This window comes from Cucumis melo, chromosome 6, assembly GCF_025177605.1.
Source record: "Cucumis melo cultivar AY chromosome 6, USDA_Cmelo_AY_1.0, whole genome shotgun sequence".
Taxonomy (NCBI): Eukaryota; Viridiplantae; Streptophyta; class Magnoliopsida; order Cucurbitales; family Cucurbitaceae; genus Cucumis; species Cucumis melo.
This window is the reverse complement of record NC_066862.1, coordinates 16,028,687-16,100,775: the sequence shown is the minus strand read 5'-3', so window position 1 is coordinate 16,100,775 and position 72,089 is coordinate 16,028,687. Positions and strand designations below refer to the sequence as shown.

The window sequence follows — 72,089 nt, the reverse complement described above, 5'->3', positions numbered from 1 at the left end:
TTGCCTGATGGAAAGCTTACTTTGAGTATTGTCAATAGCAACCTTCTGAATGAAGAGGTGAGAAGGAAAACAGTTAATGCTTCAATAAGTCAATTAGAGGCTCGTTACAAAAATGCAGAGGAGAATCCAGAGTCGTAACAGAAATCAAAATAGAGGGAGTTCTCGGAGTAGATTAAAGAAAGACATACAATATGTTGAATGAGAAAATTTGGCCAATTAAATAACACCATGTCATCACGATGAAAACCGAGCCCGTTGTGAAATTTATAATTTGATTTGGTGTAGGTAATTAAAATTTCTCATACCCAATACAATTCAAGCCCCACGATAGAAAATTGGGCCAAAGAAGATAATGAGGAGCCCAAGCCAAAGCCTGAGCTCAATAAGCAAATGGATTCTAGCTCAAACCCAACAAGCGAATGGTCCTAAACCACCTATGTTGGAATTTATGTCCTAAAACTCATAGTTTGTAGTTTAAAATTATATTATATTCAATAAAGTGATTATTGAGGATTTATTAGTGAAAATATAATACTATACTCTTGAATCCAATTAACTAAGGTCCATAGGCTATCTAATGTAGACTTGAACTTTATGTAGAGACATAAATGTAGATCAAGTTCGAGTTTATAGCCCAAATGGTCTAGAGTGTATGAATAAGGTTGGGCGCCTTATTCCGGGAACACTATGGATGCGACCCGCTATATAGTTAGTACAAACGATGTGATCTTGAATCGTTCATGTAGAGATATGGGAGTCAGGGTATCCTATGTAAAGAGTTTGCATAAGACTGGAATGATGAAATAGTCACTTTTAAGTTATAACACCGTTGACTATATAAACTGACTATTTCAATTATGATGACCTAAATAACTTAATCTTAATCCTGAGCTAACTATGAACTTTTGTTCAAATGATATTATCCTTAGATCTGCATATGTGAGAGCAGCTTAACGGCACTGGCCCAATAAGCCTCTCATTTCAAGGGTAAGACCGAGTGGATGACTAGGGACACAGAATGCAAGACGAAATTCACTCCTACAACCTAAACCCATGAAAATTATCCATAAATAGAGGTCTTGACATTCATTTAAGAGGGAGTTTTTTTAATGACAAAGAGTTGAAGCTTTCAAGAATTAAAGATTTAACCTTTAAAGCTCTCAGGTCATTAATATTCTTATCGACCTTGAGATTACCACCTTCTAAAAAAATTGAAGACTTATGAAAGATTAAACCTTCCATGAATTCCATGAGTTTGAAGCTCAAACTAACATATATCCGCAACTTCTTAAAGACTGATGAGTTAGACGTTCTAAGTTTTTGCTTTACGCAGCTCTAAATTTAGAATCAAATAATGTTGGTGTTGTATTAATGAGTGATTGTTTGCTGATACAAGAGGGAAGTTCTATAAAAGCAACAAGAAGAATTGCTCAGATACTAGTAAAGGAGGCTTATTAGGTCGTGTTATAAATGCCCTCGCTAAACCTATTGATGGTTGAGGTGAAATTTCATCTTCTGATTCTCGGTTAATTGAATTCCTCGCTCTTGGTATTATTTTGAGACGTTCCGTATACGAGCCTCTTCAAACAGGACTTATTACTATTGATTCATTGATTCCTATTGAACGTGGTCAGCGAGAATTAACTATTGCGGATAGGCAGACCGATAAAACTGCAGTAGCCACGGATTTGATTCTCAATCAACAACGGCAATGTAATATGTGTTTAATGTAGCTATTGGTAAAAAAAAAAAAAAGCATCTTCCATGGATCAAGTAGTGACTACTTTATTGGAAAGGAGTGCAATGGAATACACTATTTTAGTAGCCGAAATGGTAGATTCTCCAGCTACATTACAATATCTTGCCCCTTATACATGAGCAGTTTTGGCTAAATATTTTATGTACAGAGAACAACACACTTCCACTACAAGAAATCGGGGTGTTTCCGATGCACAAAATGACATCGAAAGACAATACATCGCAACAGACAACTTTCCCCAATGTCGTTTTGTACACATTGGGAAATGGTGTACATAATATTTAATTATTAACATTTCCCAATTCGTGAATGCGTCATTGGAAAACAAGAATCTATTCCCGACATTTGGGTGTAGGGTGTCGAAAATTGTTAGCAATTAGATAAAATATATCGCTTCTTTCGATGCCCCATGCATGGCATCGAGAATGCGCACCACTATTCCCGATGACACTTGTTATGTGTCGGGAATAGTCACCCTTGTTTCTGACATCGTGCATGGACCGTCAAAAATGTTCAAACGTTAATTATGTTAGATCACGATTTCAGACGCCTCATGCATGGTATCGAGAATGGATTTAGGGTTTTCCAACGTCATTAGTAATTTGTCAGGAATGTGTCTGGCTATTCCCGAATTCACTAATGACGTCATGAACATGGAGGATCTCTCGATATTTTCGTGGTGCATCGGGAGTTCCCTTATAAAAACTCGTTTTAGTTTTGTAATTCACAGAACCGAAACGAAAAGAAGGATAGGAGATTGTCGAAGCGAATTTGTCGTGAAGGAGACAATCATTCGTGCCATCGTCGTCGTGCTCCAGCCATTGTGCCTCTACCATCGTTTGCCCTACTCATCCTTATTTCAGTAAGTTTAAAATCGTAAATGTTAGTTTAGGTTAGGTTAGATTAGGTTATTTAGTTTAGAGTCATGTTTTCTGAATTTAGTTTTAGGATTTTAATGGTGAATTAGTTTTAGGATATTGTTTAGGAATAGATTTTGGTTTTGAAGTTAAAATTTTGAATATGTGGGTTGAAAATTTGAAAGTTTGAGGGGGAGGGGAAGGGGGGTTTAATTGAATATTTGAAGATGGTGGATTGAAAATTAGAGGGGATGGGGGGTTTGGATTGAAATTTTGATAGGAAGGTTGAATTGAAATTTTGAAGGGGGAGGGGATTGAATTGAAATCTGAAGCAGGTGGGGGGTTTCAATTGAAAATTTGAGGACATTAGGGTAAAAAAATTTATAGTTGTGAGGGCTATTATTGTTTTAAAAATTCAGTAATTTGTGGTTGAGATTTGTTTTGGCTATCATGCAGTTATGGTAGACTTTAGTTTAAATTTAGTTGTTTATTTCTTAGTAGTTTTGAAATTATTTTTGATTGATATGGGATGACTATCTTGCAGGTATGGTAGCCTTTTTTGTGCCAACTTAGTTTTGAATTTTTAATATATTTTAGGGTTTGAAGTGCTAGAAAAAAAAATTCAAGAGCATGCAGCAGCGGAAGAAAAGATCAAGCTTTACTCTATATGCATCTAAACGATTTAGAAATTAATATGCAATTACTAAACGAAAGACCTAAACAATGATAGAAAAAAAGTAAACGATGAACTTACCTATGTAGTTCTCAACTTCTTCTTTTGCTCCAAAGCTTCTTCTCTGCCTAAAGATCACGAGCAAAGGACAACCACTAAGTTGACCTACTAATCTCAGGACCAAGAACTGAGATATGGAACTCGTTTCTATGAAGGAAATGGTTTAGAGAGAAGGAAGGATGTAGATGAATCGTTTAGAGTTTTTTATATGAGAATCATCATCCCTTCTCATTCTGAAATGAGAAGTTTAAATAGAAAAATTACATGCAATTTGCATGCAATTTATTTCATATAAACTCAACACCTAATTAATCCATTAACTATTGATGGAATTAGAGGCTTATAATTGCATTACAATCTGCCACATTTCCCACTAACATTTGGTAGAAAATATATTTAGTCAAAGGACAATTTGGTCATTTTGACCAATTTAAGTCAAAGTCAAACTTTGACTTTGACTTTGACTTTTCTTAGTCGAAAGTCAACTTTTTGACTTTTTGCTATTTTACCCGCCTTGACTAACTCTAACCTCCTGAGTATGAATTCGCATTCATTTTTCTAAAATTAAAGTCATATTTGAATATAAATCCGGTCAAAGTTTTGTTTTTCAAAGTCAAAAGTCAACATGTTACTTTTACAACTTTGACCAAATATGAATCTACATTCATATTTATTTAAATCATATTTAAACACAAAGCTTAAAGTTTATAACTACCGACTTATATCTTATATACTTGTCGGTTTCTCTCTCTTTTCCTAATCCGAACAATTCAAATTATTCCAACATATTGTTCTTAGTTGAATCCATATGAGCTAGTAGGGGAACCTAATGGACTTATAGATCATGGGCTCCAACGATTCGAGATTAACTGGCTAAACTCTTCTAGACCAAGTTTAATCAACATTCGTTAACTAATGAGTCATTCCACTAAAGACTCATAGTTGCACTTCCCTCTCTATAGATATATTTATGTCCACCTGATATAACCATGATGAGTAAGTCGATCCTTCACAGGTTGTTCATAATCTTGGTTGGGTCAAAATACCGTTTTGCCCCCGAGATTACGTCTTGCTCCTTAAGACCCACTAATCCACTATTAAACAATTGGTGTAAGGTCCAACCTATAAACCTGAATCCTTCTCAGGCCAATGAGAAGGTGGGGTCCCTCATTCAAGACTTGGATTCAGTCCTTAAGGGAACAACCTATCTACTATTCCAGAAGTGGGTATGAGTGAATTTCGTCTTGCACCCTATGTCCCTAGCTATCCACTCGGTCTTATCCCTAAAATGAGAGACTTATTGAGTCAGCGATAAAAAGCTGCCCTCACCTATGTAGATCTAAGAATACTACCGAATGAACAGAAGTTCATAGTTAGCTCAAGATTAAGATCAAGTTACCTAGGTCATCATAATTGAAATAGTCAGTTTATAGTTTACGGTGTAATAACTAAAAGTGACTATTTCGTGGTTCCAGTCTTATGCAAACCATTTACATAGGATGCCTCCACTTCCATGTCTTCACATGAATGATTCAGGATTACATCGTTTGTACTAACTACTGAGCGGGCCGCATCCATAGTGTTTTTCCAGAATAAGGCGCCTAACCTTATTCATACACTATAGACTATTTGGGCTATTAACTCGAACTTAATCCATGTTTATGTCTCTACATAAAGTTCAAGTGTATTGACAAACTTAGTAAAATAGCCTTGGGACCTTAATATATATTGGTTTTAAGATTATAGCATTCAATAATAAACTTTATTGAATCAAATAGCAAAGTATGAGTTTTAGGACATAAATTTCAACATGAAGATGTAGTAGGTAGCTTGTAAAGTAGCGTTGTTGGAAGGGGTAGGTAGGTTGCGAAGATCGAAGTTGGTTTTAGTAGTTGTCGTGCAGTTATGTTAGCCTCTTTAGTTTAAAGTTAGCTTTAGTGAAAAGTTTGGGAGATTGTTATTGCTTATTTAGAGGAGTTAAGTTTAGGGTGTGAGAGGATGAATATACTTTTAATCAAACCTCTTTTATGTTTTAGGGGCTTTAACAATGGACAAGGGTTGGATAAAACTTAGAAAAAATTTTCCATTTAGTATGGAGAGGAAATGGACAAATTTTTAGATGTTGCCAAGTTTCACGACAATGATTGTGGTATTTCCTTACTACACAGAATGAGTATATCATGGAGAGTCAGTTAGCTTGAGTAGAGGTACATAAAACTTTAATAAAGAAACTAGTAGTAACCATTTTGATAAAGGAACTAGTAGTAGCCACTTTCATGAAGAAGATGATATGTTTGGTATGCTGAATGATTTACAAGCTTCGATTAAATAGGAAAAGGAAACAGAGAAAGGTCGTTTGGAGGATGAAATACCGAGGAATATTGTAGTAGATATAGAACTAGATACAACAAATATATTTTAGAACTTATTGAATGAAGCACGTAATGAGTTGTACCCCGATTGTTTAAAATTTTCCTATTTAAATTTTTTGGTTAAGTTCATGCATGCTAAGGTTCTCAACGGTTGGAGTAACAAGTCCTTCGCATGTTGTTGGAACTCTTAAGAGTAGTGTTTTTAATGTGTAGTAGTACTATTCCTAGTTCATTTTATGAAGGCAAACGAAAACTTCATGACTTGAACTTAGGATACGATACTATTCATGCACGCAAGTACGACTATGTATTGTGCTGGAAAGAGTTTGTCGATTTGTATTATTGTTCTACATGTGGTGAGGCTTGGTACAAGGTTAATCATAACAGAAGGAGATTTTTTTGCATAAGGTATTGTGCCACTTTTCGTTAGTATCGAGATTATAGTGCTTATTTGTCTTGCAAGAAGGGTCCGCTAACATTACAAGAAATCGGAATTTTCTCGACGCCGAAAAACGTCGGGGGAAGTGAAAAATATGTTGGGAAAAGATCTCCCGACGCAGTCCTCGACGTCGGGACAAACGTCAGGGGAAGTGAGTCGGGATAGGCTTTCCCGACGTTGTATTGGTCACGCGTCGGGAAAGCCTCTCCCGACGTCGTCTTTCCCGATGCAAACCACGACGTCGGGAAAGCCTCGTCTGCTTTTCCGACGCCATGTACTGCATCGGGAAAGCCTCCCCGACAGGCTTTACCGTGCAGCTTTGTTAAGGAACCAGTTTGTCGACACTATACTGAAAGCTCGAGAAAAGCACTTGAAAAGGTTCGTTAAACTTGAGATTTTTCTTGTTTGTCCAATGTTAGGCCAACTCTATGATGCACAGACGCACACATATTCATTCAATGAAAGTTGTTTCAAAAAAAAAAATTCATTTAAGATATATTTGTTTTGAAAGTCATTGACTGACTTAGCTACAGGGTGACAAACGGGATCTTGAAAAAGTGAGAATGGAGAGAGAAGAACTTGAAGAGAGAAAAGAGAAGGTTGGCGGCGAGCTACGAATGGAGGAAGGCTGAAGCTGAAGTTGCAGTCACGACGACGGACGGCGGCGACAGACGGCAACGAAGATGGAAGGGACGGCGGCGAGCTACGGACAGCGACAGTTTCTCTCTTCTCCAAACCCTTTCCCTTTCGTTTTCAGTTCTGTGTAAAACAGAAACGAAATAAATAAGCAGGGGATCTCCCGACGCCGTAAGTAGTGCATTGGGAAAACCTAGGCCTTTTCCCGACGCACTACTTACGGCGTCGGGAAAACCTAGGCCTTTCCGGACGCACACTTACGGTGTCGGGAAAACCTAAGCCTTGGGAACACCCCTTATTTCCCACGTGAGGCTTTACCCGACGCACTACTTGCGGCGTCGGGAAAACCTAGACCTTTCTCGACGCACTACTTGCGGCGTCGGGAAAACCTAGGCCTTTCCCGATGCTTTACTTGCCTTTTCCGATGCACACATACGGCGTCGGAAAAATCTAAGCCTTGGGAACACCCCTTATTTCCCACGTGAGGCTTTTCCCGACGCACGACTTACGGCATCGAGAATACCCATTATTTCCTAACGTCTTGTGGCCGACGCATGAATTGTGCGTCGGGAAAACCTCTTATTCCCGACGTCTTACTTTATGCGTCGAGAATAGCTTTTTCTTCCGACGTCTTACTTTATGCGTCGGGAGAACCTATTATTCCCGACGTCTTTTATGCCGACGTCTTTTTTGACGTCGGAAAAAGTCCGATTTCTTGTAGTGTAACATGAGATGACATAGGGATAAATGTGTTGAAACAGATGATGTGTTGAGACATCTAACTAATGCAAAGCGATGAAAGCACTCTGATTGTGAATTTTCTGATTTTCCTTCTGATCCATGAAACATGCTTTTGGGTTAGCTTTAGATGGGTTTAATCTATTTGATCATATGAGTACCTCGTATAGTATGTGACATGTTCTGTTAATTTCTTACAATTCGGCACCTTAGAAATGCATGAAAGAGACAAACTTCTTCATGTCATTGCTCATACCCGGTCCTAGATCTCCTGGTAGGGAAATCGATGTTTATCTCTAACCATTGATCGAGGAATTGAAAGAGATGAAATTTTGAGGTGCGTACATATGATTCTCTTATAGCTCAGTTCTTTCATTTATATGCAACCTTATTGTGGACAATCAATGACTTTCTTACTTACGATGACTTATTAAGGTGGAGTATGAAGAGGTATCTTGCATGTCCCATATGCATGGGTGATAGATCGTCCTTCGGGATACGCGATAGAATATCCTTCATAGGACGTCAATGCAATCTTCTAGAGAACCACGTGTAACGTAGAAGTAGGCTACACGATGAAAAGGTAGAGCGTAGGGTTCCTCTAGTGGTGATGAATGAACATGAAATATTGGAACAACTAGATGAGATGGAGTTCCAATTATGAGTAAATATCCTTTAGTAAAAGATAAGAAAAGAAATAAGCTCTTACTTGGACAAAGAGAAGTATTTTTTTCAAATTTTTTTATTGGTCGAGACTATTGTTATGTCACAAACTTGATGTAATGCACATTAAGAAGAATGTTTACATCAAGTTTGTGACAACTTGGTTAGTACCTTATTGAATATCGAAGAAAAAACCAAGGATACCACAAATGCTCGGTTGGACCTATAAGATCTGAAGATAAGAATGAATTTACACCTTATAGAAGTTGGTAACTGATTGGTCAAGCCACACGCGAGTTACACGTTAACTAGCAGCGAGCGAATTGAGTTTTACAAGTTCCTAAAATCAGTTAAATTTCCCGATGGATTTGTTTCTAATATTTCACAATGTGTGAATGAAAGAGAGGAGAAAATATCAAGTTTCAAAATGCACGACTATCATGTTGTATTACATTGACTGCTACCTATTGGTATTTAAGCGTTCTTACCGAAAAATTTGTACACCGCTATAACTGAACTATGTAGTTTTTTCCGTGACTTGTATGCCAGTTGGAAAGATTGTAAGTGTAAGAGTAAGTGATTTAGACAGATTGTAAGCAGATATCATAATCATACTTTGCAAGTTGGAAAGATATTTCCACATGCCAACATGAGCTTAGTTTAGTTGGCACCTATATGTACCCATGGACAAGAGGTCATGGGTTCAAATCTTCCTACCCCTGCATTTAATTACAATACCTTTAGAAAAAAAAGATATTTTCACATGCCTTCTTCAGCGTTATGGTACACCTTGCCGGAAATTAGGGTACAAAGCTATCAACACGTCCCTTTTTTGGTTCGTCGAAGAATAAGTCATTCTTGCGATGTAGGCACACAAGTATTTTACCTAGAAAACTAAAAAAATGGTAGTAATTGGAAAGTTTTCAAAGTGGTCCAGAATAAGTGTATATGGGACGTGCTCGAAGTTGAAGATGTTGAGAATGAGCAACTAAATGTACTTAAAATTGTTGTCGTCGGGCATCGAGTGGATAGACACATTAAGGATAACACTTTGTGCAGGACCGATGTTGATTCTACAATCGTCGAAAGACCAGTTATGCATCATGTTGTCGAGAACTTCATAGACGATGAGGATCAACAATTGTCACATCAAAGTGAATCAAGCGATGACGAATGATAGTGACGTACCATGTACCCACATATTTAATTAGTTTATATTTACAATCTGAGTAGGTATTTGTATTTACTTAATGAATGTTTGTTTCTCTATGTCCAGTGGTATTATGTCTTCATTCTCGAGCAGTATCAAGGAGATAGATGCGGTGTTCCTCAAGTTTAGCGATGATCTAAACACTGCGGAAGTGTCGTCCTCGATGGGCAACAATTCGAGTGAGTCTCTTGGTACATTCACTCATAATTATTTTAACTTGTTTCTCACATTAATTTGTTATTTTATTCAGTAGAAACTACTCAACCATCTCTGACTCCTAGGAGATGTGTGCAGTCTCGACTCTTGGAGTTGGAGAGGTACGTCCATGCCAATGGCATGATTTCCATGTCCATAGCCCATGGCACGGAGAAGCCCATTTCGCCACATGTTGTTTGATTCAACCAGGCCATTGGCGTGTGTGTAAGGAAAACATTTCTAGTCTGATGCCTTAGTTGGGCTGACGTTAGAAGAGAATACATCGAGGTCATCAAGAGCGATCTACAAGTACGTTCAATACACATTTCTGTTTTCATTGGAAACATACTTAAATTAACCAAGCAAATGTATGATGTTCTGTAATGTGTAATGCTTTTTCGTGCTTGATTTCAAGGATCAAGCTATGAATAGATTTGTTGAGCAACAAATGCTCACTTGTTTTAAGGAGTTCAAGGACAACTGTCACAGACACTTTAAAAGGTACAACGACCCTAAATAGGCACATACCAACCCACCGCATATATTAGTGGGACATATAGAAGATTGACACTTTCTTTGCGATCACTACATGAGTCATGTATTCTAGTTAAGCCTTTATATTTCGTAATGGATGTTTCATTCAAATTTTTGTATGTCACTACTACAAAAACAGATACTCTTAACGTTTTTAAACTGTCAATAATTATTATTCTTGACGGTTTTAAAATCGTCTTTGAAGCTATTGTCAAGAAAGTCAAAATTCTTGACGGTTGATAAAAACGTCAAGAATAGTGAACGTTGACGTTTTATAAATGTCAAGTATACAAATTTTTATGACAGTTTAAAACCGTCAAGAGTATAAGTGTTCATGACAGTTTAAAACCGTCAAGATTATGAGTATTCATGACATTTAATAATCGTCAAGAAATTGATTGTTTATGACATCGAAAAACTGTCAAGAATATACTTTTTTATGACATTTTAAAAATTTCAAGAATGTATTTCCTTATGACATTTTAAAACTGTCAAGCATGTTCCGAATTTTTTTAAAATTGTAATTCAATTATATTTTTGTTCTTGTATTGTGCTCTCATTGTCCTGTATATTGGTCCAACAACAGTTTCATAAATATATATAAACGACGATATTCATCAAATATAATTTCAAAACTCGAACATAAATATGCGCGAGGACAATTCCAAAACTTTAACATATATTAACATTTTACCATATATGTATCAACATTTCTAAAACTTTACATATTTGTTCGATATTGTCATATACAAAAACATTACTTCTATCAACCCGACCTAATATGATAATTCCAAAGTTACAAACTCAATCCAACTATGTTATTCCAAAAATCATAAGACTACAATTCTAGTTCAAGAAACACAAACTTAACTAAAGAAGCTTGAAACTCAATGACCTTGGAAGAAACTTGGCTTCAAATAAACCTGCATTCTGCATCCTCTATCTCCAATTTATGAGCTAAAATAAGTTCCACCAACAGCAGAGCCAATATATAAGAAGTAGATAACATCACAACGATAAAGTGGGGTCTCATGAACATGCACAGGTCAATACACAACATGAAAGGAAGCAAGATTAAAGCAATGGTCTATATTCGAAGAGTAATAACAAAAAAATAATATACAATTTTCTAAGGCAAGGTTCCGTACGAAAAAGAAACAAAGAGACCAAGTTCTAAAGAAAGATAAACCGGCAACAAATAAAACAAGCCATGTAGTTAACAAATCAAATCCCATAATATACATACCAAAGTCTCATCTATTATTTTGAAACTAGGCAAAGAAAGAAGTTTAAATGCACTTACATTAAAAATATTCCAAACTCATCTTTAAAATATTTTAAAGTATTACTTTCACAACCATTAAAAGTTTTTAAGAAAAACAACAAATAACTCTATGGTTTAGTGTAAAAAACAATATTAAATATTTCAAACTCAAGATTATTCTAGGGTGAAATATGCAATAACTTAGGATTTGAATAATGTAGCAAACAAGATAAAGAAATCATCACAGAATTAAGCTAAATTTAGAACAGTGGTGCGACTTTATAACTCCCTAGATAATGCATCAACTTGCTCTTTGCTTGGCACCTGATACATGAAAGAATAAATGAGGAAAGAAGAATCGGCTTTTAGGAATAACACACATTATGAGCCCTAACACTTTCTTCTTCATATCTAAGTAACATTAGCATCAAAATCAAGAGCCCTAATATCAATATTCCATTTCTCTCATAATTAAAATCTTAACATACCAAGCTGTTCATGGATGGTTCAACTTAGAAACACAAAAGAAGAAAACAAAAGTGAGATTCCTAAGTCTTAAAAACTACTTCAGGCCACAGAGTGCAGAAACAAAAAAATCTAATTTGTTTGCTAAAAATTCCCTCTACAAATTTCTTCTATTTAGTCACAAACTGGTGACCTAAATCATTTCTATACAAAAGCCACCTACATATAACTTAACCCAAAAATCAACAAGCCATTTCAGCATAACCAGTATGAAAATCACAAACCCTTTCAATTGGGTTGAGAGTTCTGGAAGAAGTTCAAGTCCTTTTCATAGTTTACAACGTTGTTTCAGCCTTTCATGATTCTAAAGCCACCATTATTCAAACCCATCTTAGCCAGTACATCCTAAAAACAACAACATAGAGAAATATCAACAGCCAATAAGAAAATGTTACCTAGGATAGCAGACTCTCATTGGTTGGAAGCCTCAAGTCATCCTTGGTGCTACAACTATCTGTCAGTAGGCTAATCTAATAAGTTGTAATTGAAATTGGGGTTAGCCATATAGTGCTATACATGAACACCCAAGGAAAACTGATATAAAAAGTAAGGAAATAAAATTTGATCATATAAATCCTTTCGATGAGGTATATATTAATAAGCTGGTAGTTAGTACGACTAACATGTGAAACCTGTGTTTCATGGATGTAAGAATCAGAAATCATAAACAAACCTACAACTTGCTAAGAAAAATGTGAAATCAAAGGGGAAAAAATAATTTATACATCACACTTGTGTGAAGAGAGGACGATATCTTCAAGCTTTTTAGAAGTGAAAATGTTTGTGTGAAACCAGAGATTCGAGTCCTTCAGTTGTGGGTGGCCGTTCAGCCATGGGTCACCATTGAGCTTGCCAGTCGAAACGTTCTTTCCTCTGAGTGGCTCGAAATTCATTTGATAAAGAAATAGAGAGAAAAAGAGTGTTAAAACATTCTTGCCTCTGAGTGCCGAAATGTCGAAACATGTCCCTTTTAGTGGCCGGCTGAAATGCGTCGTGGGTCACCGCCAATGAGAAAAATATTCTCTTTTGTGTGGTGGTTAGCCCTTAGAGATGGAGAAGAACGGACAAAGGGAAGAACGAAGGACGGGAAGAAACGATTTGGGTGCTTCCTTTTTGCAAATGGGGAAGACGAAAGAAAAGGGAAGCGAACACGAGAGACGACCAACTTTGACATTTTCGAAGGAAAGGAAGAAACTTAAGGCTCTTTTGAATTAATGGAAAGTTCAATGTGTTCTTTTTTAATTATTTAGTAAATCTTAACGTTTTTAAAACGTCAAGGAAAAATATCTTACTTGACATTTTTTAAACGTCAAGAAATTTGAAAAATGACTCTCTTCCGCCTTTTCATAAAAATTCTTGACGTTTTAAAATGTAAAAAATTTAATCGATATTACTTGACGTTTTTAAAATGTCAAGGATAAGTACATAGTATTTGACATCTAAAAAACGTCAAGAATGTCAAATTTATAAAAATTCTTGATATTTTAAAAACGTCAAGAAAGCTAAAAATTGACCTACCTCCGCCTTTTCATAAAAATTGTTGACGATTTTTCTTTGAAATCACCCCTTTCTTAACACGTTTTTCAAAAAACGTCAAGTAATTAAAATTACAATAAAATGCTAACCTAGTTGAATCGTCTATTGTAAACAGAGACAGAACCAAGCAGGAAAAAGGGCATAAGGGGAAAAACTCAGAGAAAAGACAGTTCAAGGCTCATGGGGGACAAATTAAGAAGAAAAAGCTGGTCTGTTACGTGTGCGGAAAGGAAGGACACAAATCATACCAATGTAACCAGAGGAAAGGGAGACCAAGTCAGAAACCAACACCTCAAGCCAATCTAGTAGAACAAGACAATGAGATCATAGCAGCCATAGTAGAGGCCAATCTAATAGAAAATAAGACGGACTGGATTCTCGATACTGGAGCCTCGAGACACTTCTGCACCAATCGTGAACTTCTCCATGACTACAAAGACACTACCGATGGAGAATGCGTGTTCATGGAAAACTCAGCCACTACAAGAGTAATCGGAAAAGGGAAGGTTATTTTAAACTTAACTTCTGGCAAAACTTTATCTCTAAGTAATGTTCTATATGTCCCTTCCTTACGTAGGAACCTGGTGTCTGGGAGTATGTTGAATCAGGTCGGGCTTAAAACTGTACTGGAAGATGACAAAGTTGTCCTCACCAAAAATGAAGATTTTGTCGGTAAGGGGTATCTGTCTAATGGTCTGTTTGTGCTAAACACAATTTTCATAAATGAAAATGCTTCTAGTTCTGCCTACGTGATTGAATCTGTTAACTTATGGCATGGTAGACTAGGACATGTGAACTTTGCATCAATTAGGAAACTTAAAGACTTGAGACTTATTAATACTTCTGAGTCGCATGAAACTGGTAAATGCCCCATTTGTGTAGAAAGTAAATTCCATAAGAAACCTTTCAAACCAGTTGAATCTAGAACTACTGATCTGTTTGAATTAATTCACTCGGATCTAGCCGATTGTAGAACCACTACTAGTAGAGGTGGTAAAAACTACTATGTATCTTTTGTTGATGATTACTCTAGATTTACTAAGATATACCTGATAAAAACAAAAGATGAAGCTAGTAGTATATTTTTAAAATTTAAGGCAGAATTTGAAAATCAGTTAGGAAAAAAGATAAAAAGATTAAGATCAAATAGAGGTGGTGAGTATTCTGATAAAACTCTTAAAGAATTTGTGAGTCAAATGGTATTATCCATGAATTTACTGCTCCTTACTCACCACAACAAAATGGCATAGCAGAACGAAAAAATAGAACTCTTAAAGAAATGATGAATGTCATGTTATTAAGCTGCGGTCTATCTGATAATATGTGGGGAGAAGTCGTGTTGTCTGCGTGTTTTGTTCTTAACAGGATTCCCCACAAAAGGCTAGACAAAACTCCTTACGAACTCTGGAAAGGACATGCACCAAATCTTTCCTACTTGAAGGTCTGGGGATGCTTGGCTAAGGTACCATTTCCTGCATTGAAGAAATCTACGGTAGGATCTAAAACCTTTGACTGTATATTTATCGGGTATGCTCAAAATAGTGCTGCATATAGGTTTATGTGTTTAAATGATAAAACTATAAACGAATCTAGAGATGCAGAATTCTTTGAGCATATATTTCCGTTAAAGCAATCATTGTCTGCTCCTAGCCTATCTAAAAGAATGCATGATCATAAAAACACCTTAATCGTTAGTGAAACACCTGTTTCTGAAACTATTAATACTTTAAACCTAAGATGTGAATTATAACTTAGGAGAAGTAAAAGACAGAGAACTGAGAAAAGTTTCGGTCCAGATTTCCTAAGCACTTTTATAATGGAAAGGCGTGATGAAATTGACTGTAACTTCACAAACTTGTACTTAAAGTTTACCAAGAAGCGCTGAACTCTATAGAGTCAAGTATGTGGAAAGAGGCCATTAAAAGTGAACTGGATTCGGATTCACTGGTCATGAATCTTACATGGGACCTAGTGGACCTTCCTATGGAAAACAAGCCAATTAGATGTAAGTGGATCTTCAAAAGAAAAACAAAACCAAATGGATCAATAGAAAGATACAAGGCTAGATTAGTGGTAGTAGGGTATACCCAGAAACAAGGCATTAATTATTTTGACACATATTCCCCTATAACTAAGATAACCACAATTAGGGCCTTGATTGCATTAGCCGCTATACATAACCTTCTTATTCACCAAATGGACGTAAAAACTGCTTTTTTAAATGGTGACTTAGAAGAAGAAATGTATATGACACAACCAGAAGGCTTTAAAATTTCTAGGCAAGAAAACAAAGTGTGTAAACTGAGAAAATCCCTATACGGTCTCAAGCAAGCTCCCAAGCAGTGGTATGAAAAGTTTAATAATACGTTGATAACCAATGGATTTAAAATAAATTCCTCCGATACGTGTGTTTATTCAAAGATGTTTGGAGCTGATTGCATATTAATGTCTATATGTTGATGACATGTTAATCTTTGGAACAAACACGGAGTTAATAACTGATACTAAGTTATTTCTCTCATCACACTTTGAAATGAAAGACCTAGGAGAAGCAGACATAATCCTAGGTGTTAAAATCAGGAAAAACAAAACTAGTATGTCTTTATGTCAATCTCACTACGTGGAGAAAATACTAAAGAAGTTTGATTCCTTTGATGTTTCTCCTGTGAGAACTCTCTTTGACGCTAGTAAACATCTTAAGAAGAATAAAGGAGATAGTGTGTCTCAACCTGAATATGCAAAGATCATAGGTAGTGTGATGTATTTAATGAATTACACTAGACCGGATATTGCATATGCTGTCAGTAGATATACACATAGTCTTGATAGATACCACTGGGATGCCTTATGCCATCTATTGAGATATCTTAAAGGGACGATAGATTACTGTTTACACTTCAACAAATTTCCTGCCGTATTAGAAGAATATTATGATGCAAACTGGGCCACAAATAATGATGAGGTTAACTCCATTAGTGGGTATGTATTTTTTCTCGGAGGTAGAGTAATATCTTGGAAGTCTGCAAAACAGACTTGTATAGCCAGATCCACGATGGAATCCGAGTTTATAGCATTAGAGTTGGCAAGACAGGGGGCTAAGTGGATCAAAGATCTACTAGGAGATGTACCATTGTGGGGGACATATGTACCTGTGTCTATATAGTGTGATTCGCAAGCTGCGATATGTACTGCCAAGAACAGTGTTTATAATGGTAAGAGTAGACACATACGTCTTAGGCATGCAATAGTAAAACAACTGCTAAAGGAAGGAACCATTTCCTTGGAATTTGTTCGAACTGAGAAGAACTTGACAGATCCTTTAACCAAAGGATTAACAAGGAAAGTGGTCCTAGATTCCTCTGTGAACATGGGCCTAAAGCCCTTCGGAGATCCATAGCACTTGATAATTGGGTGGTCTATTGCGATAGACTTGATAGTCCATAGCCTCTTATTGGGTGGTCTGTTGCAATAGACTTGATGGTCCATAGCCCATCATATAGACAGTCCTTAAATGGACTAGATGGATGATCCAAAACCTTTTTGAGTCCATAGTCAGTATGGATAATATTAAAGTCTCCATAGCTCTTTTTGAGTGGTTTGACTTGGCAAACTTGATGGAGCATATAACGTGACAGTGAAGGTGGGGTCGCCTTATATGAAAGAGTTTAAAGGTCTCTTTCTAGAGCTCTCACGACGACCCGAGGTTTGGTCTATGTGCATGGCTAGAAAGGCACAATTTTACATTGCAGAAACAAAGGCTTTTTCTAGAGACAGAGCATGTCGTAAGGGTCTCAACCAAGTGTTACAAGGAGTTCAAGATATAATTCACTCCCTCTAAACAAGGTTGTTGCCTTACTTCACTACGCATCAATTCAAATCTTCGGATATTGGTGCCTAAGCTTAATATCTCCTCTATGCTCAGAACAAATCTCATTCTTCTTCGCCTACCCAGAAACTTTGCTGCTACAGTCATTTGTGGGGGATTATTGGAAATGACTTATTGGGCTTGACCCAAATAGCAAAGCAACAAATCACAAATCTTTGTCTCACATTGATAAATCTTGAAGTGGGAAGAGGACATATAAACTCAAGTCTTGAAAGGGGACTACAAACTGAGTAAAGTGGTGATAGTATAACCCTATCCCACACGCACGCCGCCGCTGCTGTCCGTCTGGTTGAACGGCGAGCTCGGGCAACCATGCTTGCGCGAAAAATAGGAATATAATTTTATTTCTATTTTTCTTTTATTTTTTGCGTTGGCAGCTAGGACACGTGTAATTTATTTACACAGTCAAGGCATCCGACGTACGTGGCGCATGTTTGCGTAATTCAACGTTCGTCGTGAAACGTGTTCATCTGACGTTAACTCTCTGTCATATTTTCACGATTTTCGCTCGCGTCCTCTCATTCTCGATAATCGTTCTCCTCCACGCATTGCCCTCTTCGCCCCTCTATAAATTGGAGAGAAATCATTCCATCATTCACACAATACAAACATATTCACTTCAACCTTCTTCTCTCTTCCTCTCGTTTTCACCCTGCATTCTGAGCATTTACATAAGCCTTTTATTTCTATTCCCTGTGCTTACGAGTGCACGTTAGTATTAGGAAGTTGTGTTAATCTTGGGGAGCAACCGACATAACGATTAGCACCACGGTCAGCCGAGCTTGCTTTCAGGGCAGTGGTTCGTCACGACACAACAATTAATCTGATCGACCTTATTTCTAACAAAGGTCTTGGTTGGGGACCCAAGCCCAAGTCCCGCAAGACGACAGTGAGTGCTAGCAGTTCCTCAACCTCATATTCGCAATTGAAAGAGTACGAATTATGAGTCAAGCTTGATGAAGCTAAGCGAGCGATTGAAGAACAGAGAAAGACATCAAAGATGTTGACTTCACAAGTGGAACAAATATGGAACCTCATAGAAGAAATGAGCCAGGCACAGAGAGGATCATGATCCCTTCCGATACGTATATATGTTTCCATTATTATGTTTTTTAAATTACATTATTCAGTGATGATATGTATATGTACTAAACTTAGACACTTTTTTATCATTGTAGGTCTCGTTAGTGTAAAATGGCGTATGCGACTTGTTAGGAGACATAAATAGTTTTTGGAATTCTATGTATTTTTTTTTTAACATTTACTATTTTTTTAGTCGGTGTATTATGTACCTTTTGGAATCGTAAACATATGAAATTGAATTTAAATTTGATATTTTATGTAATTGTTTACTAATTTATTGTTTATTTTCTATAATTTACTATTGAATAAATCGTATTAGATTGAAAACGAATACTGCAATTGAATAAAAAAATAATTAAAAATATATAAATATTTAAACGATTTCCCAACAGACTAAAGACGTCGGGAGCGGTTCCAAAAAGCGTCAGGACGACGTCGGGATGGTATTTTTCGACGTCCTGATAACATCTATCTCTATCACAAAATAAAGAGATAGATAGAGATAGCACTCTATCTTGTCTATTTATATATTTCAGTTGAAGAAGAAGATGTGGAAGACAACTATTGAAGAAGATGATCCCAAATGATGATGATAATAATAATAATAAGACATTCTCACAGATAAGAATAAACATAAATTTAAGTACAAACAAATAATTATTATTGAAAATAAGAAGAAAAAGAAGAATTATGAAGAAGAACAAGAAGAATAAGAAAATAAGAAAAAGAAGAATTATCAAAGAATAAAAAGAAGAAGGAAAAAAATACAGTAAGTAAGAAAAAGAAGAAAACTTTGATTTGGGAGGAGGAGAGGAAGAAGAAAAGTAAGAACAATAAAAAGAAAAGAATGAAGAAGATGCATACCTAAGATCCACAAGATGAAGAAAGAAATTGGAATTGGAGATGCTCGAAGAGGAGATGAAGAAATCGAAGGAAGAAATCAATGATCGTGGAGAAATAGGCCATGCGAATTTCAAATTTGCTTTTGGAAATTTTGGAATGTTTGATGTGAGCCTTTTTTTTTTATAGACCATAAATATTTTTTCTACTTATGACAAAATTTCAATAATTTTCCTATTTATTTTATAATTTTTTGAAATAAGAAATGAACTTTAACTAAGCATCTTAAAACTCTGCTTGTTAGGCTATTTAAATTACGATATAAAGCTTCTATCAATAAAATATATAGATTTGTCATTAATACTAGATTTGAACTTTTTTACACAATTTATACATGTCATAATCATCGTATACACATGAACCTACAATTAAATTAAAACTTTTAAAAAATTGAAGATCGAACCGAAAACACACTCAAACACTAACTACTTCGAATCTGCAAGCTTACATCGTATTTAACCATTATAATCTAGAAGGATTAAAAAATCTTAGGGGTCGTTTGGCCCAAGGGTTATCATTGTGGGGTTGGGTTATGGTAACCCTACTCTTGTTTGGGGGAAGAGTTATCATAACCCTTGTTTTTTTTTTTTTTAATTCTTTTGGTACATCACTGTTTATTTTTTTTACACGATCGTTTAGATTTGGCTACTTCAATCTAAACAATTTTTTTCAAAATTCTTTATACACGATCTTTTAGATTTGGTTACTCTAATCTAAACGACGTAAAAAAGAGAGGAGGAAATGAATAAAGACGATGAAAAGAAATCGTAGTGAAAAAAGGAGAAAAATAAGAAATATGATAGAAAGAAATCAAATTTGGTTACCTAAATCTAAATTATGTAAAAAAAAAAGGAAAGGAAGAAAAAGGAAAAGAAGAAACACGAGCCAGTAAATATTTTAGTAGTTTGTTATATTTATAAAAAAATTTCTTTTATATATTCATTAATTCATTATAATTTCTTTTAAAAGGAAAAACAATAATTTATTCAATGATTACTTAAAAAAAGTTTAAAATTTCTGGTCGTGTTTAAGGCAAATTGTTTTACGAAAACTATGACAATTTGTTAAATTAAATATATGAAGTTCATGTACTGGATTTAGAATATGAATTTAAAAAAAATCACGTAACAATTACTTAAAAAAGATTTGACAAATTGTTTTATGAAAACTAGGTTGATTTCGTAAATTAAATATACAAAATTTGTGTATTGGAGTTAGAATATGAATTTAAAAAAATTAGTAATTTATTGGCACGTAACAATTATGTAAAAACGATTGAAAATGGACGTCGTATTTAAATATATGAAACTTGTGTATTGGATTTAGAATACAAACTTTTAAAAAATGTCTAGAAAATAAATTTCATAAAACTACCTACATAACCCTTCCCTTAAACAATCTTATTATAACACTACCTACATAATCCTTCCTCCAAACACATATTATTGTAACACCATTTATCATAACACTAACCTTCCATAACCCAACCTTCCTCCAAATGACTCCTTACATATTGGTTGAAAGTACACGTGCCTCTAATTAAATTATGCTTTGATTGGGAACCAGGTTTCACTTAAGAGACCCTAATACATCTTTTTATTATTCATATCCACATGCTTACAATTCTATCGTCTTTGATAACCATTTTTTTTTTAAATTTGTGCTCGTTTCTCATGTAAATTTTTTTACATAGATTTTCATGTTTCATAAAACGAAACATTTCAATTTATAGTCAAATTCTGGAAACAATAACATGTTCTTAAAAACTATATTTATTAATGTGTTATCCAAAGCCACTTTTATAGTTTAATAGAAGATTTATCACTCTAACACGAATATAGTCAAATCATTTAATGCATATATTGTTAATTAAGAAGTCAAGTCATTAACCCATCCACCTTAAATATGGTAAGGTGATTTGCAAAACATATACGTCAACCTATATGATACTTAAGCTATACTTGTTTTGACAACTTCAAATATTGTTAAACAAAATAACAAATAAGAAAAAATCGAGTGGAAACAAAAAAAAAATCATAAAGAAGTATACAATATATTATATCAATGCAAACGAAGTTGGATAAGTTAGATGTTGGATTTTCATTCAAACATGTAAAAAAGAAAAAAAACATTTTTATGCTAAAAGAAACACATATCATGAAAAAATGTTCAAATTATATAAAATGCAACTCATGCAACCACGAGGGAGGGAAGAAGGGTTTTCGTCGTCGGTTATCGACTGAGCACCATTCACCAAGTTGGAGAAGGAAGAAACATTCAACACAACAAGTTTTGTTCAATCCCATTTCATCTCTTCATCTCTTTCAAGGTAACCCTAATCACACTAACTTCTTCTCTTTACCATCTCAAATCCTTCCATATTTTCAACATTTCGTAGATCGTTGGGGCTTACAACTCCAATTCGTTTAAGGGTATTCGAAATCTGCAATTTCTTTACGAAATGTCATTGACCCAGAACCAATTCCTCCTTAGACATTCGATTCCCCGCTTATAACTCAAGTGCTTGTTCTTTGAAGGCTTAAATCTCTCATGGGTGTTTAGCTTTTTGTTCTTTTTATTGAGTGTAGGGCTTAGCGGAGTGAACGGGACTTGATGGTGGTCACGGTCAGTCGTGCGGTTCCGAGAAATTTTTTATTAGTTCTTATTAGGAGAAGTTCACCATCGTGCTAGGAATGTTTTATCATGGCACAGCAGTCGTCCCGACTTCATCGTCTTCTAACTCTCTTGGATAGTATCCTTCTTATTTCTGATGTTCTTGTAATGAAACTGATTGTTATATCTCCATTAATTTTCACATTTGAGTTGGGTTTTTCCTTAACGGAATCCTAATAGCTGGTTCAACACAAGCTACAAGATTTACTGCAGCTCGTCAGTTGGGGGAAATTGCAAAATCCCATCCTCAGGACTTGACGTCTCTTTTGAAAAAGGTTTAATTTTTTGAGGTTTCATATCAACTTTTATTTTGACGTTATTATTGTTATTTATTTGGGTAATGGGTTGCATACTTTGTATTTTCGGTTGAAGAATCGGTTGGAATGGAATTTATCTTGTTGAATCATTCTTTAACCGTAAGATTATGTAAACAGGTATCTCAGTATTTACGTAGTAAAAATTGGGATACACGGGTTGCGGCTGCACATGCTATTGGGGCTATTGCACAGAATGTTAAGCACACATCTGTGTCTGAGCTCATTGACTGTGTTGGATTAAAAATTTCTGAGGCTGGCTTGTCTGTTAGTATCGAGGATGTCCTGGCAATTTCTGATGTTCAGTCTGCGTTTAAAAGGTTTTTCTTTGTTTTCAGAGTTTCTAATTTATGCAGATGCATCATGTCAGTAGTTTACTTACTGAATGCTGCATTTTCTTCACAACAGTTTTGATATGAATAATGTGCTTGAATTTGGCGCCTTGGTGGCATCTGGAGGACAGGTGATCCATCTATTTTAGTAGTTTATTTTGTGCAAATATATATAATTCTATTTTTTAATTAAAAAGAGGAATATTATCCATCGATTAAATGAGAAGTTTCCGAAGAGTTCATGCACCAATATTCTTTCTTACTACAAACAAGCTTCCAACACTTCTCAAACTTTGACATGATCTAAACCACCCCATGAATCTTCTGCCAATCTTTTTCTGCTATATCTATTTCTATTTATTACTTGTTAGTTTTCAGCATACCAGTTACGATCTTATATACTTTTATATGAATTGCTATTCTTATGGCCCTTGTAGCTGTGGTAGGATAGGGTTATTAGAAGAAGGAGGATTAGCTAATTGGCCTGATCATCATCCTAAGTTGTAAAGTATTTTGTGAGACCTCCTACTATACATATGTCCGAACTAAAAGATGACTTTATTTTGAACAGTTGGTTAGTGTGGGGGCTGGTAGGGGTTTGTGTAGGGTATTTGTGAAGGAGAACTAGAGGAAAGAAATGGGTGGTGAAGCTGGTTTGAGACTCAACTGAATCTCTTGGATGAGTGGAATTTATCTTTGTTTTTTTGTATTTTCTTTAATTGTTATCTTAACGTTGTTTGGCTTGTAAGGACTTGTGAACTTTTCATTTTGAGACAGATTGCATCATGGATCCTTTTCCCTTGTTTTCGTATTTTTGTTGGGATTTTTCTGAGTGCAAGAAGAAGACTTTCAACCTATTTCCAGTATATTTTGTATGCGAAAAGACCTAATTGTGCAAATAAACTTAAAGTCGAAAGTTTTTCGATTTAAATTTCGAAATGATGTGTTTTAATGAAGCAGGAAAGACTCATGAGTTTTAAGGGTTTGTGAATTAATTTTTAAATATAACCTTGCAGGAGTTTGATGTCACCAGTGAAAACATCAAAAGTCCAAAGGAGCGATTGGCTCGTCAAAAACAAAACCTTCGTCGTCGTTTAGGTTAGCATACTCACATGCATGCATTTGAAAATGATATATGATATATGATATTTGAAAATGATATATGATATATGATATTTGAAAATGATATATGATATATGATATTTGAAAATGATATATGATGATGTAAGCATTGTATGCAATCTACATTGTAATCTATATTATAATGCCTTTTTTTTGTTTGTGTAAGGATATATCGGCTTTTAAATGTCATTGTTTTCCTTTCTTATTGCTGATTGGAAACACCTTTTTATACCATATGATTGGTTCCTTTGTAGTATTGGATATTCTTTGATATTTCATTTATCAATGAAATTGTGTCTTATCAAAAAAATTGCTAACATGAAAGACTAAAGAGACTAATGTTCAAAGTTACAAAGTTCCACCAAGGAAAAAAGGTCAAATTCAAACACAAAGAAGTGTACAAACAGTAATTTAGAAAATGATTGAAGTAGAAGAGAAGAACTACTAATTCATTTTCTCAATCAATTGACTAACTTTTGTCTTACCCTTTGATAGTGTGCCAACATAGTCTTCTAGGATGACTCAATCATTAGAAGTTTTGGACATGAGAATGATCTATGAGCTTTTCCTTTTGAGTGTTTGTGAAGTTCCTATCTTGGTTGAAGAGGCAACTATGAAAAAGAAAAACCATAGAGTAAAAGTGAACTTGGGTCAGGGTTGGCCTAGTGGTAAAAAGGAGACATAGTCTCAATAAAATGACTAAGGGTCAAGGGTTCAATCTATGGTGGTCATCTATCCAGGAATCAATGTCCTATGAGTTTCTTTAACAACCAAACATTGTCGGGTTAGACTGGTTGTCCTGTGAGATTAGTTGAGGTGCGTGTAAGCTCGCACCTACACTCATTGATATCAAAAGAAAAAGAAGTGAATTTGGGTCGTTCTAATTCCAATTGTAACAGGGGTCGAAGAAAGGACCCTTTTCTGTGCAGAAATGGATTGTTTAGTTCAAGATTGGATATTGTTGAGCATAATCGATTATTTATTTTAATTATTATGATTTTTTTGTGCTTTGTAAGCTCATTGTTGGAGTTCCCCAATATTGATTCAATATTATACATGCTTCAAATATTTTTGAATTTTGTACCTTATTCTTCATCTTGATTACCCACTTGCATTTGATTTCCATTTATCAATGTTTGTTCTCTTAGATACTTTATTTATTTATTTATAATGTTTTCTTGTTAGCTAACCATCTCTGTTCCTATTGCACAGGTTTAGATGCGTGTGAGCAATTCATAGATGTTAATGACATGATAAGAGATGAAGACCTTATTTTGGACAAGGTTAACATGTATGGTAATGGTGGAGACAGGCAGATGTTTCCATCAAAATCTATACATAATATCCAACAGTTTGTTGCTAATATGGTCCCATATATTGTATCCAAAAGGCCTAGTGCTCGAGAAATGAACCTTCTGAAACGGAAAGCAAAAATAAACTCCAAGGACCAGTCAAAACATTGGTCTGAGGAAGGAGAGGCAGATGTAGCAGGCACCCAACTAGTGGAAACACCAAGGGGCTCAGGTCCGGACATATTAAGTTCACAAAAGGTACTATCCTTCTATCATCTCTTTGAATGGCTACCTGACCTATTCCTTTGCTTTTTCTACAAGGCTTCTAGTGCTTTTCTTGGTGCTTTTTGCTTGTATCAAATGTATGTATCAGTATTGTTTGGCTCCTATACTTATTCTGATGTTTGGATTGGTTGTGTAATTTGTTGGAGTCATTACTATTATAAGAGGATGTTGAATGGTAGTTAGAGATGTCAATTTAACCTACGGGGACCAACCCCAAACAGGGAGGGGAATCATTGATCACTTAAAGAATGGGGCAGGAACATATCTTAATGTAGTGGATTCTTGACTTGCAAATCTATGTCTTTCTGCTCCCTGAAATGGAAGAATCCCTCAATCAAAACTCGTTGGTCAAGAGGCCACTTTAAAAACTAATATTCTTAAATAAGCAAAGGTCTTTTCTAGATATTTCCCAAAGAGGGTTGAACACGGGCGACAAAGTGTAAAAAGGTTCCTTAACCATGCATTATCTTGTTTGTGCTCTTTTTGGTGAAAGCTCCTTGGAAGACTATAAGCACCTCTTTTTGAATGCTCTTCAGATAAACATTAGGGAAAGCTGTTACTCTATGCTTGTTTAGACAAATTTTGTCTCCAGTAAAACCATTAAAAGAGGAGAAAATCAGGAAAGCTGCTGCTATGCAAAAATATCTTGCCTTGAGTAGTTTTAGATCCCAATGGAATAAGAAGTGAATTTAAGGGTTTAGGTGGAGTACAAATTACACAAAGCACTTTTGTAATTACAGCCTGTCCATGATTTTCCACAATTGGAAGGCCCTTATTCTTTAGTTTTTCTTGAGGAGGGCTCTCTTGCCCCTTGTCCTTAGGCTGTCTCTCTTTTGTTCTATTAATATATGTTTCTCTTTTGTACTTTGGGTCTATGCTACTTTCTCCGAGATTATATCTTTTTAAGGATGTCAAAGGCTATTGGTGCATATGGTGGGTTTTTCTTCATCCAATGTCCTGCCCTCTTTGTTTGGTTTCTGCATAGTCTTGCAACCTACCCTTTTGTGGGCTTTTTCTCAAGCTTAGTTGGCGCTCAAGTTTTTCTGTTAAAGCTTTGGTTTGAATGAACGAGTCCAACGATTTGCCGATAACACCATTCTTTTTTTATTCACGGATTGTTTGGCACTTGAAAACTCCTTTGGCCTTGTTGAATTGAGAGGGCTCCACGTTGAATATAAATCAGAAATCATAAATCATTTGGATAAAGGTCAAATGGAGGTTGTTGACTTGTATCTGAAAAGCTTGATTGTAGTCAAGGGCAATGGCAGAACACCTACCTTGCTCTTTTTCCGTTGTACAATAGACCTTGATCTTTATCCTCTTGGGCCCCAATTGTTGAGAAAATTGAAAAAGGGCTCCACCAATAGATACAATTACACATATCAAGGAGGGTTGTCTTACCTTTTACAAGCCAGATTATCGAAGTTCCCCACATATTTCTGGGAAGATACCTTTGAAGGTTGCATTGATTGTTGAAAGATTATATTAAAAGTTCCTTTGTGGATGGGATTCTAACGAAACCAGAGTATTCCTTGTGGGATGGGAAGAAGTCACCTGATCTATCACTCAAGGTGGCTTTGGGTTACACTGGTCGTTCGGAAAGAACAGACCTTTATTAGCTAAGTGGGTAAAGGAGATACTAATAGGAAGAGAATGCCTTATGGCGTAAAATGATGGATGCAAAGTATGGAAAACCCCCTTGAGTTTGTGGCCAAATGATAGATTTCCTGCTTATACAAGGAGGCCATGGAGAGCTGGAGATTGGTGGGTAGCCTGGCTAATACATCATTCTGGTATGATTGTTGGTTGAAAACTTGAAAGAAGAGACCTTAGTAGTTCAATTCATCACCTTCTTTTTTTTTTTTTTTTTAAAATTGTCTATGCTAATCTCCATACAGGGCACAATGAATGAACAACATGGAGGGTGGAATCTTGGATTGAGAAACATCCTCACTAATAATGAAATAGACCCATGGAAACTTGGCACACAAAGGTTTTTTCATCTTTGAACTCACTGCTGCTCGATTTGGACAATAATTCATCAGAAACTCTGCGTCTATATCAAGACATGAGATTGACAGATTTTAACCCAAAAAAAACCATAATTTTCCTTTGGGAGCTTAGCCACCGCACCTTTGACAAATTCAGTGCTGTGCCGTTTACCTTACTTGAAGCCATCTCCTCATTGCCACACAATTTTTAAAACAACCAATGAGATCCAAAGTCATTTGTCCATCACCTTTATGTTCAGTCAGAATTTGGATGGAGATTATTACCACAGTGGTTTACAACTTTACCGAATGACCTCATTAACCTTCTTATTTACATTCTTAATGAACATTTGTTTTCTGATGGAAGAAGATTCTTTGGATGGATCTTTTGATATTTTTGTAGACAAGAAGGAAAAAGCGTAACAACCGTGTCTAAGAAAAGGAAAGCTGAACATCAAGGAGCTGTGCCGTGAGCACAAAGCAAACTATCAATTAAGTTTCATAAAGAGGAAGTGGATGTTTTTCGGCCTCATTCAATTGAGTATATCTCTCCCCAGTTCCTAAAACCTAATCTGATGGTTTTTGATTTGATTATGCCATGGTTTTTGGAAGTAAAAAAGGTAGCTTCATATGAATAGTTTTCTTCTCCTTCGGAAGGAGAAAAGGCATTACCTTTAAGTAAGTTGGCCATTTTTGGGAGGCTCCTTCCATCTTTTTCCCTCTATTATTTTTGTTAAAAAATCCTTTAATGCATGAAAGCATCTTCGAGAAAATCCAGTTGAACCCTTTTTCTTGTTGGAATGATACTCCACAATCTCATTAACTATAAGAATTGGATTTGTTATTTGACTCCCTTCAATAAAAGCATGGGAGGAGGAAGAATTAGTACTAGGCATGACTTCCTTCAATCTTCCAGTAAGTACTTAATTGATTTCTTTTTTTTTTTTTGGATTAGATGTAAGTACCTTATTGATAATCTTGTAAATCGAAGTGGTTAAGCTGATTGGCTGAAAGTCTTTGAGGCTTTGACAAATGAAACATCTTCTGAACTAAGCAAGTAAAGTTTTCTTTGATGCAAGCATTAAGCCTTCCATTCATTCAGCAAAAAGAGCCTGGAAATCAGATCTCAATAAGCTCCAAAAGAAAATTTCTGCAAGCACCTTGAGGCATGATTTTTGTGCAGTCGTGCTATATTTTCTTTCGTTTATAACTCTCCATTTTCTTCTATTCCCTCACCAACCATCCCAAAGAAGCTACCTGAGTGAAAATGAAAGCCTCATCTATCTTCTATGTCTCTATGAGAAAGAAGTTCTGTTATTGAACATAGTATGAAGAGTGAAATTAAAAACAGTGGTAGTCAGTGATGTCTATGGTTTATATATTACTGTGGCTTCCACAGGTTGGTGATAACCATGTCTGAAATTCTTAATATACGATGGTTGCTCAGTTTTTCTACCGAGTTAATTTCTATTTTCTTTACTTACCTGGATTTTTTTTTCATTAACTTCTCCATTTCTCTGCCTATTATTTTAACTTGTATACAAATTGAAAGTGAAGTAATTGTTGGTGATCCATCTGCAGTCAGCTGTGAGTGTAAATAATGATGACGATTCTGGTGATCATGATGGTGATGGACAATGGCCTTTCCATAATTTTGTCGAGCAAATTCTTCTTGATATGTTTGATTCTAGTAAGAATTTTCATATTACTCTCTAAATATTGGATATACTGACAGTGATTTCTCTTTTACTGAGTTACCGTATTTATTTAACCTTTTACTTATAAAATATCAGATTGGGAAGTCCGTCATGGTAGTGTGATGGCCCTAAGAGAAATTTTGACCCATCAAGGAGGTTGTGCTGGAGTACTGTTGCCTGACATTAGCATAGACGGTACTTCATTCTCCACGTTAGAAGATGGAAGCATGCCAAATAAGTTCAAGCGAGAAAGAGATATTGATTTAAATACACAGTTGATTGAGGACGAATTTGAATTTAAACTGAAAAGGCCGAAGTTTGAAGATGCCTCATGTCCCCATGTCAATGTGATGGTCAGTGCCCACGAGGACATTAACTTAGGGGTCAATTTGAAAGTTGAAACTGATGAAAGGCTTATGCCTGATGATCAGTCTGGAGTTCAATATGAAATTTGCTCTGTAAAGGTGGAGGATCATCCCAATGGTTCATGTTATCCGCATGTTGATACACCCGCTGCAGCGGCCGAGGAGTGCCCTGATAGTAAATTACCTTGTGAGGATACTACTATGCTGACAAACTTTTCTGAAAATCGCGAGCTGAGGAATTTGGTTAAATTGACTAGGCATTCTTGGCTGAAAAATTTTGAATTTCTTCAAGATTGTGCGATTCGTCTGTTGTGTATTTTACTTCTAGATCGGTATGATTTTATTGCTTGCTTAGACTGTAATTTTCTAGGTTTATCTTATCACTTTTTTGTGGTCCTTTTCATTTACTGAGATTAGAGTCAAAATTATTTTCCATTTGTTGAGAGATGCTGTTCTCTCTATATATCTTGCAGGTTTGGAGATTATGTATCTGATCAAGTTGTTGCCCCTGTGCGTGAAACCTGCGCCCAAGCATTGGGTGCAGTGTTCAAGTACATGCATCCTACGTTAGTTAACGAAACATTACATATCTTGCTGCAAATGCAGGTAAGTTTCAAGTAAGTACGTCTACAATTGCTAAATATGGTATTGTTGTTTATGAGTATGATTGATTTTGTGAAACAATCCAATTCTAAAGCATCTGTTTGTTGTTTTTAACACTACTTTTATTCCTTTATTCAGTTCAGGCAAGAATGGGAAATTCGTCATGGGAGTCTTTTAGGCATAAAGTATTTGGTTGCCGTACGAAAGGTATAATTTTGTCCCTACTTGTATGTCTAGTAGCTTTCTGGTATTATGTTGGGTTTCGTGATTTAGCATAGGTTATTTTATCTAAATAGAATCCCTGAACCTCGCTATGCTTTATGCGTGTGAGGAGGGCCTTAAGGGTAAAGGTTGGTTAAAGGTTTGTTATTTGGTTTGATGTTAGACATCAAGGCTAAAATGTTAAGAGGGACTTCAGTATTGAAAAGACAGCTACGAAGATCATTAAAGTAGATTTGGTGAACTTGTATTCTTTTCAATTGCATCATGAGAAGTTCATAATAATAGGAATTCATTCTTGGTACGTTGGAGTAGTTTTTAATATTACTCGGTTGATTCAATTGCATCGTGAAAGGGATTTCTTATGGGAAGAATTGAATCTTTGTTTCTTTATATTGAAGATCCTTGGTATGTTGGTGGAGTTTTTAATATTACTCGGTGGATTCAAGTTCGACAACCATGAAGAAATTGGACATGTGGCAGTGAAAGTGGAATAGAGCCTGCACATAGTGGATTTGTTGGGAGAAGGAATGCTAACACTATTTATTTGTGGGTTGTTTTTACCTCCACACCTGCTGATTCAATTTTGGCTAGAATTTGAGTTGTAACTGGACCTTTGGGATTTCTTCTCATTGTGAAGATTTATACTGGTGACCATTTAAACTAAATCAACAAGGCTTTATTCTAGAGGATGATTTGAGGCACCTTCCAAGCATGGATCATTTCTCAAGACACATTAATTGAATGGGATAGCAAAGTGGGCGTTTGTGTTTGTTGGTCAACAATTTCAGGGGTGCAATAGCTATTCTTGAGGACTTAAACTACGAAAGCCTTCCTTACTGAAATCTGGTTCAAAAGAAATCAGATACCTTTTCAAGAAAAGTAATTGATTAGGCTGTCCGCTTCAAGGTTGCTCGGACTATTGTCTCCTTGTAGGATTTTCTTTCTAAGTTCTTTGTTGACTTTTGCACTAAGGATTTATGCAAATTTGAAGTGATTGCATTTGTCTTTAAAACATAGCCCTTTGCTCTATATAAGCATGTATTTTTTTTTTCAAAAGATATATAAGTATGTATTTTTACTCACTGTTTTTTGTTTTTTGTTTTGGTTCTGTATTATTCTCTTCCATTATTTTAATGGAAAGTTTCATATCCTTTTGAAAAAAAAGTATGCATCTCTGGTAAGAGTTTCAACAACAAATGTTATTGTTTGGATTGTAGTTGGTCTCACCAAGTCGATGTTTACACACTTTTGAGCTTCAACACTGCCAACTTATTTTCTTTTTCTTTATGTGGTCCCATGTAATCAATGAGGTTGTGGCTTACATGCTTTTGATCTTTAAAACTGCCAACCAATTTTCTTTTATGCGGTCCATGTATTTAAACAGGCCGTATAGATTCAGTATCTTATCTACATATTCTTCCATGTCTAATTTCTTGTTGAAATTAAGTTCACAATTTGCACCCTCCCGTACCCAGTTGCTGGAGTTTGTTGTTTTTGTTCTTTCTTTGAATAATTGGATTCATCTCCCGAGAGCAGCTCTTACTGGATGATCTTGGGGCCTTTGTATTTAATGCATCTCCCATCATAACATAAAGGTTTATGTTGAACTTCTCTTGTGGGAGCTTTCTGTCTTGCCTCTTAGATTGGTCATGGAAGCTGGAAACATCAGGGTTATTCTCTAGCAGACCAGCAATAAAATCTTTGGTGAAAAGAGCAGAGATTTTCCCACAAAGCTTTGCAAAGAGGTCTTGAGAAGTAAACGTTCGGGTATAAAATTCGTTTATTGGTTAGTTTGGTGGAGGGGAATCAACAACGACAAGGTACAAGGAGCATGTCCTATACGAACATCTATATATCCCCCAATTAGTGTGTTTATTCAGACGAAAGCTGGAAATGGTGTCGTTTCCTCCGTTGTGACACCATGGTTAAATTTCGACGTTTTTTTTTATTTGAACCGTCAGTATACAACAGTCCTTTCCGAGGGACATCAAGAATTTTCATTGCAGTTCTTAAATAATTTATTTATTTTATTATTAATCATTTTGAAAAAAGAAACAAGCCTCTACACTCAGATAATGAATGGACAATACAAAGAAAGTGGCGATACAATGAAGAGACATAAGAGATGATCAATGAGTGCACCCAGACATCTTAATTAGGTTGACCCCTCCTTAGCACTCTCTATCATATCTAAAATTAGTAAAGATAAATAAGAGATAGGTTCCCAAACCCATTAGGACCCACCACAAAGCTAAAATAAAATATTACAAACTTGAAACCAATGCAAAGAAAAGTAGTGAAGTAAAAACAGCAAAGACTATGAGATAAATCAAGATTGAAATGGAGGAACGATGGAGGCCTTCCGAGTTAGACGATTATCTTGAATGGACGCTTCGAAAGTTTTTGATAGGGATCGTCACGAGAAGGCGTCGAGTCGAGTTATCTCAAAATAAATTGGCCAAGATTCTTGAAATACTCTTTGGTTTCTTTCAAACCAGAGATCTGTGGCAAAGGTTTTACTGCATTCACCCAAATCAACCTTGGTTTGTTATTATAGAAACCAATCTTTTGTTGAGCAAAATCATAAAATGGAAAGGGGCTTACTAAGACCAATACGCGAAAAGAGTAACGAAAGAAACAACCAAAGACCTAACTTAATAAAAAAAAAGAGGGTGCTATGAGTGTGGCAACCTAGTTGGATTGCCGGTTGCGCCTACTTATCCCTAGTTCTTGTAATTTCCTTGTTTTCTTTTTTGTAAAACACGTAGGTTTGAGAGAGAATTGGTATATCACATTCATTCACTAAAGAATACAAGATACAATGGTGACCAAATAAGGAAAGGGTAGAAAAACCTAAAATAGGAAAATATAACAAACATATTTGCAATAATAGAATTATAACACTCCCCCTCAAGTCGGAGCATTTATGTTAATCATGCCCAATTTGTTTTATAGATTATCTATATGTGTTCCATTCAATGCTTTCGTGAAGATACCTCTTAGTTGTTCCCCGGTCTTCACATATTTCAAAATGACAATCAACTTCAATAGGTTTTGCTCCCCATGGAACACTGGATTAGATGCAATATGAAATTCTGCTTGATTATCACACCACAATTTTGTTGGTGTGTTGATTTCAAATCCCAACTCAACAAGAAGTTGATATATCTAAATCAATTCACACAAACTATTCCATTTAAAAAAGAATTCACGCAGACTGTTCCATTGTACTACTATATTCTGATTTCGTTCTGGAACGTGATAGCACATTTTGTTTCTTACTCTTTCAAGAAATCAAATTACTATTAACATAGTCACAATATCCTGAAGTTGATTTTTTGTCTTCTTTAGATCTTGCCTAATCGATGTATGTGAAACATTTAAAATTAGTATGAGCATGATCCTTATATAATAAACCAAGCCCGAGAGCAACCTTCAGATAACACAAAATTTGTTCCACTGCACCCAAATGATAAACAGTAGGACATGACATATACTGGCTCATAATACTCATTGAATAGTCTATGTTAGGTCGAGTCACTGTAAGGTAATTAAGCTTTCCTGGTAACCTCCTATATCTTTCTAAATCTTTTAGCAATTCTTCATCGTTTATGAGCTGTAAGTTGGGCATCATTAGGATACTACATGGCTTAGCCCCTAGCTTCCCTGTTTCAGTCAATGGGTCAAGTACATATTTTCTATGTGATAATAGTGTTTCTCTCTCGCTTCTTATTACCTCAATTCCTAGTAAGTATTTCAAGATGCCCAAATCTTTTGTTTGGAATTGGCTATGGAGAAAAGTCTTTAGCAACTGGATACCTAAAGCATCATCACGTGTTGATGTTGGTGTGGTGATTATCACATCTCGAACAAAGCAGGTCCAACCAAATATTTTGGGTGGAATGGGAAACAAATGTTGTGATGGAGTATCTCATCCTTAAGAAAGAAAGAGGGCATGCAATTTATTAAAAAACATGCTGGTGAAACAACATCACCCAAAAAGATTTTGGAACATGCATCTGAAACATTAAGGCTCTGGCGGTTAAAAAGATGACGATTCTTTCGTTCTGCAACCCCATTTTGGGATGGAGTATCGATACAAGAAGAGTGATGAAGAATGCCATGAGAATCTAAATAAGACTTGAGTGCATGAGAGAAATATTCCTTAGCATTATCACTCTTTAAGATTTTAAGAGCACCACTCAACTGAGTTCGAATTTCAGCACGAAAGTTAATTATAACCCTGTTACTCCTTACACAAAAATAATCATCGACAAATGTAAAAATACTGAAACCCTCCTTTGGACTCAATAGGACACGAGCCCCAAACATCATAATGAACTAATTCAAACAGAGCACTAGCTCATTTATTGACTTGAGGATACAAACTCAAACGATGAAATTTAGTAAACTGACATGACTCATAATCTAAGGAAGACAAATGCTGAAATTGGGGACGCAGACTCTTCAAGATAGAGATAGATGGATGCCCAACCGACAATGTTTTTCAACAGGAAGTGGCATGCTAGAGCATGTGATGGTTGTAGGTATTTGTGATTAAAAAATGTAAAGACCTCCTAATTCACGCTCTTTACCAATAGTCTACTTTGTCGTAAGATCTTGAAATAAGCAATAATCAGGAAAAAAAGGAGACACAACAATTAAGATCGGGAGTGAGTTTGCTGACCAAAATCAAATTAAAAGAGAACTATAGTAAGTTTAAAAAATGAAGACAAAGAAATTGATTTAGTAAGACGGCTGGTTTCCAATCCTATCACAGGAGTGGAGGTTCCATCAGCTATAGTGACATTAGGCGAAGAGGTACATGTACAAAGGTTAGAGAATAGACTGGGGTTACCTGTCATATGGTCTGTAGTGCCAAAGTCAATGACCCATTTCTAAATGGCTGAAAGAAGGCATTTAGAGATGTTAGAGGTACATGTACAAAGGTTAGAGAATAGACTGGGGTTACCTGTCATATGGTCTGTAGTGCCAAAGTCAATGACCCATTTCTAAATGGCTGAAAGAAGGCATTTAGAGATGTTACCTGTCTCAGCAATGTCAGTAATGGGAGTACAGGGTTATGCTGTCACTGACTTCTGATACATTTGAAACTTAGCAAACTTCTCTGAAGAAATTGTAATTGACTTGTCAGGATTATTAGAAGTAGAAACAACATTTGCAGATGGCACTCTTTGATCCATATTCAACAATCTTTTGCACTCGCTTTTGGTGTGGCTAGGTTTACGATAGTAATAGCAAACGACATCTCTTGAATTTGTTTGTTATTTGGATAACCTTTGGAGGTATTTGATCCAAACCCCTTATTACTCTGTACGAGGTATTTGATCCAAACCCCTTATTACTCTGTACGAAGTATTCGGCTTCTTCCAACAATGAGATTTTTGAGCTTGACAAAACTTGATCTTTGACCGTCTCATATTTAGGTGCAAGACCAACTAAGAAACTCATGATGAATAATTGTTCACGTTGAGCCATGAGAACTTTTGGATTAGTGCTAATTGGCATCTAGGCATTGAATCCTGCACGCGTATTTTTGACCTTCATAAAGTAACTCGTGAGAGATTTTTCTCATTGATCAAGTTGATATAGAGCCTTACAAACATCACACACTCTACTAATGTTTTCTTTTCCGAAATAAAGAAAATCCAGATATTCCAGTAGTTCTTGATTTACTAGCTCAACGATTTCATGGTTAATTGAAGTTTTGATTTGTAAAATCATTCTTGAATCGTCCTGCAACCAAAGCTTTTAGTAGCATAAATTGGTGGCTCTTCTGTGATGTGCTCATCCATCTCAATGCTTCTAATAAAGTGGCAAACATTTGATCTCCATGAATAGTAATTTGATCCATTCAACTTGTGTTCAGTTACTTTTGACAACATAGGAATCATCTCTGATGTGACTACTGGTTTTTTGTCAGCCATTACCTCCAAAAACTGACAGAATGATTAAAATCTAAAGGAAAGCTGTGTTGAAGCAAGCCCTAACTTTCCAAAGAGATATTTTTCTTTGAACGAACTACAAACAATGAGTTCATAACCCAAACAATCACACCACACAAAGAGAGGAAACAACCCCGTAGAAAACGAACCAAAAAAGACAAGCACACGGCCAAATGTGCCGGAACGTGGATTTGGGGGCGGAGGAAGGGGCAGCTTCGTGAATCTCACATTTTGGTCAGATGGCTTCGAAATTTTGGGGCTAGGTAGATCGATGGTTGGGCTCCTCTTTGGACTGGGCGATGTTGAGAAAAAAAAGGTGAAGAAAAAAGAACAACTTCCGGTGGCGGCGACGATTGAAGACGACAAACAAAACAATGATGGTGATGGTGGAGAAAAGCATAAACCCACCCCCTCTGCAAAACCCTAGATGTAACACAAAAAGGGTCCTAAATTCTAAAACCGTACTCAAAACTCTAATTTTCTCGAACACTTTGATACCATGTAAAACACTTTGGTTTGAGAAAGAATCAGTACATCACATTCATTCACTAAAGAAAACTATATACAAGATACAATGGTAACCAAATAAGGAAAGTAGGAAAACCTTAAAAAGGAAAATGTAACAAACATATTTACAATAATAGAATTATAATATTTTGTAGTTTGAGCATTAGTCTGTTTTTGGTCCATAGCTTTGGTTTTGCCATGAAATCCTCCTGGGAATATGTAGCTCAACTCAAAGGAGAATGGGAGCTTTAGTTGTACGGTAATTTTTGAAATAGAGAGAAAAAATGACAAGAAAACCCTTTTGCAGGATTGGCTGATTGGGTGAGACCAAAAATGAATCTCTTGTAATATTGATGGCTTTATGAGAACTTTTTTGTCATCTTCTGTCTTTTTCTTTTTATTAATAAAGGATATTTCATTCCAATACTTTGGGGTTTGGACTCTAGTATTGTTGTTCATGCTTCACATGTCTATCATCTTGCTGCTTTTCTCTTTGTTCCAGGAACTTCTTCATGATTTGCTTTCACGCGTTCTCCCTGCGTGTAAAGCAGGGCTTGAGGACCCAGATGATGATGTCCAGGCTGTTGCAGCAGATGCTTTAATACCAGCCGCTGCTTCTATTGTTTCTCTCAAGGGTCCGACCTTGCATTCAATTGTGATGTTGCTCTGGGATATCCTGCTTGATTTGGATGATCTAAGTCCATCCACCAGCAGGTAATGTTTAGATATAACCCCCATGTCTGTCTTGGTAGAATTCATTCGAGTAAAAAGAAGATGTTTAATGTAGGGGTTATTTAGGGATTACTGAAATGTTTTTCTGTCTGTTTAAAGTCTTTAGGCATTCCTCTTTAGTGAGGATTTATTTTAAGTTTTTTATGTAATGGCTGTAGTTTATTTCTAAGCCGTAAGTTTTGTGATAAGTATACTCGTTTCCCCAATTGTTTTTCTCATTAATAAAATTTCTGAGTCTAGGCTTTCTCCAAGAAAATCATCTTCATTAATGCTACTCTTCACCTCATATCCAGTTGCGCAATTAGAGATCTTGTTTGACTTTCCTGCCGAGTTTTTTTTTTTTTTGGGGGGGGGGGGGGTATCTTATCCTCCTGCCATCTTTTGTACTTTTTGACTAATAGGTTTTTATTTGAAAAAAAAGTGAAACGATTGGTTTTCTTTTCATGTTGCTGCAACAAACTCTTACAAAAAACAACAATAATGTCAAATCTTGTTTACAACACAAAATATTGACAAGGAGTCGTACTACATTATTTTTACAATTACATAGGAGCACATTGTTTTTCCTATGCCACATCAGGGTTCTAATTCAAAGGGAATTTGGACCTCACCGCACTCACACAGAACACTGAGAAGTAGAACAATCCTAGTATTATCTATTCAACATTCATTTCTTAATCATCTAGGCCTGGATTCCTGTACATCATATCCATCTGATTAATGATTACCTATTTTTTTTTATAAATAAATTATTTTTATTTTCAATCTTTTGAATTCTTTCACCTCCCAATTTCTGTCGTCGACCATCCAAACTCCTTCATCTCCATCACTTTTCTTTCTTTCTTTTTTCTACAACCATTTTCGCTTGAGAGAGCTTAATGCCGCCGTCACTAGCTGACCACCACCAATGCAACCTCCACCTTCTATTCTCTTTCTTCCCTTCTTCTTTTTCGTCTCCCTTTTGCTTTACTTCTCCATTTTCTTTGTCTTTTCTTAACTTCCTTGTCTCCATTTCTCGTTTCCTTTTTATTTCTTCTTTTCTTCTTCCTTTAGGAATGTAGTTTTGGTTTTTTGTCTGTTGTTATTTTTATTCACTTCACTACATTCACAAAACCGACCGACTACCGGCATAGTTGATTAATCGATGTACCTTACCCCTCCAAAACCGTCGACTATCGATCAGTCGTTGGCTTTGGTCTGAGTCAAAGCCAATGCCAATGGATCAACAAACACCTTGATGGATTGTTTATAAGAAGAGCATCTTAGTTAAGGATCTTTGTGGCTTGTGGGTGCGTGGCATACTGGCTATATTGTGGGTAATTTGGGTGAACAATGTACGATTAACTTTTGAAGCCAATTTATGAAGATTTTTTTTCATTGTTGAAATGAGTCAGGTTCTTGGGCAATCCCTTTTCTAGTTCTTGTAATGAATCATTTCCAATTTTCTTGACACATTAGTTTTCCACCTGAAAAGAATTTTCCTGACACAGTAGAATCAACACCTGTCCAACAAGTTTTAACTTCTTGGCCTTTGCTTTCTCATTATGTGCTATACTTGCTATATTCAATATTCATTGTCACTGTTGTTAATTTGATTGTTGGCTAGGATTATGATAATGGTGGTCAATGGTACAAGTTGAAAATGTGAAAATGAAATTGTTGGATGATATAGTATTAAATTTACTTTTACCAATCAGTTTAAGTTTTTGGATTGATGGGTGATTTAAGATGATATCAGAGTAGGTGGTTGAGGAATCTTATGTTCAAACCCTATAGTATTATTTTCTCCCAATTAATATTGATTTCCACTTGTTGAGTTTTCTACGTATTTCAAGTCCACAAGTGAAAGGAGTTAGATGATATAATATTAAATTTACCTTACCCATCAACTTAAGTATTTTGGGCCAATAAGTAATTTAAGAGATGATTGATTTCATTATGACTCGATGCAATCTTTTTTCGAAAATCCATTTATAAACTTGGACGCTCTAATTTACCCATTTCATCCTCATCACAAATTGTCTCCTGGCTTTCCATTTATTATGCAGTGTAATGAATCTATTGGCGGAAATCTATTCCCAGACAGAGATGTTTCCGAACATGTTTGAGGCATTAACCTTAAGAGAGACCCAAGAGTATGATCTAAATGAAGCTATTCGTGTGCATGATACCCCAGAGGGCACATGTCTGCAAGAAAATCCATATGCATTAACATCATTGGCGCCAAGGTTATGGCCATTTATGAGGCACAGTATCACATCAGTTCGTTATTCAGCTATACGTACTTTGGTAGAATATCTTCAATGTTCTAATTATTTTCCATGGAAAAATTGTAGTTAGTTCAGTACAACGTTCATTACATTTACATGTTCCATGCTAAATTGATATTGATTTTTTCATTTCTTTCATCAACCAATATTCAATTTTACAGGAACGGTTGCTAGAAGCAGGATTGAAACAAAATATTTCTGTGCCTTCTACTGCCATTTGGCCGACTACCATTTTGGGTGACACTCTTCGAATTGTGTTTCAGAATTTGCTTTTAGAATCAAATGATGATATTTTGGAATGTTCAGAGCGGGTTTGGAGGCTTCTTCTCCAGGTTTTTGTTTTTGCTATCGCTAATTATTGTTGTTGTTGTGTTGTGAATGTAATAAACACCCTCCCGTTTTTATGCTGGCTTGACTGCATTCTACCTTAGTGTTCTTATGTCTTATGTTTTATCTTTGTATTTGTATCCAACTAGTCTTCACTCCCCAAATTAATGGAAATGGGTCCATATTTAGGATGGTTTATATTTGTGATTTTTGCTTTTCTTTGTGTGTGAAACTGTATGCAATACTTTTTCTTTGTATGTGTGTTTATCAAGTCTACAGAAAAGTAAAGCCAGTTGTAGTCTTGTTATATAGCCCTGAAGTAAGCTAATGAGACGTTAACCTTTCGTAACTCTTGGTGACTCTACTTCCTCCAGTCAAACAACACCACCACCCCCCCCCCCCCCCCCCCCCCCAAAGAAAAAAAAGAGGTAAAAATGGAAAGGGAACATATGCTCACACACATCTAGTTCCCTGGAAACAGTACTTTAGTGGGTTTCTTTAACCCAATCAATATTGATGAGAGAGACTTGTTTATTTTTAATAAAAGAGACTTCTTTCCCTTAAAAAAACCAATGTTGCTCACAAAAAAAAAAAAAAAAAAAAAAAAAAAAAAAAAGCTGTTACAGAAATTTATTTGAATTTGGTGAAATTATTGGGATTTTTTTTTTCCGTCAAAGTGGTTTAGATTGGATTTTGGTGATTCTGCTCTTATGGGTATTTGTCAGTTGGAGGGAGCATTTGTAATTGGCTATGGCCCTTAGTTACTCTTGTATCTTATTTTTAATTCTCTTTCTCTGGTCAAAATGTTTGTCCATAGATTTTGGCGTTACCCTGGCCTCCTTGCATTGTAGACGATCAATCTTTTGTAGCTTTCCAGTTATTTTCCTTTTCTTAATTGTATGAAGGCAATTTCTCATCTTTTTGTCTCTTGCATGTTTCTCCTGTATCAGTATATAATGTGTTTTCGACCCTTGATTATTCAAAAGCTAGAACTGCTGAAAATATTTTCATTCTTCTGGTGTTAGTCTCAAGTGAAGGAACTGGAACTTGTCGCAAGATCATATGCATCATCGTGGATGGAGCTTGCAACAACTCCGTATGGTTCCACGTTGGACAGTTCAAAATTATTTTGGCCAGTAGCCCTTCCTAGAAAAAGTCATTTTAGGGCGGCTGCTAAAATGAGAGCAGTAAAACTTGAAAATGAGTCTTCCAGCAGAGTAGGCATGGAGTTGGCAAAGGTAACTATTTCACATGAAAGAAATGGAGATTCTTCGTCCAGTTTTTCTAAGATCATTGTCGGTGCTGATGCGGATATCTCAGTGACTCATACCCGAGTTGTCACTGCAACAGCCTTGGGAATTTTCGCTTCCAAGCTGAATGAAGGATCTTTGCAAATAGTAATCAGTTCATTATGGAATGCATTTAAATCCTCCTCTGGAGTTCGGCGGCAGGTACTTTGGAGTTTCATCTCAGTTTTTTTTGCCTGTTTCTGTCTTCCCCCCGCACAAAAAATTTATCTGATTGCTCACATCCCATTAGGTAGCCTCCATTGTTCTTATTTCTTGGTTCAAGGAGATAAGGAACAAAGCGAACTCTATAGGTCATGGAGTTATTTCTTGCCTGCCCAATTATTTACGAGAATGGTTGTTGGATCTTTTAACTTGCTCTGATCCTGCATTTCCTACAAAGGATTCACCACTTCCTTACACTGAACTTTCAAGAACATATTCTAAGATGCGTGGCGAGGCTACACAATTAGTACGGGCTATTGAGTCATCTGGGTTGTTTAAGGATTCCTTTTCAGGTACTCAGATTGACTTTGAGAACTTGACTGCTGATGATGCGATTAATTTTGCATCGAAAATTTCAACACCCATTGGAGATATTGATGAAAATGGGTTGGAGGGAAGGCAGGCTATTGATGATATAGAGTCATTGAAACAACGTCTTTTGACAACTTCAGGGTACTTGAAATGCGTTCAGGTATTTAGAGATTTTGAATTTTGCATTTGTACTTCTGTCCATTGATCCTTGACTTCGCATGTTGCCTTTTCCCTCCATTTTACGCATTACACATTTTGTACAATGTTGTAGGTGAAGTTTCCATCATAAAACATGGGTAATCAAACTATGATATTGTACGAGCAAGTGCACCACATTGAATTTTTGCCTTTGAATTAAATTGTTTCCATCATTATTGGAGGGTTTTTCTAACTGTTCTATTATCTTTAGCTACTGGTGTTCATCATGCCACTTCAAGATTATGCTTGATAGATTATTGTATTTTAATCTTTCTCAACATTCCATCTGTCTTGGAAAATTCCCAGAGTAATTTGCATATCTCGGTCTCTGCAATGGTTGCTGCTGCAGTTGTTTGGATGTCTGAACTTCCAGCCAGACTCAATCCAATCATTTTGCCTTTGATGGCTTCTATAAAAAGAGAGCAGGTAAATATTTGCTGATGTATAAACATAGCATTCAGAGACATAGACATGATATAATAATCACAAATACCATTTGGAATTATTTGAAGGAGGAAATACTACAACAAAAAGCAGCAGATGCACTAGCAGAGCTAATTTGTCAGTGTGTTCTACGTAAACCTGGGCCAAATGATAAGTTAATAAAAAATATTTGTACTTTGACCTGCATGGACGCTTCTGAAACACCTCAAGCTGCTGTTATTTGCTCCATGGAGGTAATCGATGAACAAGATATTCTTTCTTCTGGGACTAATACAAGAAAATCAAGAACAAAAGTTCATGCGCCGTCTGGTACAGACGATCGATCAAGAATTGAGGGCTTCATTAGCAGACGTGGCTCTGAACTTGTTTTAAGGTGTCTCTGTGAGAAACTTGGGGCTGCATTATTTGAGAAGCTTCCTAAGCTTTGGGATTATCTTACAGAAATATTGTTGCCTACTACTGTTGAAAATGTTACTGCTGAAGATGAACAGAAAATAATGCACTCCATTGAATCTGTGAAGGATCCTCAGACCTTGATAAATAATATCCAGGTAAAACTTAACTAATCCCCTAACGATTGAGGAAAGTCTAGTCTTCCTTTAGGATGAACGTGGTTGTACTTGTTTAGGTATTCTCTATTTTTTAAACCATTTTCTTCCAGCTTACAGTAATTATTTATATTATTGAGTGTGTTAAGGTAGTAGATAACTTCATTTTTTTTTTTCTGAAGGATGCTAAGGTTAAGAATTTCTTAGACAGTTGTTTCTGAATTATCTCAGTGAGTCTTATTTTGGATTTTCAGGTGGTACGGTCTATTGCTCCAATGCTCAATGAGATGTTGAAACCAAGACTACTTACCTTGCTTCCCTGCATTTTTAGATGTATTCGACACTCTCATGTTGCTGTTAGATTAGCAGCTTCTAGATGCATCACTTCCATGGCCAAGTCATTGACCACAGATGTCATGGGAGCTGTGATTGTTAACGCCATTCCTATGTTAGAAGATCTGAATTCCGTAAATTCTAGACAAGGGGCTGGCATGCTTATTAGCTTGCTTGTTCAGGGAATGGGTGTAGAGCTGGTGCCTTATGCTCCTTTATTGGTGGTTCCACTTTTAAGGTGTATGAGTGATTGTGATCAGTCTGTTAGACGGTCTGTGACCCGCAGTTTTGCTGCGCTTGTGCCTCTTCTTCCATTAGCACGTGGTCTTCCACCACCTACTGGACTCGGTGAAGTTTTTTCTAAAAATAAGGAAGATGCACAATTTCTGGAACAACTACTTGACAACTCTCACATTGAGGATTACAAACTCTGTACTGAACTTAAGATGACATTGAGAAGGTAAGCTTAAATTTTTTTTTATCGTAAAAGCAGAGTAACAATTGCATGATGCAATGTTTTGCTGTGCAAAATTACTCATACACCTTGATGTGTTTGCCTTCTAATCCTTCTGTTATTATACTACCTTCAGCAATCGACATTTTAGTCTACCGTCAACTTTTCTAGATCTAAATATTTCATTGTAACATTTTCACGAATTGATTGATTGATAAACTTTGTCAACTTTCCCTTCATTACTATGATGTAGATTCTAACAGTAGTTTGTTCTGTGATGTGTTTCTAATATCTTTTCTGACTTTCACTTTTTAATTCTTATCAAGGTCATTAATGTTGTCAATTTATGACGTTAGAACTGTAGATGTACTTTCTGGTTTTTATTTCTCCTCACTCTGTAGCTCCTTTGCTTTTAGATATCAGCAAGAAGGGATAAATTGGTTGGCATTCTTAAAACGTTTCAAACTTCATGGAATCTTGTGTGATGATATGGGTCTCGGTAAAACACTTCAAGCATCCGCAATTGTGGCATGCGACATAGTTGAACGCCTTACTTTGAATGATAGAGAGAATATTCCCCCGTCTTTAATAATTTGTCCATCAACACTAGTTGGACACTGGGCCTTTGAAATAGAGAAGTATGTTGATGGCTCCATTCTTTCTACCCTCCAATACGTTGGTTCAGTACAGGAGCGGATATCTCTTCGAGAGTGTTTCAACAAGTATAATGTCATCATAACATCGTATGATGTGGTGCGCAAGGATGTTGAGTATCTTTCACAATTTCACTGGAATTATTGCATATTGGATGAAGGACATATTATTAGGAATGCAAAATCCAAAATAACCCTTGCTGTAAAGCAATTGAGATCCCAAAATCGTCTGGTACTAAGTGGAACCCCCATTCAGGTTAGTTTATCCTATCAAGGTTTTTAAGTTACTATAATCAAAATAGTGTTTCGTTTCTTTTTGTCTGATAAAATTCTCAACTTTCTGTGGCAGAATAATGTCATGGATTTGTGGTCACTTTTTGATTTTTTAATGCCCGGTTTTCTTGGAACAGAGAGACAGGTAATAGCTCCATATAGATATATTTTTTCATCAACTAAGTTTTGTTTACTTGTGTTGTTACCATTTTTATGCTGGTTTTATATGTTTTCACTTCTCATGTCAATAAAAAATACAAGCTCACCATGCACTGAAATTAAAAGACAAAACTTCAAATTTTACACAAAAAAAAAAAAAAAAAAACAATGAATATATTTCTATCCTTTGTTAACAAGGAGAGACACTTTCCGTAATAAAATAAAAAGAGACTAATGCTCTTGAAATACCAACTTTGCATGGGAGAAAAAAGGACGACGTCGAAATGAAATATATTTCTAGATGTTCTACTGCTACATGTTCTACACGCTCTATTATGATGGAGATTACAAAAGAGCACTCAAACTTTATCAGTAGAAATTTGTTTGCTAGCCTCAATTTTGCAACTGCAGTTGCTTAGGGGGCCACAGACTAAACACATGGCATATATATTATGTATACATGACCACACCCTATCCCAAACAAGGCGAATGGGCCTTGAAACTCATATGTACCCGTAATTCTTGGCTCAACAGCAAAAAATTTCAAAACAACAAACTATCCTTTGTGCTTGCCTTGAGGTTGAGCAAGCTACGTGTAGTTGCTCCTAGACATAAAAGATAGTCACGTACTCTCACTTCAACTAAATGGTAACAACTGACATCTTCAATCTTGAACAACTGTTTTCGAAGAAGATACATTCTGCAAGTAGCTTGACTCCTTCCTTCAAGCCTACAGCCAAGTAGGAGACCCCATCTTTGACCTTAGCAATTGTCTTAGCCCTTCACTTTGATGACCTACTTCCCTAGGTAACATCATCAATCCATTCATCTCTTTGACAATTTGCGGTTCGTGATAACCATCAATTTTCTCTATCAGACTTTTCATCTATTATAAACTAATGAGTCTTGATCTAACCAATCAAAATTGACTATCATTGTTGTTCCCTCAACTTGACCCTGAACATGCTGTCTGGAGCTTAAACTGGCATCCACTGTTTCTTTGATCATTTGGTGACATTAGTCAACATCTACATATGTACATGGTGGCCAACTCCACTTACATTTATTGTTGTTTAATGGTGCTCGGTGGCTTCTAACCCTACCCAAGCACGGAGTACAGCAACATGCTATTTGGGGTTCATCTTTAAGTTTGAAAATGTGGGGATGGATTAAATTATCAAGAATTACATCGTCAAACTTGAAAAATAGTAAGCTTTTGTTATCAAAAGTGAATAATATGGAAACATTAATGTTTTCTTTGCCCACAAAAAAACCTCCAAACAGACCTTGAAATTAGATTTTGTCAATTATTATGAAAAATGAACCTTAAATTTAAAGGGAGAGAATTTTCCAAATAAGAGACAACACCAACAGTAAGCAAGAAAAGGGAAAGAATCTTACAATAGGGAAACAACGCTAAAAAGAGTAAATTTTGTGGAGATCAAAAATTGAGGAGAACTTTTCTATTTTCAACAATCCCTCTCAAGCTGGTTGGGCTGATATGATAATCAAGTTTAGCTCACTCGTTAGGACTTCAAAAGCCTTGAATAAGACCTTTGTGAGAATGTCTGTGATCATCTATATCTTGTTAGATATCTAGTAAAGAGAGATGCCTTTGTTTTAAATTCTCTTTGATAAAGTGAGGACCAGTTTCTACATGCTGGTCATGATGGAGTGGGCTTTTGACAATGCTTCTAGTAGCTTGGTTGTCAAAGTGGATATCTATTGGTTCTTTTGAAGTGATTCTCAGTTGTGATAGAGTGCTTTCGAGTCATATTCCTGCGTATATTCCTTAAGCAAGGGCTCTCAATTCTTCTTCAGTGCTACTCGCCTACTCCTAGATGCAACCCATTGCCTTTTACTTCGTCAAGTGATATGTTTTCCAGACAAAGGCACAATAGTCACTGCTTGATCTTCTGTCAAATCCGCACCTGTGAAGACTTCAAGGTTTCTTTTTATGGACTTCTTAATCTGCAACCTCTTCCAAATTTCCTTTTAAGTAGAGTATCTTGTAAATTGTTTTTATTTTTTCCTTGGTAGAGTTCTTCATTAGTTGATTTACAACGCTCACTCCAAAATAGATATCAGGTCTAGTGTGAGTTAGGTAAATTCGTTTTCTAGCAAGCCTGTGATATTGTTCTTTATTAACCGATGTTTTTCTTTGCTTGAGTGTTAATTAGGATCAACGAGGGTGTTTATATCAATTTTCTAACAAGTCTTTGACATTGTTCCTTGTTAACAAAAACAATTTTTAAAAATATGATGTAAAGATTAGTCACCTCATCAATGCCATGTCACTTTTTTGTCAGTTAAAACTTACGATACACGATATGTTATGATACACGATACACTAAGAATCAATTTCGATACATGTTGCATTTCACGATTTTACAACTTGGAGTTGAATAATGGTCAATTTAACCTAGAGACTATTTAGAATGATTTTCCAAACCTCTGGAACTAAAGTGTTGTTTTTGAAACTCTAGGACTAAATAGACATTAACTACAAACCTGAGGGACCAAAAGTGTAATTTGCCAATTTTCTTTAAGAGATACAAACCCCTGTTCAAGTGAGTGGTTCTCAATCCTAGAAAATATTTGAGGTTGCCTAAATCTTTCACTTAATAGTTATTTTAGGTTTCTTTGTTATTCTTCCTGACGTCTCATGGCGGTATAATGTGTCATCCTCATAGATAATAATCACTATATTTAGGAATGTTTGATTAAAAGAGTAACTAGATTTCCTTAACTTTTGAGATATTGAAGCTCTTGAAGAACTAAAGATTGTCTAAGAAGCATTATTCATTAAAGGTTTCTCCTGCCTGATAGATTTAGCAAGATTGAATCAAGTTTTAAAAGATTATGTCTTGAAGCCTAAATGGGCGTTTTTAGATTCAGAATAGTCAAAACCAGGATTCACACAGAATCCATTCACAGACCTTAAAGAGAACAAAGCAAAGGGAAAGATGGCTTGATATTCTTCCTCCTCTCATCGGAGCTTTTTTTTTTTTTTAAACAGAGACAAGCCTCTTTATTAATGTATTAATAGAGAAGAAACTAATGCTCAAAGTACAAGAGAATTATACTAGGAACGAAAAGAACGATTACAAACAAAAGTACAGACGGATTGAACAACCTGAACAAACCAAACAACCCAAACGAAACCTCGAGCGAAATGATAAAAAACCAAGAACAAAGAAAACTTAAAAATCAAATAAGAAACTCAAAAAAAGCTCAAGATTGCGGACTAAAAACTTCAAAATGGATGGGAGGAAAACACCAGGGAGAGCAAACAACCATGCAGCTTCAAGTTGAGGTTTGTTGGAAAAATATGCCTCTAAGTAGTCCTTAAATATTGAATGAGTAACTAGAGCCAGAAATTCAAAAGAAACTTTAGAGGGCCAAAATAATATAAGCATCTGTTGAACTTCTTGTGAACCACTAAAACCAAATTGAAAAATAATAACTGTAATAATTGGCTTAAAAAAACGAGATCAAGTCTCGATTCTCACATCAAAATGAAACCCTAATTTGGTCCGGTCCTAAGCTTATGATTCTGAACTAAAACCAAAACAATTCCACATTTCTCAACAATGGACTTCAAGTGGTTTGGAATTTCACAATGCTGAACTTGTAAGGGGAATAACAAGGTCTGTTTCTTAGTAATTAAATCCTCCTCTCCTCTGTTCGAAACAGGGTATTGAGATTAGATTCTAAAGGATCCTTGAGGTCATTCTTTTTGCTGACTTTGCATATGTTAGACTTACTCGCTGTGCACACTAAAAGGAGAGTCAAAATCTGCTGCACTCTTCTTTTTAGATGAAGAAAGTGGAGTTTGGGTCGGAGAACATCTCAAAAAATTTACCTTAGGCATAGAGAAAATGGAGTAATTAAAATGAGGATGAATGGAGCTTTGAGGATTTGAGGATTGAGAAGCGGCTTGAGCAAGGGCACAATTTGCTTCCAAAAAATCAGATCTGATCTATAATCAATTTTTCCTTTGTAAATTCCTTTTTGATGCCTCCTTTACCCTTTTCCTTCTAACAAAATGCTTTGGAAAAGTCTTCGAAGGGATGTGGGAGAACCCTTGATTTTGGATGTTTTCAGCCTTTGACCCAGATTTAGCCGAGGATGAGAGGGAAGACGAAGAAAGACCAGCAGAGGAAGAGTTGGAAGTTGGAGCTTTTTCGGAGGGGATTTCGGTAGGCATCATAACCGGCAATAGGGATGAAGACTTTGATGAAGCAAAGGGAAGTAACCTGCTAAGGGAGGAAGGAGCGGGAAAATTGTGGTCACACTTCGACAGAAGAGGCTGATTTCCCATTTTGGTTAAAGGAAAGTAAAAGTAATTGTTCTACCCATGATGGAAGCCCAAAAGACACGAGGGCTCACTTCAACCAATCCAAAATCAGTTGGTTTTGCCGCACCAGAATCCAGTAACATCCCTGTCCTTGTCGTTAAGCACTCAAGTAGCTTCTCTTCCCTTTCGACTTCTTCTTCTGCCACCTTCTTCTGCCAAATTCACTTCTAGATCAGGGTCTAAACGTATCACAATGGCCCAAAAAGTTTCACATCCCTTCAAACCTTTTCCAAAGCATTTCGTCAGAAGGAACAAAAAGAAGGCATACACTATGAAGAAAAGCTCCAAGGCGAAGTTTATTTCAGAAATTAACTCTGATATATTGGAAGAAAGATGCTCTCAATTCCAGATTTCTAACCAAGTTACCAGGTCTGATTCTCAAGCTTCCCATACTCACCAATTCAACTATTCCGTTTTCTCTTTGTTGAACTCGAAGGTGAAATTTTTTAGAGGAGTTCCAAGTCATACCCAAGTTTTCCATCTAAGAAGAAAGGAAAGCCTGTCATTTATTCGCCTTTCAGTGTAAGCAACGAGGAAATTGATCATTTCGAAAAGTGGGCTGAGAATGAGAGGAAGAGACAGTTAAGGCATATCTGAATGCTTTGTTTCAGTGTGAGGAGGATCCGATTGATGTTCAGTTGTCCTGGGATAATCTCAAAGTCATGCTTGTGGTATCGCTGAACATTTGAAGTCACTGGTAGCAGAATGCAATCTTGTTTTTGGATTATTCTTCATTACATACAGCGTTGGTAAAAAAGCCAGTTTTGGTGCTTATTCATGTTTTGACTCATTGTGTGCTCAGCTTCTTCCTTGGATGGATTAATCAATCTTTTCAATGCCTTCTCAGAATTTCATCCACCCAGCTTTTAATCCTATTCCTAATCCAGGTGCTCATTTTCCAATAGATTGAAGCTGTGTTTTTCCGTTCGAAGTTGATAGAGTATTTGCAAGTTATCCGCTGCCTTTTACGTTCCTTCTATGCTCTGTCATATCCATCTCGGAAGATTTACAGCCTCTTGGACTGCTGCATCTAGTTTTTGTTTGTTCTGGTTTTCCTTGTTTCATCTCGAATTGTTATGTAGGGTTGCTTGGGAGTTGTTGGTTGGGTTTTTCTCCCTTTTGTTTAGCTTGTTCTCTTGGTTTGGACTTTTTGAGTTCGTCATTTTCATTCCTTATAATCTTGTTGTGTTTCAACTCATTACTTTGTACTTTGTACTTGAGCTTTAGTCTCACTCATTATATCAATGAAGAGGCTTGTTTTTGTTTTTTTTTAAAAATAGTAACTAGATTAATATTACAAGAACCCTTTTGTTCAGTTTTTGAAATTTTTTTCAAACCAGACTTTTAGGGGATTGTTTTAGGCCATAAAGGATCTTTTTGTCTGCACACTTGTTTGGGATTTTTTTCCGATTCCATGCCAGTAGGTATATCTGTATAAACTTCTTCTATGTCTATCGAGGAAGGCAACTCCTATCCGAAAAAAAAAAGGTCTTTTCACTTACTGAAATGTCAAATGCGTTCTTATTTTAGTTGCTTTTTGCCGCTACCATATGTACAAAGTTTGGTAATTTTGTTTTCATATGGCAGTTCCAATCAACTTATGGAAAACCACTACTAGCAGCTAGAGATTCCAAATGTTCTGCTAGGGATGCAGAAGCTGGGGCACTTGCCATGGAAGCATTGCACAAGCAGGTTCGTCTATTTCTTTTTCTTGTGTTATATAGATGTTAGATAATTGCCTTTTGATCTCTATATTTGTTTTTATAGGTCATGCCTTTTCTTCTTCGGCGAACTAAAGATGAAGTGCTGTCTGATCTGCCAGAAAAAATTATTCAAGACAGGTTCTGTGACTTGAGCCCTGTACAACTCAAATTGTATGAAAGGTTCTCTGGTTCTCATGTTAGACAGGAAATATCAAGTATGGTCAAATCAAATGAATCAGAGGTACCACAGGAAAGTAGTGGTTCAACAAAGGCATCCTCACATATTTTTCAGGTACGCTTTTTATTTCTATTCTTGTTTTCAACACTGTATCCCTGATGCATATATTGTTTTACTGTCTCAGGCACTCCAGTATTTGCTTAAACTTTGTAGTCATCCTTTGCTTGTTACGGGAGAAAAAATGTTAGATTCGATGAAGTGCATCCTGACAGAACTATTACCTGACTGCTCTGACATTATTTCCGAACTTCATAAACTGCACCACTCTCCTAAACTAGTTGCTCTTTCGGAAATTCTTGAGGAGTGTGGCATTGGTGTTGATACTTTGGGTTCTGATGGAGCTGTCAGCTTTGGCCAGCACAGAGTCTTGATATTTGCACAGCATAAAGTAAATTGATTGATATTGATTATTTGTTCGTGAATTTGAGCCTCTGTTTTTCACTGGGCGATAATATAATCTCTGAGGTTTTTCTGCAGGCCTTATTGGACATTATTGAAAGAGATTTATTCCATGCTCACATGAAGAAGTTAGTATACCATCTTTTTTGTTTTCATCAAAGAAATTAGCATGCAACTTTGTGGTTTTCTCTTTAGTAATGGGATGCATTAAATTTATAACAATAGCTCGATTTTCTTTCGTTTGCGCCAACATTTTTATTCATCTTCATGCGTACTTTGGTCATCTAGCACACTGAAGCATAACCCACGGTTGTCTTCTCTTAAGAAATAATCTTTTCTTGCAATTTTGACCTGGCAATCTCTTGGTCATTACCTCTTCAATATTGTTACTGTAGCTCAGACTAGTTCCGTTTGCATCCCAACAAATTTTGTTCGAGTTTTCATATTAAATTCCTCCTTACCTGCAGTGTTACGTACTTGCGACTGGATGGATCTGTTGAGCCAGAAAAACGGTTTGACATTGTTAAGGCCTTCAATTCTGATCCTACAATTGATGTATTGCTCCTTACAACACATGGTTGGTTCATATTCTTCCGTTTTACCTTTTCTCAATTTGGGTCATCTGATTGTATATGCTAACAAAATCACAATTACAGTTGGCGGTCTCGGTTTGAATCTGACATCTGCAGACACCCTTGTTTTCATGGAGCATGATTGGAATCCAATGCGAGATCATCAGGTAGTCTGAAAGGAAAGCATAAATTTTAGATACTACAGTTGCTGACATTAAATATTTCTTTTTGTAGTAGCTTCAAGAAAATTATTTCTATTTGTCACATTTACTTGGTAATTAGTATGGTTACTGATTGCGAATTGTCAGATCATTATCTTTTAGTTTGCTAAAACAAAAAGACCTTAATTGGCGTTCTTTGGTCGTCTGCAAAAATGCAGCTACTATTTCGGATGCTGTTAGGGCTTAGATAGAGGGAATCATAGTTTTCGATTGTGTCATCGTGCTCATGTGTTTGAACCTAAAAAAAATTGTGTTGTGGTGCTTTGGTGCTTTGTGTTGATAAAACTAGCAAGTAAAAAAATATGAATAGTATTAAAGGGATATAAAAAATAGTTGAATTGTTGACCATTCTTAGATTAACCTAGTGGTCAATGAGGGCCATGTTATTAGCCAATTACGCTACCTATTTAGGATTTAATATTTTATGAGTTTTCCTTGACACTCAAATAGTGTAGTGTCAAGTAGATTGTCTCATGAGATTAGTCACGATAAATGTAAGTTGGTTCAAACACTCATGAATTAAAAAAGAAAAAAGATTGGTGAAAGGATGAATAGTGGTGTTAGCCTAAAAAGAAAAAAGATTGGTGAAAGGATGAATAGTGGTGTTAGCCTACAAACACTTTCTACCCATTCTTTCACATTGTCTTCAACATAAAAGCTAGGATATGAGTCATGAATAACCATCCATGTCATCGAAGTATTATTATACAATATTTGACATTTCCAAGGGATTAAAATTGTTAAAGCGTTGGTAGGATATTAAATTGATCATCATCCATCACCTTAAACTATTGGGTCAAATGATGATTTAACATGGTATTAGAGCAAGAGGTCATGTATTCAGACCTCTATAATGTTATTTTCTCTCCGATTATTGTTGATATCCATGTGTTGGATCTTCTACTAATTTCCAACCCATGAGTGAGCCATGTTAAAGTGTTGATATAATAATATTAAATTTATCTTCACCCATTAGCGTCGTAATGGGTCCGTGGTGGCTTAACAAAGTCCCCTTGCCAATTGACTTTAGAAACAAATATGCAAATGAGTAATCTTGCTCAGGTCTCGTCCACCTGTACAATGCCAATGCTTCTTCCAAATTAACTTTTTCACCTGAGATTGTTTGCATCAAACTTGGTTCCTCTTGAGTTTTGGGAACTCTGAAAGATTAGCAAAGCCACTTGAAAATCAGTTTGTGTTTTACTGGGTTCTGACCTTTGTGAAACTTGGCTGCTTCCTTGTAGTTTTAGTGTGAGCCTATAGCTTTCCTTTTCTTTCTCCCTCGTTTTATTGATGCATACAGCCAATGAGCCATCTTGATCAACTGTCAGTACTGAAAGAATTCCCATTCTAACCTCCCTAACTGCTCCAAGAAATCTCTTACATGGACAAAAGGATGAACTTTTTTATTTTTATTAGAGTTCTGGGTGGCTAGATATGGTTTGTTACTTGAGATAACTTCGAAGAGGTTAAAATGAAATTTTTGGAAAAGATATGTCAAATTAGTGGATAATGGCTGTGTTAATGCCCCCACTACCATTTTTTCCATGGAGGTCTTGATGTAGGGACCTTTTTTTGTTTTAAAATTTTTTTCGTTACCGTGCTGTTTCTCCATCTACTCCCAAGGAATAATATGGAAGCGTTTTGGTTATTGTTTCAAATTTTTGTAATATATTAAATATAGGAGAATTTTGCAAAATGAGTTGTGTTTTTATTTCACATTTTTTTAGAATAATCATCATTACAGTTTTCAGAAACTACTTAAAATCAGGGAACATGCAGTGCATTAACTAAACTGGTTTTACACAATACTCTGTACTGTTTGAGAATTTTAATTGAAGTACTAAAATTTCAAACTGATTTTAAATAATATTCTAAATTGTTCGAGGATTCTAATTGAAGTATTATAATTTTTAGTTCTCATTGTTAGACAAAATTAGTTAATCAACTATATGGATCTTGATTGATGTAATTATTTTTGTAGGCTATGGACAGAGCCCACAGGTTAGGCCAGCGGAAGGTTGTAAACGTCCATCGGCTCATTATGCGTGGAACACTAGAAGAAAAAGTTATGAATCTTCAAAAGTTTAAAGTTTCAATTGCTAATGCTGTCATCAATTCTGAGAATGCCAGTATGAAAACGATGAATACTGATCAATTGCTTGATCTTTTCACATCTGCCGAAACCTCCAAGAAGGTATTACTATTAATTTGATTATAGATAATGGTAGCACGATTGGATTTCAATCTATGAAACCTTTCATTCTTCCCTTATGACTAAATGAAGTATTGAAAGTAAGTAGAGTAGTTCTAATTTCTCACCATCTCTCTCTGGAATCAATAATTGTTGATTAAGTCGGTTCATAAAATGTAGGGAGCGGCGTCAGCATCATCTAAGCAGTCAGATGGTGACTTTGATGGAGAGGTAAAAGCAATGGGTGGAAAGAAGGGTCTGAAAGCCATCCTTGGAGGACTGGAGGAACTCTGGGACCAATCTCAATACACTGAAGAGTACAATCTAAACCAGTTTTTAGCAAAGCTTAATGGCTGAAGTTCTTGTGTACACACCATGTACAAAGTGTATATAAAGTGGGAGATGATTGTAAGGCCCAAATTTTGACAGTTTAACCAATAGGTTTCAAGTCTTCCCTAAGACTCTTCCGTTCCAATTACTCCCCCTTTTTCCCCAGGGGCTTGTGCAGCTTTTTCACCAATGGTTGGAGAGTATAGGACGACGATTTACAAGAGGTGTAACGTAAGGTCTCACGATTTATGCACTTTCAGGAATGGGAAGAAAAGAGAATTTGTATATGGCGGATATTGTATATACAATTCATTGCATCTTTTAAATGAAATCCATTCTTCCATATAACTTATTTTTCAATGGAAAATTGTCAAGCTTTTGTTTGCAAATGTAAGGTTATTTGTGCTATATTTGATGCTACAACAATCTTCTCAACCACAGAACTTGATATAATTAATTTAGAATCTAACTGTTACAATCATGTAGATCAATGACCTGTATGAAGCAACTCTTTGTAGCTCGAAGGTCCTTCCATTTCGAAATACTAAGTTAATACTTTGAAACTTAGTTGCACTCGGAAACTTTCTAAACTTAATTGCTCCCCTAACTTCCTAATTAAAGTAGGCGATTAATCAGATTGAAAATTTGAAATTTGAACGTTTGAGAACTTGCCGATGGTTAGGAGAGAGATTTGCAATTCTCTCTTTTTCATTTTCTATTTATTGTTTTTAGTTGTTTAAATAGTGCATTTGAAAACTATTTCTTGTTTTTTTTGGCAAATTTCTTTCTTCAAAGGCAAAAACAAAACTCACAGTTGTATACAAATTTTTAATTAAAAAATATAACGTCTAGTTTTTAAGGTTTGTTCCAATCGATCAGACAATTTGGTCCAAATGGTTATAGAAACTTTGATTTGAATTTAGTTTCAACTTAGTTTGAAATTGATCTAATTGTTTGGGTAAGGAAATTAAATTTACTTGTCCCTGAATTATCTTTTGTTTAGATGAAACTTTTCTCAACATTGCTACAACACACAATCATCGAATAATCTGCCCATTTTGGATTAAGCTATTAGAGGCGATAAGAGATCTAATTTGAAACAAACTCGGGCTCTTTGCAAGGTATATGTTTAGTTGGTGCATTGGAGTTTGGACTTATCGGAATAGGGTTGAGAAGTACCTACCCTTCGATTAGAACGCCTAAGAAAGTATGCTCCAGAACTGACAAGCTTGTAGAAGATGCTTCAAAGTATACGACACGAAAGGGTGAGGGTGACTTTATTTGGCCTTGTGAATATGTTGTTCGTGTGAGAGAGAAAAAGGAGAATTGTGGAAGTGCGCATCTTTATTCCATCTTTTTTCACTTATAAGTGCCTATTATACACCTAAAAAGTAACTTATTTGAAGACATAAAGGCAAGCATCCAACTGATCTACTAACCTAATCTGACAGAAGTAGCCACTAACTTCAATCATAGATACTTGAACTACAAAATCACATCCCCTGACTTTCACTTCGAGGGACAATGAGCATCAACTTTAAATTTGTTTTTATTTTTATTTTGTTGATATAATATGACAGATAGTTTGTAAAGTTTGATTAAACCACTTGGATGAAATTAAAATTCAGAAAACTGAAATTCACATTTGGATTCTCTTTTTTTTAAAGGGATGTTTGCCTCTGGTAGAAGAGGCTCTCTTTACCCCACTCCATATTTAGTCCTAATATTATAATATTGAATTTCTAGACTAATCTTAGTTTAGTTCTAGAAATAATATTAGTATTATGATAATACTTGTTCTCACTCTCTTTTCTCCTATTTCCTACTCTCCTTCTCTTACTAAGCTTCAAATATTTTTCAATTTTCTTTTATCCTTTCCTTTTCCTTTAATTTTAACAAATTGCAAATTAGTCCCTCACTTTATTTTCAGTTCATTCTCCTATATTTTTAAAATACCAATTTAGTCCTACTAATTTTGATTGAATGTTGTAAAACCTCCTAGAATTTAGAATTTGGGAGTGTTTCATGATTAGAGTCAAACGTTTGATTGTTTCATGCTAACATATATATGATGTAACGAACAGTAGGACTGTGTGATATAAGAAGTTTTCAATTGAGGATTGGAGTAATATTAAAACAATTGCTATCTTTAATTTATTGTTATTTTTCTTTTTTAATTTAAGAGTGTGTTAGAGATGGATAGTGTAGATTTGAATAAACGATTTGTTGGTTTAGAATATGTTGCAATACCAAAATGTAGTGAACATTGATCTAGTCTAATATTGGCTTATACATGGTCAATGATAAATTTTTGGAAGTAAATTAAAGTATTTGCAAAAGAACAATTTGGGCAATGGTATGGTTGATGAACATGATTCAATGCTTAAGCTATATTAGAGTTTTAGCACAATGTTGAGAACTAATGCGAAAAAAAAAAAAAAGAGAAAAAAGTAGTGAAAAACCGAGATTGAAGCTAAATTTATGAAATGAACGTTCTAATCAATAAGATTTAATAAAATCAGTTTAAGAAAAATATGTATTTCATGTACCACATATATGTATGGAAAAAAAGCAGTGACAAAGACAATTTCAAGCTAAAATTATTAAATGAACATCATAATTAACTAGATTTAATAAAATCAATTGAAGAAAATTATTATATATATAGGTAAAAAAAGACTAGTAAAAAATCCAGATTATAATAATCACTCAAAAAACAAATTATAATAACATAAACTATAATAGCCATTATCCAAACACATACTATAATAGTTTGTACCCCAAACATGAACTATTATAATTTCTAGACTATTATAATATCCATATTATTATAATTCTCAGACTATTATAAGACACTTCTCACCTCAAACGTCCTCTAAGTGTTTAAAGTACATTTTCTTTCCCACTGGTAAACATCTTTTAAGCGAAAGCAAGTGAACTTAGGCAACCCAAAAATAAGAACAAATTGAAACAAACTAAAATTTTATCCAAATAATGATGATCAAATTTGTATTTGTTTTTTTGGTTTTTGATCTCTAAATATATGATTATTTTAAATTTTTATTGATTAAAATATCATTTTGATTCATATACTTTAATGATTATTTTATTCTGATCATTGTACTTTCAATTATCCATTTTTTTGTCTCCATATTTTCAATAAAACTTAAAAATAATCATCGGAATTCACTTAGATTAGACTTAAAAATAAGATAGAAATGACAAACAAAAATAATAAAAAATTCAAAATCAGACACTTGGTTAAAGAAATCTATTTTTTATTTTCTCTTTATTGTTCGATTAATTTAGTTTTCCCCTCCCATTCTCTCTTTCATCTTCATATTCATCATCTTGGGTTCTTTTTAGGGATGATACCTTTTCAAAGAACAAAATAAAAAATAACTCATTTTTCATATTTTTCAATGAATTGTTGCCTTTTGCCTGAGTCAACACCATGCAGAGTTATCAATTTGCCCCTTAAACCCATTTGTTAGAGGCTACTCGATACTCAGATGCTTGGTTACTCAAGGCACACTATTGGATGAAACATTTGTAAAAAGGTAAATATATTATTTCTCTCCTCAAAGCATTCCCACATCGATAAATTTATAATCTGGAGGCTCCTTCATATACCTATTGGTTGACCAATGGGTTTGGGACCTTAGGGCACCCAAGTTTTGGAAAGAGTGGAGAGATAGACAAATGGGGATATGCCTATATCTCCACATTTGTAAAAAAGTATATGTTTTAATTTTATGAAACGTTTTAACATTTATGAATTAAATTGTGATCGTTTCATAATTAAATCTTTAACGTTTTCTTAATTAAATTCTTAACGTTTTTTGACCATTGGCCGATCCTCCCCACCACTATATATACATCCCTCATTTTTATTTCTAAATATGAGACACAACAAACATTCTTCTCATTTCTTACAAAGTTTTCTTAACTGTGTTCTTTTTTTAGTGTTTCGATTCTAATTAATTTCTGCACAAAACTAATGGAAAGAGTGGAGAGATAGACAAATGAGGATATGCCTATATCTCCACATTTGTAAAAAAGTATATGTTTTAATTTTATGAAACGTTTTAACATTTATGAATTAAATTGTGATCGTTTCATAATTAAATCTTTAACGTTTTCTTAATTAAATTCTTAACGTTTTTTGACCATTGGCCGATCCTCCCCACCACTATATATACATCCCTCATTTTTATTTCTAAATATGAGACACAACAAACATTCTTCTCATTTCTTACAAAGTTTTCTTAACTGTGTTCTTTTTTTAGTGTTTCGATTCTAATTAATTTCTGCACAAAACTAATGGACGAAAAAGGGCTGTTTTATCGTGGGGATGATGATGCATAATTTTGTTTGCACGATTCAGAGAAGAACTGCGAAACGTCTTAAAGAAAGCGTGTAATCCAGTTTCTGTTTTGCAGTCTCTGTTCCTTTTTAACAATTCGTTCAGTTGCTGCCTTGTTTCTTTCACTACTATTTGCCAAACTTGGACGATTTTTTGCATTAAAGACCGAAGTGTAACAACAATTTTAAGACGTTGCAATATTCTTTGATCATATTCCAACAACAAAATCCTCCATTTGGTCAATAAATTCTCTCTCCTTTTCTCATTTACGCGTTATCTTTGAATTGGAATTTTGTTTTGATTTGCGTATTAGACAGAAATCAAAACTTGAAATATGTCACTCGCAATATAAAAATATAGACAAAATTAAATTGCGAAACATTTCCTCGTAGTTGTATTAAATTTGGCATGCTAGACTTTGTTATGTTAATAAAAGGCTAATTAGCAACATGAGTAGGTTAAATTTTATACCTAAGTTATCTCTGCATGATTTTGAGAAATGTGCATGTTGTAGTCAAGCTAAGATAACTCAAACCTTGCATAAATTTGTAACTAGAGTAACAAAGCCTTTAAAGCTAATTCATTTTGACTTATGTGAATTTGATGACACTTTAACCAGAAACAGTAAAAAGTATGTAATTACCTTTATAAATGACTGTTCTGACTACATTTTTATTTATCTACTTAAAAATAAAAAGGGATGCCTATGAAATGTTCAAAGCCTTTGTAACTGAAATAGAGAACCAGTTTAATAAAAGAATTAAGAGACTTTGTAGTGATAGAGGAACTGAATATGATTCAATTGCTTTCAATGAGTTTTATAACTCAAAAGGAATAATACATGAAACTACTGCGCCTTATTCTCCTGAAATGAATGGAAAAGCAGAAAGAAAGAATAGAACTCTAATTGAGTTAGTAGTTGCTATCTTACTTGAGTTAGGAGCAGCACCATCTTGGTGGGGTGAAATAATTAAAACTATTAATTATGTTCTTAATAGGATTCCTAAATCATACAGTAAAACTTCACCATACGAAGTCCTTAAACATAAAACACCAAACTTGTCTTATCTTAGAACTTGGGTTTGTCTAGCTTATGTTAGAATACCTGATCCAAAAAGAAGGAAATTAGCAAGTAGAGCCTATACACGTGTCTTCATAGGATACACTGAAAACAATAAAACCTATAGGTTCTATGACTTAGAAAACGAAGTAATCATAGAATTGAATGACGTAGATTTTTTCGAGCATAGATATTCTTTTAAATCTAGAAATAGTGGGGGCCTAAATAGTCAAACTAGTGAGGGCTTAAGTTCTAGTAGCCTACCTTCAACTAGGATCCAATCCCAAGATAAGGAAGTAGATTTTGAACCTAGAAAAAGCAAGAGAGCTAGAACAGTAAAAGATTTTAGAGAAGACTTCGAAACGTACAACGTAGAAGATCCAAAAGATCTAACAGAAGCCTTATTCTCAGTAGATGCCAATTTATGGCAAGTAGCTATCAATGATGAAATGGACTCTTGAATCAAATAGAACTTGGCACCTAGTTGACTTACCCCTTGGTTGTAAAGCTATAGGTTGCAAATGGGTTTTAAGAAAGAAACTCAAACCTGATGGATCAATAGATAAGTATAAGGCTAGATTAGTAGCAAAAGGATTTAGGCAGAGGGAAAACATAGATTTCTTTGATACTTTTTCTCTGGTCACTAGAATCACCTCTATTAGAGTGTTGATATATATAGCTGTCTTGAACAATCTCTTAATTCATCAAATGGATGTTAAAACTGCTTTTCTAAATGGTAATTTAGAAAAAGAGATTTAATATGGAACAACCTGAAGGTTTCATAGTTCACGGCCAAGAATTCAAAGTTTGTAAACTAGATAAATTCCTCTATGGCCTAAAACAAGCTCCTAAGAAATGGCACGAAAAGTTTGACAACTTACTCATGTCAAAAGGATTCAAAGTAAATGAAAGTGACAAATGTATCTACTATAAGACTGAAGGTAGGTTATGTATCATCATATGCCTAAACGTAGATGACATGTTAATCTTTGGATCAAACTTGCATGTCATAAATGATGTAAAATCTATGTTCAGTGCAAATTTTGACATGAAAGACCTAGGTGAAGCTGATGTAATCTTAGGCATCAAAATTACAAAAACTGAAAATAGAATTTCCTTAGATCAATCTCATTACATTGAAAAGATTCTAAAGAAGTAAAACTACTTCGATAGTAAACCAGCTTGTACACCTTATGGCTCTAGTTTGAAATTATTTAAGAACACTGGTGATAGTGTTAACCAATCCGAGTATGCTAGTATCACAGGTAGTTTGAGGTATGTTGATGATTGCACTAGACTAGACATAGCTTACACCATAGGATTACTATGTACGTTTACTAGCAGACCTAGTCTAGAACACTGGAATGCAATAGAGAGAGTAATGAGATATCTTAAGAAAATCCAAGACCTAGGATTACATTATAATAAGTTTCCCGCTGTATTTGAAGACGACAGCAATGTTGATTAGAACTCACTCTTAGAGAACTGAAAGGCTACAAGTAGCTATATTTCTAATATAGCAGGAGGAACTGTTGCTTGAAAATCCAAGAAACGGACAATTTTAGCCCATTCAACGATGGAGTCAGAGATGATAGCACTAGCTACAACTAGTGAAGAAGCAAGCTGGCTTCGAAGCTTTCTATCAGAAATTCCCACATGGGAAAGACTAATACCAGCCATACTAATCCATTGTGATAGTACTGCAGCTATTGCAAAAGTTTAAAACTGTTACTATAACGGTAAGAGACGAAAGATACATCATAAACATAGTACCATTAGAGAATTGGTCACTATTGGTGTAGTGATAGTGGATTATGTATGGTCTAACGATAACTTGACTGATCCTTTGACGAAAGGACTAATTAGAGAAAAGGTTTTTAAAACCTCAGAAAGAATTAGATTCATGCCTATTAAAACTTGAATTACTGTGAGTTAAACCCAACTTGAATGACTGGAGATCCCAAGAAACAAGTTCAATGGGTAATAACTGATCACAAAGTAATATGACGAGAATCATGTTAAATATTTAAAATTTTCATTCTTATGATTTAGTGATTAGCATGACATCTTGAAGCGTATGATGAGGCTGAACTTTGTTCTTAATGAAATCTATACTTGATATAAAGTAGAGTACCTAGCTACATGAGTACTCTTGATAGATTTACCTTTGTGAATGTGGAAGTGAGGGTTGCTTCCTATGGAATTCTAGGCAGATTTCTAAAGTATTCACTAAACTGGGATATACGTGCAAGGCCATAAAGCATGAGCTATTTTAGTTTCACTCAAATAATGTTGTGTGTGCAATAATGCTAGAAGTAAAGTTTAAAACTACGAGTTACTTTACAATACTCTAAACTATTGACACTACATAAAGGTTCAAGTCATCAGACACCTTTACTTAAGCACAGTACTATAGAGACAGACACTGCTCGATGAAAACGTTTTAAAATTTTCAAGTGGGGGATTGATAGTAAAAATTTTTCAAGTGGGGGATTATTGGATGAAAAATTTGTAAAAAGGAAAATATATTATTTCTCTCTCCAAAGCATTCCCACATTGATAAAATTATAATGTGGAGGCTCCTTCATATACCTATTGGTTGACCAATGGGTTTGAGACCTTAGACCACCCAAGTTTGGGAAGGAGGGAGGAGATATGCAAATGAGGATATGTATATGTGTGTATATATATATATATATATATATATATTAAAAAATATATATTTTGATTTTATGAAACATTTTAACATTTATTATATCTTTTAACATTTATGAATTAAATTGTTGACCGTTAACGTTTTATTATAATTGTAACTGTTTCATAATTAAATCCTTAACATTTTCTTAATTAAATTCTTAACGTTTTTTGACCATTGGCCGACCCTCCCCACCACTATATATACGTCTCTCATTTTCATTTCTAAATATGAGACACAACAAACATTCTTCTCATTTCTTACAAAGTTTCCTGAGCTGTGTTCTTTTTTTAGTGTTTCAGTTCCAATTAGTTTCTGCGCAAAACTAATTGACAAAAAGGGCTATTTTATCTTGGGGAGGACGAGACATAATTCTGTTTGCACGATTTAGAGTAAAGCCACAAAATGTTTTAAAGAGAGCGTGTTCCGCGACTTAGTTTTTAACTAATTCAGTTTCTGTTTTGCAGTCTCTGTTCCTTTCTAACAATCCGCTCAGTTGCTGCCTCGTTTCTTTCACCACTATTTTTCGAACTTGGATGATTTTTTGCATTAAATACTGAAGTGCAACAACACACACTACTCGACAAACAATTCCTTGTTCGACGTTTTACAATAAACAACTAATATATTTTGTTTACACAATCATAATGCTCGGTGATTCGATCCTCATTACTCGCTATAAGTTACTCGATACTTAGGTTTGTTTGTCTGTGGACACTTTGTTTTTGTTGAGGAAATTAATGTGATGGTACGAGTGAACATAATTAAAAGAAAATTCCTAGCAATTGGCACAACTCGATAAAATTAAAGTAACAAAAAGTCAATTAAAGCAACAAAAGATAAACATCTTAAAAACTTCTTTATGCTAAATTCTTTTTTCCCTTCAAATACCCTGTTATCTCTGTATACTCTATACCTAGGAAACTCGATCACGATAGTAACTATCTCAATCTATCGTCCTTCATTTAATAATCTTGATCAAGATAGTAAAGCTCTGTTGGTCTTACTATCCTACCAGACTGTGCACATTGATCATCAAGAACTCAATATATAAAATATCATGATTTTCTTACTTAAATCCATTCTCATCAAACTCATGCTTTGGAAACATTTCTAAATAAACATACTAAAATACTTTTCATAAATATGCTTGTAATCGAGATAATGCTCAACACAACTCAGTATTCTTTCAAAACCTACCTAAATAATAGCATGTAAAACATATTTAGAATCGTCATTTAAATCATTTTATCACTCACAGATGGAAGTTTAGACCCTCGGCTGGTAAACTTGCCTGATCTCCTCTTAACCTTAAATAATAGGAAATAATTCCCTTAATTCATATAAATATTAAAACTTCTCTTAAGTTTCCCAAAAACACTAAAAATAGCTTAAAATCACATTTTAACACATGTTGGTGCGCAGGGATGGGTGACAAGGGCTGACACGCGCTCGCAGGGCCTAGACAGGCCTTGTCACATGCTAACTTCACAAGGCCACGCTACACGCACCTCACTTGGCTGCGTACCTCCATAGCCACTTGTCTTATGCATTGTTTGTCTTTGTGTGCAGGCCATCTTGTACAGCTCCTCAGTCATGCACCCAATATAGGCCTTCATGCACTCCACTAACCTCTTTAAACCAACCTTGATGGTCATCTCGCTTAGCAAACCCTGACACTCAGCCAACCACCAACACTGCTCAGAACATCATTTCTCGACAAAACAGTTAGCTTCACTTTAAAGCTTAATATCTTAAAATTCATATCTCAAAATTTCAGCCTAAAACTCCATGAATTGTGTTTTGTAGCCTCCTTAGAGTGAAAAATGCTCAGTTTCCCTCCGAAAATGACCTTTCTCCCATCTTTCAACTTAAACTCATCATTCCTCTCTTCAAAATTAACTAGCAGCACCAGCTTAGAAAATAGACTCAATTTATGATCTTTTGGAACTAATTTCAGCAAAAATGCACAAGTAAATTGGGAGAAATTCCAATTGGATGTGACCTATTTATACTAAGGCTTGCATGAAAAGTTCTTGACACTACCTACTTGTCAAAATTTAACCTAAGCATGTACATGACACCTCTAAAGCACTTCACCGACTCCACCTCTTCAACATCTATCAAGGTTATGTCCTCCACACCTAGCTTCTCAATGCCACACTATTCTCTATTCAAGGTTTCTTGCAAAGCCTAAACGCCTAACAAACCTCTAAGGACATGTCTTCTCACGTAGTCCAAATGTCAAGCACTTCTTAGAGGTTTTCTCCATCCTTCTCGACCAAATACTCATAACTCAAACTTGCCTCCTACCCTTGTCTAAAAGCTAGAGGTTATCTACTCCTCCTTTGGCTGCCTACCAAGCCCCAAAACGGGTAAGTCATGTACTTAGCCCAAATTTTCCCTTTTTAACTCAACTTCCTTTAACTTTTACCATTCCTTCATAGTCTTCCTTCTTCCTACTTACAATGATACACTTAAGAAAGCACTTCTCAAACTTATTTTTCATCTTAACTTTACTCTAACACTGACCTTTTCAAACTCTTTGAAAAAAACCCAAGTTTCTTAGGGTTCAGGGTTTATAGGTTGATCCTCCCTTTATCGCTAATTTCTTAAAGATAGAAAGAGGCATCAGGTTGATACTTGCTCCTAGGTCCCATAGTGCACGAACAAGATCCATGTTACTTATTGAGCACGGGACAGTGAAGCTTCTAGGGTTAGTCATCTTTTCTAGTACCCCATTCTTGAACACATTGCTTGTTGCACGCGTTAGAGCTATGGTCTCATAATCATTCATTCTTCGTTTCTTTGCAAGAATATCTTTCAAGAACTTTACATATGAAGACATTTGCTCTAATGCATCAACAAATGGGATGTTGATGTGAAGCTCCTTTAAGATGTCTAAAAATTTCTCAAACTATTTTTCATCACCTTTCTTCTTGAGGCAACCAAGAAATGGAGGAGGCAGTATATAGAGTTGGAGCTTAACGCCTGGTTGGATGCCTTACCATCTTCATCTCGCCTAGTGCTCTCCACTTTCTTACTTTTTTGTACATCATTATTCTGTAAGGAAGAAACATTATTAGTTAAAGGGAAAACAAAGAGATTAGAATCATTAATTGAAATGTCATTCTTAACGTTAGAACTAGAAATGAAAATTCTACGTTTAAGGTCTGAGTCACAGATAGTCAAATTCCTTTCGTTTCTAAATGTTATAACCTGACACTTCTCTTTTCCATTTCCCCTTGCTTGATTTGTCATTTTAGTGTTTCTTGGGAGGAACCCCTATGGTCTTCTAGAGAAATCGCTGGTTAGCTATGCCAGTTGTAACTCCAGATTTTTTATGGATGTGGCTTGGCTTTGCAGAAGGGCATCATTCCTCTGCATATACTTGCAAAGGAGATTTTCCATAGATAAGGAGGAGGATGCAGAAGTGATGGTGTGTTGTTATTGTTGTGGTGTTGAATGGTGTGGCCTATCTTGGTGATGTCTTAGACGATAGCTAGGTGATTTGCTGCGGTGATTATCTTGACCATCTTTTCGTCCTTGATGTGGTTGACTTTGTTCTCCCCACCCAAAGTTGAAGTGACTTCTCCAATCGGGGTTGTAGGTGTTAAAGTAAGAGTTATTTCACATATGTGATAGTCTCAGTGCTTAGTGAGCATGTGTCAGTGTTGTGAGGATCGTCATATCCCACACATCCCATCTCATCCTCCTGCTTTACTGTCTAAAAAGAACTGCTTACACATCAACTGGCATTAAAGTCATTGATTGCAACAATTTGTTCATTACAGTTAATTGTCCTTGCAATGTCACCATTGCATTTCTATCTATTCCATCTTTAATTTTTTCTCTTTCTCCTTGGCGCGATCCAAAGCGATTATCACTTCATTCTTGGCTATTGTTGGTTATAGAGTCTAGCGTTGTCTTTATCTGGTTGTATGAACTCTTCAACATCCCTCCTACAAACACAACATCAGAAGTCTACTGTGTATTCTTGCTTAGCCCAAAATAGAACACCTCCATCAAGATACATTTAGGTGTGCCATTGTGGAGGCATGACTTCACCATTCGTTTAAATTTACTCCACGCTTCGTGCATATTTTCTTTATTTCTTTGCTTGAAAAGCATTAGGTCCTGCTCTCTTCTCTCATTTTTGATAGACGGGAAGAATTTCTTCATAAATTTCTCTATTAATTCTTTCCATGTTGTCACCTCCCCGTGTTCTAGGGAGTTTGCCCATCGCTTTGCTTTATCTGTTAATGTTAATGGGAAAATATCGACTTGTAACTCATCTCACAAAATGACCGACATGTGGAATGAGGCGCAAATATAGTAAAGTATATGTCCATGAAGATCTTCGCGTGGGTGGCCTTGCTTGCCTTGCATTCTAAATCAACTGTAGCATGACAGACTTGATTTCAAAACGTGAGTTCTCGTTGAATGTAGGGTAGGTGATACCTAGATTAAACTCATAATAGTTTGGTACGACATAGGATCGTATAGGTCTGTCCAAATCATGGGCTAAATAGGTAGGGTTGGACTCTTAGGCAGCACTATTTAGAGAGACACCTTGATTATTTTGTTTGTTTTCCAATCTATTCACGTGTAAGGCCCTGATGGCGTATCACCAACACGGTAAAGGTTCTACAGTAGATATACTATGAAGGGATTACTGACAATGGAACATGTTTGCCAAAAATATTATGCGATGGAAGGATCACCACGCGAAGAAAGTACGCGGCAGGCAACTAGACAAGTTAAGGGTACCTCACATAGAAGTAGTGATGTGACCCTGAAGTTAGTAGGTCATCAATTGATTGGACCTGACCGATCAATTTGAGTTCATGATAAGGATTGGACAGAGACATGTGATGTTTTTAGATTAAACCACTTCTTGTCCTTGAAAAGAGTAATCATTTTGACATGGGAAAACTCACCATGAGAGACATATAAATAAAGGAATCCAGACTATTTTGAAGTTGCTTTTATCCTGAGCTCACGTAAGAGAATTAGAAACGTTTCTAAGGATTTCTGAGGTCTAAAACAAGCCTGAGTCTGATGAGGATTTAGAGAAAGTGCAAAGGAAACTCTTAACCGAGGAAGCTAGACTAGAGAGCTAGTCGACTATGACTGTAAGTGGTTCTTCTTACAAATATTTTCAAATGAAAAGGATTTCTAAAATATGTTTGAACCCAAAAGTATATTTTCTATTTAGATCATGAATTATGTAATTTCCCTTATGCTTCCAAATTCTTAAAATTTCTATGACTTTTAAACGAATATGATTTATTATAAATTGGAATGATGTGATGAAATGATGTATTCTAAAAAATGCATGAGATTCTATAAAGGTTGAAGTGAGGTGATCATACAATGCGATATGAATTATGACACATGATTTAAAAGAAGTATTTTATGAGAGATTTTCCAAGAGAAAAAAATGTTTCGAAAGCACTCTTCAAGTTTCATGTTGCATTTATGTTTAGTGCGTCGTGTATGTATTGTTGATATTGACATTGTTTATTTGAAAAGAGAAAAATAATGTTCTTGAAATGATTATTTCAGAAGAATGCATGAGACTGTGTAAGTTTTGAAATAAGATGACCTTTGTACCCTATGCGATATAATGCCTTATCCTTGCTGTGTGATCTAGGATAAGATGCTCTATTCTCTCTGTGTCCTCTAGAATAGAATGCCTTATTCATTCTGCGTGATCTTGAATATGATGTCTTATACTTGTTGTGATCTGGTATGAGATGTCTTATACTTGCCGTGTGATCTGGGATAAGATGCTCTATTCTTGTTGTGTGTTATGTAATAGAATGCTCTATTCATGTTGTGTGATTTTGAATAGGATGTCTCATACTTGCTGTGTGATCTGGTATGACAGGATGCCCTTTGCTTGCTGTGTAATCTGGCATTGGAAGACGTGTTATGCATCATGGGATTGATGGAACTTGCTATATGCGTTGAGATTACTTCGCATAGTTGCAACTTGGCAAAAGAATGTGGTAAATGCTTGAGCTGAGGAAAGGGTACAAAGATGTAAATGAATATGCCAAACAAATATGTGAAATGACTATGCTGTATACGAGAGGCATACGACATGATATGAATTACAGTAAAAGAATTGAAAAGAAAAGAAATTTTATGTGAATTATGATGAATGATAAAAGGAGTGATTCTCACTTGAGATTTATGACTGGTTGATAAATCAAGATATGAAAAAAAAAATGCTTAACACCTTGAATGATTGTTTTTTAATTAAATTCAAAGATATAATTAATGATTTGATTGACCTATATATTTGTAACGACCCAACTCTTTATACTAAGCTGGGGTCGTTACTAAAAAGAAACAATGACAAGAGACACCTTTTTTGAAACGAGGGAAGAATAAATTTTCATTAAAAACGGAATATTAAAACACTGAAACATAAACGCGGAAGCAAAACTGAGTCCCCATATGGCATGCCACGAATCCTTCTCTGTCGCTCGCCAGCTTTCCTCTACCTTTACCTTCGCCTGAAATGTTAAACATAGAAAGAGTGAGTATAAACATATACTCAGTAAGGGACCTACTACTAGTCCCGCTAGGTGTCTGTTAACTTCCCATTAGAGTCCTGAAAATGGTACCCAATCTCTGGCACGTTCCCGAACACGTGCAACATGCGCTCCCGTAGGAACGAAAATCTGGTCTTCGGTGTCCCGGGGGAGCACCTAGGACATGCTGGTCTGTAGTGAACCCGGGGGTAACACTAGACAATCGGGATGCGAGGACCCCGTCGAATCACTCGAATCATATCTATATACATGCTAGACTGGCGTCCCGTCGGACCACACAGTCCTAAATAGGTGGTGATCCCGAAGGACACCCATGCAGGTACGACTCTAATAGACAAAGTTAACAGAACACCCTATCCATAGCATGTAGCATAACATAACATCGTAACATGGCATGAGTATTAATCTTAACGTCCTTAATCATGTGATTAATATATCATGCATTAACAATCATCAACATCAATCTACCAGTCATTAACATAACGTCAGTCACCATCATCAATCATCAACATAATAATCTCAGTCATCATCATCAACATCAACTATCATCATCAATCATCAACATAATAATCTCAGTCATCATCACCAACATCAATACAATGACAGTCATTATCAGTAGCATCAAGTTATGCATTTTAGCTACCATCAATGCATAATCATAATTACATGCGGTCTCTTGAATTCAGTTCGAAGGTCTAGTAGGAGAATCTCTTACCTGGAGATTTTAACCAAACAAAGGTACTCCCTAGTTGACAGTAAAATTCTCCAATTAACTTGATCCTAATCATAAAAGGAACACTTAGTATCTTAATTAATGAAATTGGCAATTGGCTAACACCCAAAAATTCTCCCAAATTAATTAACTTTCTAAAAATTGGGGTTGAAACCAATTCAACCTTGATTGGGAAAAATCCAAGATTTAGATCTTAAAAGTTTAGCCAATTGAACCTTTACAGAAACCCAAAATAGATCCAAAATAAATTAATAAAATATTAATTTAATTTCTTTGGCTTACCAAGGTTACTCAAATGAAGGTTGAAAAATTCTCTTATCCTTGATGAAAAAAATTCATCACTTTAAATCCTCAAGCTTCCAAAGAGACCAATCTTAACTTCAACTGAGGCGACGACAGCAGAGGGTTATCTTAGAGAAGAAGATGAAGAACCTTTTTCTTTTTCCTTTATTTTCCAACTTAAGCATTCCAATCTATTTATAGACCCAAATAATAACAATAATAATAATAATTATTATTTCCTTTTCCTTTTCCTTTTAGGATATATATAATAACAATAATATTTATTATTATTATTTTCTTTTCCTTTTCCTTTTAGGATATATATATAATACCAAAAAATATACATATATCTTTATTCCCATTATCTTTCCTAAATCAATGCCTTAATCTTAGGCATTTATAACTATTAGTAATAATAATAATAATACTTCTTTATTATTATTATTTTTCTCTCACCAAAATCTACAATAAATATATATTTATTTAAACCATTATTCTCTCTTGCAAATAAATATATATCTTTTTTGTCCAATCAAATCAACCATCTCTCTCCTTATGGATTACCTTCTTTTCCAAACAAATATAATTATATTCCATCATATAATTAACTTCACTTTTCCATATTATTAATTAAATATATATATCCATATATATATACTCAATTAATTACAATTCCACCAAAACTAACTTTTCCCTCCAAAATCTCAAATTAACTTAAGTCCTCAATTAATTTAATCAATCAAATCTTTTCCAATAAATCACTTATAACTTCCACAACATGAATTGTCTTAAACCAACCATAACAACTTCACTCCATAATCAAGATTTATCTTTCTGCAGAATAATTAATTATCATCCACAATAATTAATTATTATTTACCATTCTTCCCAAAATAATTAATTATCTTCTACAATAATTAATTATTATTTATCTTTCTCCAAAATAATTAATTATCTTCCACAAAAAAGTTAATTATTATTTATCTTTCTCCAAAATAATTAATTATCTTCCACCATAATTAATTATTATTTATCTTTCTCCAAAATAATTAATTATCTTCCACAATAATTAATTATTGTTTATCTTTCTCCAAAGTAATTATCCTTTTACAAATAATTAATTATTGTTTATCTTTCTCCAAAGTAATTATCCTTTTACAAATAATTATATTTTCCCAAAATATAATTATTTTACTTTTTCTCCTTTAATAAATATCCTTTCTCCAAAACACATCTATCTTTTCCTTAAATAATTATATTTCAACAAATATAATTATCTTTTCCTTTAACATAATAATTATATATATATTTCCACATATACATATAATTATTGAATCTCCAACAAACTTTCTACCCGACAATTTAATTAAATAACATCCATAATTATTTAATTAAATTCAACTTCAACAACACTAAAAATCCACAACTTTACTTAATTGTCTTAACTTACCATCTAA

At 35.2% G+C, this 72,089-nt stretch overlaps 1 protein-coding gene and 1 long non-coding RNA gene across 2 annotated transcripts; one reads left to right on the top strand and one right to left on the bottom strand.

The window, feature by feature from the left end:
- Positions 1-11,577: 11,577 nt before the first annotated feature.
- On the bottom strand, positions 11,578-19,503 carry LOC127149670 (uncharacterized). Its single transcript, XR_007821404.1, has 3 exons — positions 19,295-19,503; positions 12,321-12,395; positions 11,578-11,724 (listed from the first exon to the last, which is right to left on the bottom strand). It is a non-coding gene; the product is annotated as an uncharacterized LOC127149670 (long non-coding RNA).
- A 1,988-nt stretch (positions 19,504-21,491) lies between these two features.
- LOC103496808 (TATA-binding protein-associated factor BTAF1) lies at positions 21,492-55,278 on the top strand. The gene is made up of 29 exons (XM_008458806.3): positions 21,492-21,659; positions 21,919-22,082; positions 22,184-22,278; positions 22,438-22,637; positions 22,726-22,780; positions 23,666-23,747; positions 24,984-25,321; positions 28,921-29,029; positions 29,133-29,733; positions 29,875-30,007; positions 30,143-30,211; positions 37,202-37,413; positions 39,480-39,720; positions 39,863-40,033; positions 41,054-41,479; positions 41,568-42,011; positions 42,356-42,475; positions 42,562-43,044; positions 43,296-43,834; positions 44,245-44,737; positions 44,831-44,899; positions 50,861-50,965; positions 51,041-51,268; positions 51,339-51,602; positions 51,692-51,741; positions 52,081-52,190; positions 52,270-52,352; positions 54,391-54,603; positions 54,781-55,278. Exons 2-29 carry the CDS (start codon positions 22,034-22,036, stop codon positions 54,955-54,957), a joined length of 6,159 nt encoding a protein of 2,052 aa, XP_008457028.1. The 5' UTR covers positions 21,492-21,659; positions 21,919-22,033; the 3' UTR covers positions 54,958-55,278.
- The last annotated feature ends 16,811 nt before the right edge of the window (positions 55,279-72,089 follow it).

What these genes read in the sequence shown, in the direction of transcription:
- LOC103496808 (XM_008458806.3), top strand. Translation starts at nt 22,034, where the DNA reads ATGGCACAGCAGTCGTCCCGACTTCATCGTCTTCTAACTCTCTTGGAT. An exon ending in TGACGTCTCTTTTGAAAAAG is followed by an intron (nt 22,279 to 22,437) that starts GTTTAATTTTTT and finishes TTATGTAAACAG; the next exon opens with GTATCTCAGTATTTACGTAG. An exon ending in TTCCATGCTCACATGAAGAA is followed by an intron (nt 51,742 to 52,080) that starts GTTAGTATACCA and finishes CCTTACCTGCAG; the next exon opens with TGTTACGTACTTGCGACTGG.